This window comes from Lagenorhynchus albirostris, chromosome 3 (genome assembly GCF_949774975.1).
Source record: "Lagenorhynchus albirostris chromosome 3, mLagAlb1.1, whole genome shotgun sequence".
NCBI classification, from domain to species: Eukaryota; Metazoa; Chordata; class Mammalia; order Artiodactyla; family Delphinidae; genus Lagenorhynchus; species Lagenorhynchus albirostris.
Window position 1 is genome coordinate 126,914,068 of NC_083097.1, and position 71,184 is coordinate 126,985,251.

Below are 71,184 nucleotides of genomic sequence, written 5' to 3' on the forward strand. Positions count from 1 at the left end.
CCACTGGTTCTGCAAGCAGCCAAGAGGGCTTGTCCCCTCCGTGTAGGACCCCAGGACTGGGACGCCCAGTATGTGGCTCAACCTACTCACTCTCCAGGGCGAGCATCCACCTCTCTGATTTACCTTAGTCCCCTCCCAGGCTCACAGGTGCTGACCCAATGCTTTTCTTCCCATCCTACCCGATTCTGCAGGAATCTTTTCATAGCCTTGGTTATACAGGAACTCTTCCAGTTTCCAGTTAGTATTCTGAGAGACTTGCTGCACACGTAGATGTATTTTTTTTAATTTAAAAAAAAAATTATTTATGGCTGTGTTGGGTCTTCATTTCTGTGCGAGGGCTTTCTCTAGTTGCAGTAAGTGTGTGGGGGGGTCACTCTTCATCGCGGTGCGCGGGCCCCTCACTATCATGGCCTCTCTTGTTGTGGAGCACAGGCTCCAGACGCACAGGCTCAGTAGTTGTGGCTCACGGGCCTAGTTGCTCCGCGGCATGTGGGATCTTCCCAGACCAGGGCTCGAACCCATGTCCCCTGCATTGGCAGGCGGATTCTCTACCACTGTGCCACCAGGGAAGCCCCGTAGATGTATTTTTGATGTGTTTGTGGGAGGGACGTGAGCTCCATGTCCTCTTGTGCAGCCATCTTGTTCAGGCTCTGACCCAGACCTTCACTCCAGCCATTCTAACAATAATTCAACATATGTGTCCCCATTTCTTTCCCCTTCTCTCCATGGCAGACCCTTCTTTCTCACCCGAACCCACCATCCAAGCCTCAGCAACATTAGTACGACTGGGAGAGAACTTCAGTGTGATCTGCATAGTTCTGAGTGAGCCAGAGGTGGCTGTGGACTTGAGCTGGGAATATCCAGGGCAGAAGGTAAGAGGAGGCAGAGTGTGTATGTGGTGGTGGTGTATCGGGGCAGGGGCGTGGGAGTGAAGGCTTGGGATCAGGGCCAGGAGCCAGAGGGGAGACGTGGCTTGACTGGGAATCTGAGCAATCTGCATTCTAGTCCCAACTCTGACACTGCTGCTTTGAGTGACCTTGGGGAAGTCACTTCCTTTTCTGGGCCTCAGTTTCCTCATTTGTCAAGTAGAACTACTTATCAGCTTATTGTATAAAAATATATAATTTGTTTTAATTTGTCTGACAATTATTGAGCACCCACCACAGAGCAGACGCTGAACTAGGTGCTGAGGTTACAATGACGAATTAAAGAGAAAGATGGCTGCCCCCGCTTTGCAAGCTTACAGTCTAAATGGGGAGGAAGAAGTGGGAGGTGAACAAACACGATCATCTACCCAATACTAAGTGCTCTATCGAGGACACAATGTGAGAGGGTCTACTGAGATAGGGGTCAGGGAGTCTTCTGAGGTGACACTCAAGCTGAGACCAAAGTGGCCCAAATCCCATGAAAATGGGTCTTGAACAAATGCTCATGCCCTGAGGCTGGGTGTGTATGTGATCGGAAATGGACTAAATGCATTAGTAACGGTTTCGTGACCAACCCATGTGGGCCCAGACCTTCCCCAGGTGGTGGTGGTGATGTTCTTTTCTCTCGAAGAACTTAACCCATAACCTCAAACATCTGAAGAACTGTGCTAAGCAGTCGGCTACCAACCATGCGGACTTTAGGAATTCTTAAAAGACCTTCCTGGAGGGGCCGGAATTTGAGGTGCAGAGACTTGAAGGTGAGCCCCCCCAGAGGCCTTAGGAAGTAGAGAGAGTGAGGTATTATTCTCCCACTTGTCAAAAGTGGAAACTTGAGACCCAACAAAGGGAAAAGAACACCCCGATGGCTGGGAGACACTGGCTTTGCTGGGCCAGCATTTCCACAGACATGTTCCTTGGAATGGCAGAAAACCAAACAAATCATACCACCCCGTTCTCCAAAAAAAAGCGTTCTTAGGAAAACACTGCCTCTTAAAAGCATTTGCCTTGGAGCTTCAAAACATACAGGGACACGTGTTAGACTCAGTGGTCTGAGTCTCCCCAGTTTCACTTTGCTTGACCATTTACCAAACAAATTTTGCCCCCGCTCTGCGGAGGGAACACCCCTTAACATCCCCACAGAAGCAGAGCGCAATAAAACCCACACCGGAAAGTGCTGTTACCTCCTGCTTCTCCTTGAGTCGGGGAGGAGACCCCAGCTTCCCCCCAGGGACTTGAACAGCTTGTTTTTCCACAGAGAACCTGGCCTTTCAGGTGCTCTAATACTGAGGTGTGACCTTGGCCAAGTCGCTCCTCCTTTCCCTGAAGGGGTACATTGTGCCTCTAACCTGCCCACTGTGCCCCAGTCAGAGATGGCACCTGGGGCAGCTGATGGACAGGGTTTTTTTGTCTCTGCTGCTGGATCCACCCGCTGATGTCAGTGAGCAGGCCCACGGCGATGTGAACAGGTACGCCAGGAAAGCCAGGTAGGATGCAGGGAACACCCTGTATGTGGAAGAGACCTGGGCCGGGGACGCTGGCATTGACACCTGCCAGGCCATGAACCTTCAGGGCCCAGGGACAGCTACCACCCGTGTCCTTGTGTTCCCTCGCTCCCTGGCATCCAGGTGTAGAGCAGTAGGTAGAAGCAGGGGTAGGTGACCGTATGAACCTCGGTGGTTTTGATGCCAAGGAGGTGCCCCTTGCAGAGCAGAAAGAACCTTCACGTTCACCCCCTACACTCTGCCAGCCCATCACTGCTTTCACCTCTTGTTTCAGCCTCATGGCCTCACTCCAGGCCTCACCCTATTCTGACAGCCAGCCTTTGAGCCAGCCTTTATGCCAAGCCTGAGCAAAGCCAGGGCCCGTGGGGCCCCAGTACCTGAGGAGGAGCCCAGAACTGCTGGTGAGTCCCCCCAGGCCCCAGGACTTACTCCTCAAGGATCCCTGCCCCTAGCAGAGGCCTTGAGTAAGGACCCACCTCCACCCTCTCCCAGAAAAACAGGGGCCAAATCAAGGCAGTATCACGTGGTTTTTTTTGTTTTTTTGTTGTACGTGGGCCTCTCACTGTCGTGGCCTCTCCCGTTGTGGAGCGCAGGCTCAGCGGCCATGGCTCAAGGGCCCAGCCGCTCCGCAGCATGTGGGATCTTCCCGGACCGGGGCATGGACCTGTGTCCCCTGGATCGGCAGGCGGACTCTCAACCACTGGGCCACCAGGGAAGCCCTATCACGTGTTTTTTAGTTTCCATAGCTTGCCTGCCCCAGGGTGAGGGTAGGACCTCAGTTCACCTCCTCACAACCACCACGGGCTGCATGAGGGAAACCCCACTTCCCACAACCTGCCCCTTCTCCAGCCCTCAACGCTCTCAATTAGAACGATGTTTTCTAAAGTGCATTCTGCAGGCTGAAGTGCTCAGGTTGGGGGAGAAACTTGGTCAAAGATGTTTAGGAGATGCTGGACGCTTTGCTTCCTCCTTGGGAGTTTGCAGTGCATGTTAGCATCTTAAAGCCTCTGAGAAATCCTGCGGTTTGCAGAGCTGTTTAACTTGAGTGAACCTAGAGTTTCCCAAATTACTTGGCTACCCATTCTTTTCTTGGTTGTGACCATTAACGTCCAATGAACTAGCCTATCCTAGTCAGGCTTTGGGAAAAGTTATAGGAAGAAGTATGTGTGTGTTTCACTCCAGAGCTGTCCCCAAGGCTCCTGGAAAACCTGTTTGCCCAGGGCTGAAGAAACAGAGTCACATCTGAACCCCTAGAACTAGAAATGGATGAAGCCCACATCTGGGGGAATGAAGAAGGCAGTCTGGGATGACAGAGGAAACCTCAGTTCCTGTGAGTTGACTTTTCCTACGTGATGGTCCGGGGGGGCTGGGGGACCCCAGGCATGGCCCATTGGCTCCTGTGATCTCAGTTTGCTCTCTGCTAAAGCTGGGTAAGAACCTGCTTTGAGGATCTTTTGCAGATCAAGGAGAGAGGTGTGTATGAAAGCATTTAATTAAAATGCTTATACAGGGGTGGGATTGTTATTGGTTCCAGATGACCCAACACTTCCTGAGAAGAATCTTGAATCCACAGACAGTCAGGATTGGACAGTCCTGCTGGGGTTAGTTATTCGAGCCACCCCTTTGCACTGACGGGGAGGCTGAGGGCCAGGATCCGTGGGCCTGGGGTCAGGGGTGGTAGAAGGAATTAAGTGGAGAGCAGGAATGAAAGAGAGCACTGGTAAGGGTGGGGGGCAGTCAGAGCAAGGAGGAGAAAGACCAAGTCTCAGACATGACCTCCCAGAGCCTGGGGAGGAAGAAAAAGTATGATAAGGTGAAACCTGGATGCCAGGTGAGGCCCTAGTCCTGGCTCTGCGGGTCCCACTCCCCGCCTTGGTTTCCTCATCAGTACAGGGATGAGGTTCCAGCTCTGGCTGTCGAGGGTACTTAGATCCACTAGGTGGCCCCCGTGTCCTGATGGCACTGAGGCTGAGGGACCGGGAGTGCAGGGCAGTGAGCCTTGCCCGGTCCAGGAGCAGCAGCTCTACCGGTAACCCCTAGACTGACCGGATTCTGGGCCTGGGACCGGTGCCATGCCCGATTCACTGCCCAGTCGGCAGGGCCTCCAGTGCCCCCCTCCCAGCCACTCACCCTCCCCAGTTTGATTCACAGCATGTGGCCCCTGTCCTCCCCTGCCCCCCAGCCCCTAGTCTAAACTTCAGACAAGCCTAGAATGGGACACTAGGGCCGTCTGTTCAGTTCCCCCAACCGGTTCAGCGGCTGAGAAAAGGCCGGGGTGGGAGTGGGGCTTGGGGGGATGGCTGCGGGAAGTGAGGACCAGTGGGTTGTCTCCTCTTGGTCAGATGACCAATATGGCATGGCTGCCCCTGGGGAAAGCCTCAGAACCCCCCGATCTGAACAGACAGAAGGGGAGGGAGGAAAGGGCTCTTCTTGCTTGTCCCCTGCGCCAACTTGAGGGGCCTCCGAAGCCCGAGGGTGAGTCTACGTGGCCCAAGCCCCCAGGGCTGACTGGCCGCACATCCTGGCTCCCCATCTCACTCCCACCCTTGTCCCCTCCTAGGGACAAGAGGCCCCTGCTGTTTTCTCTGCCAAGTCCTCGAGAGAAAGCTGTGACCACAGCATCCCGGCGGTCCAGGCGCTATGTGGCGAGGTAGGAGACCTCAGTGGGGGTGAGAGAGGCCAGCGGGAAGGCGGGGGAGGCGTCGGCCCCGAGGACCCGGTACAGCAGCTGCTCCTTCTCCTGCTGGAGCTGCCGGCGCAACTGCGACTCCTTCTCCAGGGCCTCTCGGGCGAGAAGCAGGTCCTCAGAGAGCTGCCTGTGGACACAGACAGAGCCCAGGGTTGCCTGCGGGAAACCGCCCCTCGGGGTCTCCATCAGCTGCAGTGACCAGCCCACTTCTCCAGGAAGCCTTCCCCGGGGGCCCACCGCCCCGTCTGCCTGTCCCAAAAGGCAACTCTGTTTGTCTCCATCCTGGCTAAGTGGGCTCCACGGGAAAGCCCAATCCAGGAAGAAGGAAAGGAAGCTTAGGGTTCAAGAGGCCCGATGAATGAATGAATCGGTTGTAAGGGATCCGTAAATGAGAACTAAGATCATGTGTCGGATGTAATTTGTTGGTCTGTTGAAAGAAAAGCTGTTGACCAAGGAGTGTGGCCCTCAGACACCGCCCCCCGCCCCAAGCCCCACTCCCACCCCGGCCTTTTCTCAGCCTCCGAACCAGTTGGGGGAACTGAACAGACGGCCCTAGTGTCCCATTCTAGGCTTGTCTGAAGTTTAGCAGACAGCTCTGGGTTCAGATCTGCTCCACCACTGAGACGTGTAACTCTGGACAAGGTATTCGCTCTTGGTGAATTTGTAAAATGGGAATGAGAACAGGACTGGCTGTTAGAGTAATTACGAGGATTAGATGAGATAATGTGTAGTCAACAAATTACATCTGACACGTGATCTTAGTTCTCATTTACGGATCCCTTACAACCGATTCATTCATTCATTTGGCCTCTTGAACCCTACGCTTCCTGTTCCTTCTTCCTGGATTGGGCTTTCCCATGAAGCCCACTTAGCCAGGATGGAGACAAACAGATATTAATCAGCCCTGTGACTTCTGTTTCCGGGCAGAGCCGGTCCCTTGGGATTTCCCTTTGCTGACCCCCCAAGCAAAGAGGAGCCGCCTTCCCCAGACAGGCCTGGGCCCACGTCAATCCATTCCCAGGGCCTCTTGGAGACTCTCCCAACTGGAAGTTCACAAAAAAAGCGGGGGGGATGGGAGGAGGGGGGTGGGAGCAGCTACCTGGACACAGCCATCTGGTTGCGGCCTCGGGCATGGAGGTCCTCGTTCTCCTGCTGCAGGGTGGTGATTTTCTCCTCCAACAGCAGGTTTTTTTCTTTCTGTGACAAGTAAGAGCGAGCTCAGAAAGCCACCAACCTCACTCGACACAATGTGTGCTGTCACCTCCCTCTTATCTGTGCCCATTGAAAACACTGATTTACTTGAGACCAAATGTCACATTTCGTGAAGCAATAAGATTACTTGGAACAATACAGCTAAGGCATGAACACAGGACTGCCAGCTTTTCGCTTTGCCAGATGAGTATTAAAAAAAAGAAGAGCGCCACTACTATTTAAAATCTCCATCAGTTCACAAGAGTATTTTGGTTCTCCAAAAGTCAAAAGTATCTAATGTATAAAAATGTAAGTGTATCTGTTATGCTGTTCCACAGAAATGGTTGAAAAAAATTTATAGGGAAGCTCTGAGATGGTCTGATTTAAAATTTAGGTTGTGCGCCACACAAGAGGACAGGGAACTTCTTCCAGGACAACGTAACATAATCCGTTTGGATTCAACCCTAGGTTCCCAAGGCCTCCCTTCTCCTGGAGACAAAGCCACCTGTGTCCCCAGTGCCCACCACTGCCCAGGCCTGTCCTTGCTGACTCTGGCTTTCCAAATCTGTCTGACTTTTTTTTTTTTTCAGCCTTGACTTCTTCCTCAGCTCCTGCCCGACCTGTGACATCTGCCAGCCCCTCCTGATTAGCCCGGCTACCTGCCCAGCGTCACCCAAGTGACAGCAACATGAGCAGTCAAGAAATGTATAGGACCCGGATGACAAGGAGGCACTGTTGGACCCAGACCAGCCTCAGCGGCTCAAGGGCCGGCACAGGTGGCAGGTCACAGCTGGTATGGACCAGGCTGGGCCCTCCTCAAAGTGCCTTCCCTCTGCACACCTGACAGAGGAAGTGCCCAGAAAGTAGAAGCATGAGCTGCCCCCGCTACCATCCCCCACCAGCCGCTGCCAGCCACGGACCACCGTCTCCATGAGGATGAGCCGCTTGTCTAGCTCGTGGATTCGCTCATTCTTCATCTCGATGACAAAGTGTAAGCTCTCCAGCTCCTGCTCCCAGAACTGGCTGGGGCTCCCGTACTCCTAGACAGGAGCACAGAGCGATCTCAGCAGACCATCCGGCAGAGGGGGCAGCGGGGCACGGGCGACCTCCCTCCTCCCCACTCTGCCCCCAGCTCTTTCACAAGTCACCTCCCTCTCTTGGCCCATGGAAAGTGCTTAATGTGCTTTATCTTACTCTATTCAATAGTGCATGTTGTGCTCACACCATCACAGATGGGGAAACCATGGTTCACAGAGGTCAAGTCGCTTGTGCTAAGTGGTAGGTTTGCTCTTTGCACCTAGTTCTGAGTCCAGAGCCTGAGCTCTTGACCATCCTATATGCCTCTCTCTGAACCTTACCTTCCCCCTCAGTGACACGGGGACACCGTTTCTTCCAGACCCTTGTGAAGGTAAGAGTGTCAGGTCTGAGCCCTGTCCTTGAAGAGGGACTGGCCTTTCCTGTTGCCCAGACCTGGACCTCCCTGGAGATGGAAGAAGGAGAAGCTGCGGGTGAACTGCTGCCTACCTGGATGTGCTTCTTGTAGTCCTGGCTTAGGATGGACTCCTCTACCCTCTTCACCTTGGCCTGGAAGGCCTCCAGCTGTGCGGTCAGTCTGTCCGTGGTCTCCTGGAGAAGGGAGTGGGATGGAGGTGATGAACCCCTGGCCCATAAGGCTGGAGGTGGACTTCTCCACCCCACAGAGAGGGGTCAGTATTGGGTTCTTCAGTCTGTTGTTGCTCTGCCCAACAGTGCAGGCTCTAGCTACTTCAACCACTGCCCGAAACACACAGCCCCACCTCTCCATACCCTTGGGGATGATGTCAGGGCATTCAAGGCCGGTGGTAGTCTGGCATTCAAAATACATGCAAACCGGGCTCGGTGTCCTTGCCCTTTCTCTTCTCTCACTGCTCCCTCTACACGCCTCTCCTGCAGCCAACGTCACATCACTCTTCCAGCTGCCAGGTGCATTCCTGTCTCCATACTGCTCCCCTGCCAAGGATTTCTTCCACCCGAACCTTGCCCATTGCCTTTAGGACAGTGCACCCCCTTACTATGGCTCACAGACTCCCACCGTCTGCGCCTTGCCTCCCTCTCTGGCCTCAGCTATCTCCCACTTATACTCTATACACAGTCATCTTGGACTTGTTTCAATTCCACAGGTACTCCATATTTTTTCCCTTTCCTCCATGCCTTTAAACACTTTTTATTTTATTTTTCCTACCTAAGGCACTCTTCCTACCCTTCTTCATCTGAAAAATTCTAACCCACCCTCAGACTCCAGCTTAGATCTCAATCCCTCTAGGAAATCCCTGACCAGCCAGATTGGGTTGGACACCTCCTCTCCTGCTTCCGCAGGTCCCTGTGCATCCACCCATCGCTCTAATCACACTGTGGCCCCAGGCCCATGAAGTCTCCAAGATGCTCCCAGCGGCCCTTGAAAAACAGGCCAACCCTTATCTCAGACCAAGTCCTCCTGAGCTAATATAATAGTGTGGTGGCCACATCACAGAGACTGACATGGCCCAACCCGTCTCACCTGCAGGGCCGCCTTGGCCTCCTGGAAGGAGCGGGTAAGGGCTTCTTTATCCTGCTCATGGGAGGCCTGGAGGACTGGAGGGAAAGGAGACCACTGTGAGCTCAGATCCCTGACACTTCACCCTAAAGCTGTCCGGCAGGCCCCATGAGCTTCAGAGAGCCCAGGTGACCCCCTGGGATCATGGGGACCAGGAGTCTGAGAATGCTTTTATTCCTCCTCCTATCTCATGGGCTTGGGGCTGTACCAGAACCATAGTAGATATTTAATAGAAGCTCATGGAAGGGGAAACAAATGAGATCCTGGGAAGAACTGTGAACCCTACCAGATTGTGGGTGCCACCCACACCTGGCTGAGGGGAAGATCCAAAGGTCTGCGGCAGGCTGTTAATCTCAGGCCACAGCGTGCTGTGGAAAATGCACAGGGCCAGTGTTCTCTAAGTTGGGTTAGCCAAATCACAAAATCATTGACTCATTAGTTGTCAAACTGTGGCACAAAACTACAGTAAGTACATTAGATTTGGGGCCAGGAAATCTACCTGGTCCTAATTCTGCTTCTCTAAAACTGGAGATCACTTGAAATACCTAAAACTCCTGTTGACTCAGTTGTGAAATGGGTCAAAAGAAGCCTGGCCTAGTTGTCTCTAAGGGGTGAGAAAAGGACATGCAAGGGCTCTCCAGGCTGGGCAGTGCTGTGCAGAGCTGGACTTATCACTCTCCAAATTCACAGAGTTTACTTTTCATCCTGCCTCCTCCACAAAGTTCCTTTTGGAAAATTCCAACCTTCTCTTGGCTGAAAGAAGATAAGAGGGAAATGACTAGTCACTGGGTGGGATGGGAAATAGGACAGACAACAGGAAAGTGTAGTACAGCCAAAGGCCCAGGTATATAAGGGGCCTGTGTCACAGTGGGCAGTGACACAAGGAAAAGAATGTTCAGTAACATAAATGTGATCGAGCTGTCAAAAATGGATAAGATCAGCTATATAAAAACCGCAGGCTTAATTTTTATAAATTATGGGCTTAATTAATTGGCCTATCAAGACAGGTTTGTTTCCAGGTAAGATGGAGGAAGCACACTCCATGCAGTCTACTGAATTTAGCTATAAAACCAGGACAGAATGGATGCAACAACTATTTTCAGACTCTGAAAGGTAAATGGTAGCAGGCAGACTGGGCAAGAAGATCAGAATTCAAAGTACCACTCAACCAGTACATTTAATTTAAACAAGACCCAGAATCTGATGTATTCAAACATCCAATATATCCAGAATGCAATACAAAATTGCTCAGCTTGCACTTCTCAATACTCAGCATACAAAGAAGTGGGAAAATCTCAATCCTCCTGAGAAAAGACATTCAACAGATGCCAACAGTGAGGTGCCACAGATGTTGGAATTATTAAGGGACTTTAAGGAAGCCACTATACAAACGCTCTGAAATAAGGGTGAACACTCTTCAAAAGGATGGAAAACTAGAAAGTGTAATCAAACATTAAAACTAGGAGGGGGCTTCCCTGGTGGTGCAGTGGTTGAGAGTCTGCCTGCTAATGCAGGGGACACGGGTTCGAGCCCTGGTCTGGGAGGATCCCACATGCCATGGAGCAACTAGGCCCGTGAGCCACAACTACTGAGCCTGCGCGGCTGGAGCCTGTGCTCCGCAACGAGAGAGGCCGCCATAGTGAGAGGCCCGCGCACCACGATGAAGAGTGGCCCCCGCTTGCCACAACTAGAGAAAGCCCTCGCACAGAAACGAAGACCCAACACAGCCAAAAATAAATTAATTAATTAATAAACTCCTACCCCCAACATCTTCTTAAAAAAAAAAAAAGGAGGGAATTTTACAACAAAAAAATGAAGTAAAAAACTCACTTGGTGGGCTCAATAGAAGAACAGAAATGACATAAAAAAGAGCTAGTGAACTTTTGAACATCAATAGAAATTACCCAATCTGAAAGAAAGTGAAAAAATATTGGAAAAAAATGGACAGAGCCTCAGGAACCCAAAAGATAATCCCAGGATATCTGACATTTGAGTCAAAGACTCAGAAAGGATGCAGCACAGAAAAACTATAGGAAGGAATGGTTGAATGCTTCCCAAATTTGGCAAAACATAATCCTACAGATTAAAGATGCTCACTGAACATCAAAGTAAACCCAACGAAATCCACACTCAGACGTATCATTTTTAAAAACAAATAACAGCCATAAAAAGCAACGAAATTGAGTTATTTGTAGCAAGGTGGATGGACCTAGAGACTCATACAGAGTGAAGTAAGTCAAAGAGAAAAACAAATACCGTATGCTAACACATATATATGGAATCTAAAAAAAAGGTTATGAAGAACCTAGGGGCAGGACAGGAATAAAGACGCAGATGTAGAGAATGGACTTGAGGAGGGGGAAGGGGAAGGTGGGACAAAATGAGAGAGTGGCATGGACTTATATATACTACCAAATGTAAAATAGATAGCTAATGGGAAACAGCTGCATAGCACAGGGAGCTCAGCTTAGTACTTTGTGTCCACCTAGAGGGGTGGAATAGGGAGGATGGGAGGGAGATGCAAGAGGGAGGAGATATGGGGATATATGTATATGTATAGCTGATTCACTTTGTTATAAAGCAGAAACTAACACACCATTGTAAAGCAATTATACTCCAATAAAGGTGTTAAAAAAACTAATAAAAAAATCTGTAACAGAATCAAAGAAAAATGGTGCATTACATAGAAGAAGTAAGTTTGAATGAGTTGTGGATTTCTCATTAGAAAGCTTAGAGACTAGAAGGCATAAGAACATTTTAAAACTGCTGAAATAAAAGAACTGTAAATCAAGAATCCTATCTTCAATAAAAATATCCTTCAGGAAAGAAGGTGAAATAAAGACATTCTAGATGAAGAAACACTAAAAATTCATCACCAATGGACCTGCTCTAAAAGAACTGCTCAAGGAAATTCTTTAAATAGAAGGCAAATGGTACCAGAGGGCAACTTGAAACTTCAGGAATTTAGGAAGAACAACAGAACTGGTAAACACCTGGGTAAATGTAATAGACTATTCTTTTTCCTTTGAGCTCTTTAAAATATGATGGGTAAAAGCAAAAATTATAACATTGTCTGACGGGGTATTCAGTGTATGCAGATGTAATACATAAGACTAAGTACAACAAAAAGGAGAGATGATAGACCTATATGATGATAAGGTTTGTACATTCCACTTGAACTGGTAAGATATTAATTCTAAGTAGACTGTTACACATATTGTAATTCTTAGTGCAATCACTAATACATACATACACATACACACACACACATATATACATACACAAAGAGATACAGTAAAAGAGAATAGGGGGGCTTCCCTGGCGGCAAAGTGGTTGAGAATCTGCCTGCTAATGCAGGGGACATGGGTTCAAGCCCTGGTCTGGGAGGATCCCACATGCCGCGGAGCAACTAGGCCCGTGAGCCACAACTACTGAGCCTGCCTGGAGCCTGTGCTCCGCAACAAGAGAGGCCGCGATAGTGAGTGGCCCCGCTTGCCACAACTACAGAAAGCCCTCGCACAGAAACGAAGACCCAACACAGCAAAAATTAATTAATTAATTAATAAACTCCTACCCCCAACATCTAAAAAAAAAAAGAGAGAATAGGTAAGTTAAAAAGGAATACTAAAAAATGTTCAGGTACTCCAGAAGAAAGCAGAGAAGGGAAAATAGAGGATAAAAAACAGAACAAACAGAAGACAAACACCAAAACAACATCCATATCAATAACAACATTAAACTGCCTAAACACTCCAAATAAAAGAAACCCCAACTATGTGCTATTGACATGATATAACACCTACTTTTTTTGTTTGTTTTTGGCCGTGCCGTGAGGCTCACAGGATCTTAGTTCCCCGACCAGGGATCGAACCCATGCCCTCAGCAGTGAAAGCACAGAGTTGTAACCACTGGACCACCAGGGTCCCTACAAAAACCTACGTTAAATGTCATAGGTGGGTTAAAAGTAAGAGTGGAAAAGAAACATTTAAAAATAAGGAAGATTCTCGGGTCTTCCCTGGTGGTACAGTGGTTAAGAATCCACCTCCCACTGCAGGGGATGCGGGTTCGATCCCTGGTCAGGGAACTAGATCTCACATGCATGCCGCAACTAAGGAGCCTGCGAGCTGCAACTAAGGAGCTGGTGAGCCGCAACTAAAGAGCCCTCCTGCTGCGACTAAGACCTGGCACAACAAAAAAATAAGTAAATTAAATTTAAAAAAAAAAGAATAAGGTAGATTCTCAGGGATGAAGACGTACACTACATCATGATAAAGGGGTTCATTCTCCAGGAAGACATAACAAACCTTAAATATTTATACATGAACAGTCATTCTTCAAATTACATGAAGCAAAAACTGACAGAACTGAAAGGAGAAACAAATACACAATTACAGTTGAAGATGTCAACACTCCTCAGTATTCGATAGAAAAGGTAGACAGAGAGTAAAAATATAAACTGAACAATACTGTCAGTGACTTGTTTTAATTGATTCATTTATAAAATACTCAATACACATTCTTTCCAAGTGCACATGAAACTTTCACAAGATAGACCATATCCTGAATCATAAAACAAGCTGAAAAATATTATAAAAGAAATGAAATACAAACTGTGTTCTCTGACCATAATGGAATCAAACTGGAAACCAGTAACAAAAAGAGAACTGGAAAATGTCCAAACACTTGGAAGGAAATACACTTCTAAATATTCAGTGAGCCAAAGAGGAAGTCTCAAGGTAATCTCCCCTGAATATATTTTGAACTGAACAAAAATAAAAATATAAAACATCAATTTGTAGGATGCAGATAATGCAGTGCTGAGGGGGAAATTTATAGCACCAAGTGCTTATGTTAGAAAAGGAGATAGGTCTCAAATCAATAAACTTCTAGTTTAAGAAACTAGAAAAAAAAAGAGCTAACTAGATACAAAGCAAGCAAGCAGGAGGAAGGAAATAAAAAGAGAAGTCAGTGAGATTGAAAATAGAAAAATAGGAAAAAGAAATCAATGAAACCGAAAGCTGATTCTTGGAAAGGATTAATAAAATCGATAACCTCAAGCAAGACTGACAGAGAAAAAAAATTAAATGCACAGATTACCAATTACAGAAACTTAAGAGGGGATAGCATTATAGATACAGAAGATATTTAAAACAATACTAAGGGACCACTATGAACAATTCCTATGCACATAAACTTGACAACTTAGATAAAGAGTACCAATTACTGAAAAACTACAAACTTCCAAAGCTCATCCAAGAAAAAATACATAACCTGGACATTCCTCTAACTATTGAAGTTAAATCTGTACTTAAATACTTTCTGGAAAGGAAATGTCCAAGCCCATCTTTTCTTGTGTTTATTTGCTGTCTGTATATCCTCTTTGGTCAAGTATCTGTTTAAATCTTTAGGTTTCTCTGACAAATTCTACTGAATATTTAAAAATGATATAGGACCAACTCTATACAATCTCTTTTAGAGATAGAAGAGGAAGGAGCATTTCCCAACTCATTCCACGAGGCAAGCTTTACCCTGATACTAAAACCAGACAGATGGTACAAGAAAAAACTACAGACCAGTAGCCCCTATGAACATAGAAACAAACATCTTCAGTAAAATATTAGCAAATCAAATTCAGCAATATATAAAAAGACCAAGTGGGGTTTTGTAACACAAGTCCAAAATTTGAAAACTCAAATCAATGCAATCTACCATGTTGACAGTATAAAGAAAAGTCACATGATTATATGGATCACAGACCTAAATGTAAAACTTAAAACCATATAACTTTTGGGAGAAAACATAGAAGATCTTTGTTACCTAGAGTTCAGCAAAGAGTTCTTAGATATGACACCAAAAGCATAATTGATAAAAGAAAAAATAACTTTGGAATTTATCAAAGTTAAAGCTTTGCTTTGTGAAAGCCATTAAGAGAATGAAAAAGAAAACAAAACAAAACCAAAACACCCACACAGACTAGGAGAAAATATTTGCAAATACAGAGGACTTGTATCCAAAATATATAAATATCTCTCAAAACTCTACAGTAAGAACAAACAAGCTACTTAAAATGGGCGAAGGATTTGAACAGGCATTTTACCAAAGAGGTTATACAGACAGCAAATAAACACATGAAGAGATGTTCTACATGATTAGTCATTACTGAAATGCAGATTACACCCACAGTGAGTCATCATGCTTATTTATTAGAACAGCAAAAAATAAAAAGTATTGACAAGTGTTGGTGAAAAGGAACAGTGGAACTCATCCATCACTGATGGGAATGTAAAATGATGGTCCCTTAGGAAAGCAGTTTAGTCATTTCTTATAAAACTGAACATACATTTATGATATCCATTCCACTCCTAGGTGTTTACCCAAGAAACTAAAGAACACACAGAGACATGTACACAAATGTTTAGAAGAATTTAAAGAACACAAATTTAGAAGAACACGCAGAGACCTGTACACAAATGTTTATGAAATTAGAACACTCCCTAACAGCATACACAAAAATAAACTCAAAATGGATTAAAGACCTAAATGTAAGGCCAGACACTATCAAACTCTTAGAGGAAAACGTAGGCAGAACACTCTATGACATAAATCACAGCAAGATCCTTTTTGACCCACTTCCTAGAGAAATGGAAATAAAAACAAAAACAAATGGGACCTAATGAAACTTAAAAGCTTTTGCACAGCAAAGGAAACCATAAACAAAACCAAAAGACAACCCTCAGAATAGGAGAAAATATTTGCAAATGAAGCAACTGACAAAGGATTAATCTCCAAGATTTACAAGCAGCTCATGCAGCTCAATAACAAAAAAACAAACAACCCAATCCAAAAATGGGCAGAAGACCTAAATAGACATTTCTCCAAAGAAGATATACAGACTGCCAATAAACACATGAAAGAATGCTCAACATCATTAATCATTAGAGAAATGCACATCAAAACTACAATGAGGTATCAACTCACACCGGTCAGAATGGCCATCATCAAACAATCTACAAACAATAAATGCTGGAGAGGGTGTGGAGAAAAGGGAACCCTCTTGCACTGTTGGTGGGAATGTAAATTGATAAAGCCACTGTGAGAACAGTATGGAGGTTCCTTAAAAAACTAAAAATAGAACTACCATACGACCCGGCAATCCCACTACCGGTCATATACCCTGAGAAAACCATAATTCAAAAAGAGTCATGTACCAAAATGTCCATTGCACCTCTATTTACAATAGCCAGGACGTGGAAGCAACCTAAGTGTCCATCATCGGATGAATGGATAAAGAAGATGTGGCACATTATACAATGGAATATTACTCAGCCATAAAAGGAAACGAAATTGAGATATTTGTAGTGAGGTGGATGGACCTAGAGTCTGTCATACAGAGTGAAGTAAGTCAGAGAAAAACAAATACCATATGCTAACACATATATATGGAATCTAAGAAAAAAAGAAGGTCATGAAGAACCTAGGGGTAAGACGGGAATAAAGACACAGACCTACTAGAGAATGGACTTGAGGATATGGGGAGGGGGAAGGGTAAGCTGTGACAAAGTGAGAGAGTGGCATGGACATATATACGCTACCAAACGTAAAATAGATAGCTAGTGGGAAGCAGCCACATAGCACAGGGAGATCAGCTCCGCGGTTTGTGACCACCTAGAGGGGTGGGAGGGAGACACAAGAAGGAAGAGATATGGGAACATATGTATATGTATAACTGGTTCACTTTGTTATAAAGCAGAAACTAACACACCATTGTAAAGCAATTATACTCCAATAAAGATGTTAAAAAAAAAAAACTCTACAGTAAGAACAAACAAGTTAATTAAAATGGGCAAAGGATTTGAACAGGCATTTTACCAAAGAAGTTATACAGACAGCAAATAAACACAGGAAGAGATGTTCTACATGATTAGTCATTACTGAAATGCAAATTACACCCACAGTGCATCATCACTGTTTATTTATTAGAACAGCAAAAAGTAAAAAGTATTGACAAGTGTTGGTGAAAAGGAACAGTGGAACTCATCCATCACTGATGGGAATGTAAAATGATGGTTCCTTAGGAAAGCAGTTTAGTCATTTGTCATAAAGCTGAACATACATTTATGATATCCATTCCACTCCTAGGTGTTTACCCAAGAAACTTAAGAACACACAGAGACCTGTACACGAATGTTTAGAAGAGCTCCATTCATAATTGCCTCAAGTTGGAAACGACCTGTCCCCCCAGGGACAAGGGGATGAGTGAACACTAGATCACAGCTCAGCCATGAAAAAGAAGGTACTATTGATATACCCAGCCACTTGGATGACTCTCAAAGGCATCATGATGAGGGAAAGAAGACAATGTTAAAAATTATATTATATTGTTTCTCTAACAGCCTCAAAAAGACAAAACCATAGTGGTGGAGAACAGATCAGTGGTTGTCAGGGGTTGGGGTAGGAGAAGATGTGAATACAAATGGGCAGCCTGAGAGAGTGTTTTGGGGGTGATGGAACTGTTCTATATTGGATTATGGTGATGGTTGTACGAATCTACACGTGTTAAAGTTTATGAAACTGTATATAAGAAAGTCAATTTTAATGTATAATAATTAAAAAATAAAAACAAAAATAGAAAATAAAAGACAACAAGGTTATCAAATGTGAATAACCACCACTAGCCTCTCCCAGTTATACTTCCCCCTTGCTGTGCTTTTAGTCATTCATTTAATACACACTTAGGCAGCACCTAATTGGTGCCAAGCAATTTAAAAGTAAGTATGAAAGAATTCTGACTGATGGGAAGAACTCGAGACAGGCAGTCCCTTCCCCTCTGGGGTTGTTACAGTAGGAAAATTTTCTTATCAATATATTTACAATGCTAAAATTAATATCAAAGCAATGCTCTGCTTGGAGAAGAAAGTTCTTTTCCCATAATAGCCTTGAGAGGGAGGGAAGGAAGATTTTAGAGATACACATACTGAAAGGAGATTCAAGGTAGGTTTTAGAGATACAGAAAGTGAACTAAGGTCCAGTGACAGACCCAGTTTCACGGGGTGTATTAGTATTAAAGTGCAACCCTTCAAATTCCCAGGGCAAGGGCTTCAATTCTATTTCAAAATTGCGCTAATGTTGCAATATGTTTCAAGATTCTTAAAATTGTTCAGACCTCTGTTCTAGTTATTCCATTTCTGGGAATCTAAGGATATAATGTAAAATGTGGGCACATCTTTACGCAAAACACGTTTAGTGCAGTGTTACTTACAATAGTTAAAAATCTATATGTCTAGACTCACAGGAAATAAGGAAAACCATGTATGCAGTGGTCTAGATTTTACATTTTAGTAGCAGAAGAATTACTTGGAAACATGTTTGATACAATGTTAAATAAAAAGAACAAGATATAAAATTTTACATATAAAATAATCTTAACTGTGTTTTTAAAAAGATAAATAACTCTGGGGGAAAGTCATACAAATACTGATGATTAAAGAAAAACTGGCTTAACATTTTCAAGGTCAATTTCAATAGCATCAAAAATCTAGACAGGGCTTCCCTGGTGGCGCAGTGGTTGAGAGTCCGCCTGCCGATGCAGGGGACACGGGTTTGGGCCCCGGTCCAGGAAGATCCCACATGCCGCGGAGCGGCTGGGCCTGTGAGCCATGGCTGCTGAGCCTGCGCGTCCAGAGCCTGTGCTCCGCAACGGGAGAGGCCACAACAGTGAGAGGCCCGCGTACAGCAAAAAAAAATCTAGATAACCTTCCCCAAAGAAGCTATACAAATGGCCAACATGCACATGAAAAGATGCTCAGAAAAATTAGTCATTAGGGAAATGCAAATCAAACCCATGATGAGATACCACTTTGCACTCACTAGGATGGCAATAATAATAATAGCAACAACAATGGAAACTAACAAGTGTTGGCAAGGATGTGGTGCAATTGGAACCCTTGTGCAATGATGCTGGAACTGAAAAGTGGTGCAGCCACTGTGGAAAACAGTTTGGTGGTTTCTCAAAAAGTTAAGCATAGAATTACCATGGGACCCAGCAGTTCTACTCCTAAGCGTACACCCAGGGGAACTGAAAGCAGGTGTTCAAGCAGGTGCTTGTACTGGTGGCACTGGTTCATAGCCCAGGTATCCATCAGCTGATGAATGGATAAGAGAGTGTGGGGTGCCCAGGCAATGGGATATTATTCAGCCACAAGAAGGAATGGAATAATTTTAAAAATGGGGGGAGAAAAAGGAATGGAGTGCAAATGCACACTGCGGCATGGATGAGCCCTGGAAGTGTTATGCTGGGTGAAGGAAGCCAGATGTAGGGGTTGTACGATTCCATTTACATGAGTGTCCGCAGTGGCACAGCCATGAGACTCAGAGCAGAGTGATAGTTGCTGGGGGGTTGGAAGGGGGAGGGTGGGGTTTGGGAGTGACTGCTTAGTGGGTATGGGGTTTGCCTTTAGGATGAGAGAGTTCTGGAAGTGGACAGTGGTGATGGTTGCAGGGCACTGTGAATGGAGTAAATGTCACTAATGGTAAATCTTATGTGTATTTTACCAAACTAAAAGATATATGTACATAAACTTTGCCATACCAACCCTACTAGGATGTTATTCTAATGATAAAATCATGAGTGTGGCCAAGATTTTACAAAATGAGGTTCACCGTGTAAGAATCACTGCTATTATAAACAATGGCAAAAGTTTGAAACTGCCGAAATGCCTAACCAGAGGGGCTCAGTTAAATGAGCAAAGGTACACACCGGAACGCTACGTAGTTACTAAAACTGTGCTACAGGAGTTTAATGACAAGATGTTAATACAGTTCAAAGTGAAAAAATCCATTTATCTCCTCCCCCCAAAGTGTGTGTGTGTGCATAGATATATACTCTAGGTAAATACACACAAAGGAAGTAAAAGGGATCTATATCAAAGGGGTAGCAGTGACTAGTTCTGGGTGGAATTATACACAATTTTAATTTTCTCAGTAATAAAAATATACTAATAAATACTTGCTAAGTATCTTGTGAACTATCAGGGACTGTTCTAGATTCCTTCATCTATCTATCTATCTATCTATCTATCTATCTAACTAACTATAAATTAAATTGTTTGATTCTCATAAAGACCCTATGAACAAGGGTTAACTAACTTCTTCAAGGTTACACAGCTGGTAAATGGTGAAGCTGGGATTCAAACCCAGAGACCATTTGCAGAGTCTGAGATCCAACCATTATGCTGTAAGATGTTTTTGTTTAATCCATACATTCTAAATTTTCTCTGATGAGCACATCACATGTAAAAGGAAAGAAAGTTACTTGAAAAAAATTATCAACCTAACCATACATTGTAAGAGCCGTCAGCATTGTGGGGAAGGAAAACAGATATTTTTAAATTCTCCTATTTGTCAAGGTTTTCCAAATGTCCTGTAATGAATACAAATTGCTTTTAAAATGGAAAGGAAAAACACCTCTCAACTAAGGTAAAACAAAGGATGGGGCAGATTTTACATGCCTGAAAGGACAAGTCGAAGGACGCTGCAAACTCCAGCCCTGAAGTGACCAACTGCTTATGGACCAGAGCTGGGAGGGAGGGGACAGTGGGAGTCCCGTGTGAACTCAGCTGGTGGAACAGAAGGAGTCCGTTCCACACCCTCCCAAGTGCATCTTGTCCTTACCTCTCAGGGCCTCCGCGTGCTCTCCCTCCAGGACTCTTCGCTGTTCATTCAGTTTCTCTCCAAGCTCTAGTTCCCTCTCCTTCTCCACCTGGGGGCGGAGGGTCCAGAGCAGGATGAGACTGAGTAGGTTCAGGACAGCCTCACTTATTCACTCACCGACACTGGAGCCTTTTGGAGGTTGGTGATCAGAGTCCTACCCGCTGATCGGAGTGATGGGAAGGACATGTGCCCAGAGAGGGCACAAGGCCTCCAAGACATAGCAGGTGTGGCTGACTTTGCCCTCTTTAGGGCTTAGAAGGGGGTTCCCAGAGATTTACCAGGTGGAAAGGGATTTTGGAATCTTCTAATCCTGATGCCACTGAGGGCAGGAAGCCCTTTGTTACGTTAGTGTTTCCCCACCTTTTATTGCATAGAATGAATATAATGAATTATATGCCAGCAGTTACAAATATTTGTTCAACAGATAAAGGACTCTCTTCCCGGCAAAACAAGTAAGAGATACTCACACCAACAATAAGAACAAAAGATGGCCTCGCTCTGGGATTTAACATGGTCAGCAGAGCAGGAGGAAAAGAGAGGGGCTGGGCCTTACCTTCTGTGCCCATTTCTTCTTGTCCTCTTCGTGTTGCTGGAGAATTCTGGTGAGAGCCTTCTGGTGCTGCCCAGCCTCCTCAGATGTACAGAGATGGACAGTTGTGGCTATAGGTGAGGGAGGAAAAAAAAAATCACAGAGCAGAGGCTGGGACCAGGCCCAGCAGAGAGGGTGTAAGGGCTGGGGAGCCTGTCTCCTCCTCAAGAATGGTCTCAGCTCGGGGGTCAACCTCCAGAGGCAGCTCCTTAAATCTCCCTGGCTTTGGAGACCCTCCTTCATAAAGTTCAGAAGCCAGGGGTCTCATTTTGCCCCTGGGATCTATAGCAGAGCCGGTAACTCACGGGACATGTTCAGCCCATAAAGGTGCTATTTGCTCTACCCCAGGGGTCCCCAACCGCCGGGATCTAATGCCCGATGATCGGAAACAGAGCTGATGTAATAATAATAGAAATAAAGTGCACAATAAAAGTAATGCACTTGAGTCATCTCAAAACCATCCCCCCCCGCCCCCGTCATGCCCCAGTCCTTGGAAAAATTGTCTTCCACGAAAACGGTCCCTGGTACCAAAAAGGTTGGGGACGCTGCTCTACCCAATATCTAAATTAAAAACAAATAGTGGCTGATGCTTAATAACTGGCAGATTTTACTTAATACGACAGATTTCTAACTTATCTTGAAGAAGCCAAAGAAGTGGCGGTGTGTGCCTTAGTGTCGAAGCAGGAGCTGGGCTGAGGGGCAGCTGCCTTCCCCTCCGTCCAGGATGTGGCTCTGCCCTTTGCTCACAGAGGACGCGTGTAAGGGGCCACTTGGTCACACACGTTACCTGCTGGACCCTGTGTCTGAGTGTGTGACCCCTCACCTTCAGCATCCCCCGAAGCGGGGGGCAGAGAGGCTGCTGTGAACAGTGAGGAGACGCAAACAGGAAACCCCCAAACAGGCCTGGTGATGCCACTCTGAGTCCAACAGGCTCTGGGTCTCACCTAAGGCAGGGACCCACCCTCTCAGGGCTTCAATTAAATCAGGATAATGATAATACCTACCTCATGGGGCTATTGAGATAGTTAAGTCAGAGAACAATGGCGATAAAAATAACAACAGCAGGTAAACAATAAAGAGCGCTTACCATGCTCAGAAACACGCCCAGCTCTGTCCCAAGTATCTCACAGGTATTACTCACTGAATCCTCACAACCACCCAGAGTGGTGGGCACTGTGATTATCCCCATGTCACGGATGAGGGAACTGAGGGACAAAGAAATCATGCAACCTGCGCAAGATTACCCAGTTCACAATCGGGATAAAGGACTGTGAACCTACACGATGTGATTCCACAGCAGACATTCTGAACTACCACCTTGTTCTACCAGCTTATGCATAAAAAGCAGTAATTGTACAACAGCCAACACGTGGAAGCAACCTAAGTGTCCATCAACACATGAATGGATAAAGTAGATGCAGTATATACGTGTAAAGGAGTATTACTCAGCCATAAAAAAGGATGAAATTCCGCCATTTGCAACAACATGGATGGACCTAGAGGGTATTATGCTTAGTGCACTAAGTCAGAGAAAGGCCAATACTGTATGTTACCACTTATATGTAGAATCTAAAAAATACAACAAATGAATGAATTTTAAAAAGCACTAAGTGTAGTGCCAGGCATTTGGAGGTGATCAATAAGTACTCTTCATTGTTCACTAAATGTTCTCTAAATATTCCTCGGTGCTCATGACAAGCATTGGAGGCTAATACTAGCATTGTTAGCATTATTATAAATGTAGTAGTAATAGGGCCTTCCCTGGTGGCACAGTGGTTAAGAATCCTCCTGCCAATGCAGGGGACACGGATTCGATCCCTGGTCCGGGAAGATCCCACATGCCATGGAGCAACAAAGTCCGTGTGCGCCACAACTACTGAGCCTGTGCTCTAGAGCCTGCGAGCCACAACTACTGAGCCCACGTGCCACAACTACTGAAGCCTGCGCACCTAGAGCCCGTGCTCTGAAACGAGAGGCCATTGCAATGAGAAGCCAGCTCACTGCGACGAAGAGTAGCCCCTGCTCACTGCAACTAGAGAAAGCCCGTGAGCAGCAATGAAGACCCAGCACAGCCATAAATAAATAAATAAATAAAAGGAAATGTAGTAGTAATATTACTACAGAACTTCATAGGCCAGGTTGGGTACAAGATATGACGAGAAATGTGAGGAAAGAGGCTGTGGTCAGTCCATCAGATAGGAAGTCTGAGCCCTGGGTCCTGGGCGGAGGCGGTGGTCATGATCAGCTCTCATAAATCATCTGGCTCGGGGTCCCAAACGTTGGTCAGCAGTACCAGACTGGCCCCAACTGGGGAGAAGCTTATTAAAAAGATTTATCATCCCTAACAATGCAGAGTCTTCAGCCCCGCTCCCAGAGATCCTTATTTAGTTGGTCTGTGGTGAGGCCCTAGAATCTGTACTTTTGAAAATCACCCACCCCAGGTAATTCTTATGTACATTCAGATTGGAGAACCTCTGAATTCTGACCCAGTTGCTTATCTGGTACTTGAACTTCATCTACAATATCCCTGACAGCCTCCAGGTGTTCATGAAACACTTTCAGAGATAGAGAGCTCATCCTATTATGAAGTACCTCTGATGATGTTAAACCAACAACCACACGAAAAATCCTTTGAGATTAAACTGAATTCTGCCAGCCTGTTTCTGCTACATTGAGGCCCTAGTACTGATCTCTGGGTCACTGAACAAGCCTCATCTTTCTTCTCCATGAGGACACTTCAGTCTCTTGGAGAGAACTGTTGTGTTTTATTGCAACATCCTCTGTTTCTTTAACTGTTCCTTCAAGACATGGTTTCCAGATTCCTCACCAGCCTCATCTTTCTCCACTGTACTCTCTCCAATTGTTCTGGATTCCTCTGAAAATGTATTTTCCAGAAATAAACTCAGCACTCCAGGTGTGGTATGAATAGTCGGGAACAGGGAAGAACTATCACCTCCCTGATTTTAGACATGATACTCCTATTAATGTAACCTAAGTAAAATCTTGTGCGATAATTAAATAGCCATATCATGTCTGCTGATTATAAAGTAGGAAATCTCATAGATGTCAGGGAGGGCATTTACAGGGCTGCCTACTCACCTGTGTCACCATTGAGGGGACCCAGTTCCTGCAGCTCTGGTTTGGGAGGCTGATCTGGTCCTTGGCACCTCTGGAAGAGATGAGACAACAATGAGGATGAAGGAAGAAGGAAGGAGGTCAGTGTGAGGATGGATGCTATGGTAAGATTCTTCTAAAGGCAAGACAGGAATTCCAGTCGTGCCAAACCCGGCTCTAGGCCCAGTTCACTTAGGCTTCCTTCCTCACCATACCGAGGCAGCACTCCCTCTGTGGGGAAAAGGTTCTCAGAGCAGAATTTCTCCTCTTGGCCAGGGAAACCCTCCGTGGGGAGTTTGATGCTGGTTGGTCTCTCCTTAGATTCTTGTGATTTGGCTTGGCCACCAACCATGGGCCCCTCTCTGCCCTTATCTTCCTTCTCTAGGGACTTGGCCAGACCTTCTGCTATTACCCTCACCCCAGTTATGGCCTTTAGGTGTCCTAAAACTTCCTAACCCCCAGTTCAGAGACAATTCCCCTTCCCTCTCGGGGCTTGTGGCTGCCACAACTTCCAGCCAACTTCCCTGTATTGAAAGCAGAGCATCAAAGTTCGAGCCATGTTTTACTATGCTTCTTCTCTGCTAGAAGGGCTGTTTCCCCAACTATAAGGAGACAGCAGTACTTAACGTGACAGATGGGGGTGAGATACTGCAGCCAGGATGTACCAGGCACTATGCTGTCTTATCTATACTATCTCAGGTAATCTTTAGAAGGACCCTGGGAAATACGAATGCGTCCCAATTTAAAGATGACAAGGCTGAGGCAGGTGAGGAGTCCATCAAGGTAAATCAGGGGACAACTAGCAGAGTCAAGTATTTGAGCCATACCTAGTGGGCACTTTAACCAACCTTGGCCAGTGTGGGTTGAATCTGATCATAGGAGAGAACTGAGGCAAAAGGGCCTTCTGTACCACAAGGCAGTGTCAGTGGCTCCCAGATTTCAGTTTTCATCAATAATATTTTGAAATAGGAGAATTGATATGGGTTGACAAGAAAGGATGCTGACAAAAATTATTTGCAGACTATCACTATCATTTCATAAAACAGAAGACATTTTAACCTTCCAAAGTATATTAAGGAAAGCTCAAGATAGCTCTTCCAGGAAAGGTGAAGTAACATCTTACTCAACGTTACACACACATTCACACCTTTAATTTTCTCATTTCACCCCAGAGGGGTGAAAAGTTGGTCAAAGTCTGGCACTGGCCACTGGACCAGGATCTGGGGTAGTAAAAAAATTTAAGCTATTTTGTATACTTTTCAAAATGCTCTAGGATGTTAGCTAGACTTACTGTGATCATTTCACAATGTATATAAATATTGAATCCTTAGGCTGTGCACCTGAAATTAATACGTTACTTCTCAACTATACCTTGAAAAAGTGTTCTGATTTTTAAAAAAAGATATTCTAGGCCCCATTTTATTTTTATTAATTAAAATGTATTTATTTTGGGCTGCGTTGGGTCTTCGTTGCCTAGGCCCCATTTTATTTTTATTAATTAAAATTTATTTATTTTTGGCTGCGTTGGGTCTTCGTTGCTGCATGCGGGCTTTCTCTGGTTGCAGTGAGCGAGGGCTACTCTTTGTTGCAGTGTGCGGGCTTCTCATTGCAGTGGCTTCTCTTGTTGCAGAGCACGGGCTCTAGGTGCGCGGGCTTCAGTAGTTGTGGTGCATAGGCTTAGTTGCTCCACAGCATGTGGGATTTTCCCAGACTGGGGCTCAAACCCGTGACCCCTGCATTGGCAGGCGGATTCTTAACCACTGCGCCACCAGGAAAGTCCCTAGGCCCCATTTTCAAAATCACTTCAATAAGTCAGCCTGTGAAAAGGCTATGAAAGCATTCAATTGTGAATTATCATTGTAAAGGAAAAGCTTTACTTTTTTCTGTAATAATAGATTACTAAAATAAAAATTATTCACAATTTCCTGAACTTGAGAATGAATGAAATGCTGCTAGAAAGCATACTTCCGGTTGAGGAAGGAAGAGAAGGGAAGGCTTCTAGAACATTCTGCTCCTGCCCCACAGTGCCTGGCACAGGGCCTGGTGCTGCGTGAAATCCCGGCAAACTGAGCAAGGCACAGTGCTTCCCCCAGGCCCTGGTCCCCACATCTGCTCAGTGGCTGGCACGCCTGTCACCCTCCCTCCACCCACCCTGTGAAATCTCCGCCCTCCTGCCCATGGGAGAGGGGACGCCTGGCCCAGGCACAAGCTGTCAACACAGGATTCTGGGGAAATGACAGGAGGCAGCCTCTCCACCCTGGGCCGGAGGAAGGAGGGAGATAAACACCAACGGTTGTCTTGTCCCTGTTGCCACCACTGGTTACGCTAATCTGGTCAACGTTTTTATGAGAGTGAGATTTCCAGAATTCCAGTCTTGGCTTTTCCACAAATTTGGACAAGTCTCCTTCCTCCTCCGGGCTCCCACTTCCTCCTTTGTGAAGTGGAGGTGAGGAGGTCTTAGTTTCACCCAACGACGCCCATGGCGTTCAAACTCTGAGTGTCTGATTTCAGATCCTCTCAACCGCACTGAGAGGCAAGGGTTATTACAAGGGAGGAAACTGGAGCTGGGGAGGTAAGACACTGTCTAACGGGACCTCGATGTCAAAATCAGCATAAGAACAAGGTCTCAGAACAGTAGAGACCAGAACAGTATGGTTAGGAACTGTGGGAGTCTAAAATCACCCAGATCTGGATTCAAATACTAAATCCAACACTGTGTGACTACATGGCCTCTCCAAGCCTTGGTTTCCTCAGGAGGTTATTTTAAGGATTAGATGAGATAAGGCACCTATAACGTCTGGCATATTCTAAGATCTCAAACATGGCATTATGACAGTTATCACGTTATGTTTGAAAAGCACGGCAAGAGCAAAGACGCACAGCGCTTTCCTAGATCTTCTGGGCTGACACTGGCCTCAGGTTGCCTGAAAAAAGTTCATAAAGCTCGTGAGAAACTGTCTTCTCCCAAATAACCACCACAGAAGGTGGAAAACTCTTCTCCACTAACAGCTTCCAGACCTTAGGCAGGACATGGCCTTGTGCTTGAGTCTTCAGATCCTGATGGTACCCCTGCCCCCAGGATAACTCCTTCAGAATGACATTCAACACTCATAATCTGTCCACACTCTACTGTTCTCCTCTCCATTTTCTTAATATTGGTAAACATCTTCTTCCAATTATAGTGGTAATAAATAATACATATTTATTCATTATTGGAATATTATACTTTCTTACATCTTACTTTTTCAAATATGAGCATTTACTACATGGCATTAAATATTCTGTAAATATATTAATTTTAATGACTTGAGTATGACATCCTTACAGGTGAATTTAATCATTTAATCAATAAACCACAGTTGAATGGTTTTTTAATCCATACAACCTCCACTGGTTTTAAATCATTGATATTACTCAATATCTAATTGAGTGTTTCATTTTCAAAATAGTTTGCAAGAATATGTTGACCGCAAAGAATTTGCTTTTTAAAAAAAATAATGCCTTCATGTATCTCCTTCCACGCTCTAACATTTCTATGAAGCTCCCACTTTGAGTAGCTTTCTGATATTTGTGATCTAACTGTAAAATGTTATTCCCTCCCACATGTGAATAAACATAAATCCAGATGTGAAAAAAAATCCACATCTTTTTTTTTTTTCACATTGAGGGAAAAAAAGTTGAGGGACTTCCCTGGTGGTCCAGTGGTTAAGACTCCGCGCTCCCAATGCAGGGAGCACAGGTTCGATCCCTGGTTGGGGAACTAAGATCCCACATGCCACATGGCACAGCCAAAAAAAAAAAATCCACTGTTGAATATATACATTATTTCCATTTTTTAATTTCCAAATCATGCTTTAGAGAACATACTGATTTATAAAATTTTTCACACATCTAAAATTACTGGCTCTGCCTGTGCTCTGCAACAAGAGAAGTCACCACAATGAGAAGCCCGGGCACCGCAATGAAGAGTAGCCCCCGCTTGCCTCAACTAGAGAAAGCCCGCGTGCAGCAATGAAGACCCAATGCAGCCAAAAATAAATAAATTTTTAAAAAAAAGAAATATAAGATTAAAAAATAATAAAATAAAATTACTGGCTCTACTCTCCAGAAAGTTCTATCAATTAACTCACCCACTAATAACACACAGAAGGCCAGTTTCACTGCAACCTTGTCTACATGGACTAGTGTCTTTTTTTTTCTTTAATTAAAAATTTTTTTTTTCATGTTGACCAATTTGCTAGGCCAAAACCAAACCAAAACAACCTACTGTGCTCCTGGCCACAAGATGCACAACCGTGTGTTCAAGACCATCCCAGCATGACACATGGTCAATAATTTCTCAGGCCTCCAGGCCCCGCTCATATATTATTTCTACTTGGTCTCTCCCCAGGGCTGAGTTAGCTCCTGTCAGCGCTACGCTCCAGGGCCTGTTCAGACACCTATGTGAGTAGCTACCCAGTTACCTGTACTTCTGCTAGTCCAAGGGGCTCCCTGAGGACAGGGACCATTTTTGAAATCGACTTTGGATTTGCCCCAGTATCTGTTATGATACCCAGGAATTTCCAGGCCTAATAGAGGGTCTCCTGTATTAGAACCACCTGAAGTCCTTGCTTAACACAGCTCCCAGGCCCAGTTCTAGACCTACAGCATCCGAGGGTGATGTGTGTGTGCTGGGAAGCTCTGATCTACCAACCCATCCAGGTGATTTTGAGGCTCGCCAAAGCCTGAGGACACACAGCCCAGAGCTGAGCGGGAATCGATAAGCCACTACTGCATGGAAAATTCCCACGGTGGGGCCTTGGCTACTTCCTCCTCAGAGGTCATGCAGCAGAGTTCACCCTGCAGTGGGAGAGGACAGGAGCTGGGAGGGGGCCACAAAAATTTTCCCTTCCAAAAGCAGAGTGAGGCAGGCCTCAGACTGGGAGGGGCATCTGGTCTGAGCTCTGGAAGAGGAATGGCAGCTTCCTGTGTCAATGGAAACTTGGGCGAAGAAAGCTATGAGGTGGCAGCTGGCAGCACGGGATAGAGGGAGAACCCAGGACTGGGAGAGAGGCCAGGAGACCCAGGTTCCAGCTTCACTGTGTAACTTGAGGGAAGTGCTGTCCCCTCTCTGGACCTATCTGTGATGGGTCAGGGTTGGAACAGATGTTCTCCTCAGTCCTTCTGGGCTCCAGGGCAGCCCTTCAACTAAGAGGACTGGAAACAGGGCCCCTCTATCTTGGTGACATGCACCGTTCTGGGGCCCAGCTCCTTGCTGTCAAGCAGACCAGAGCTCTGCTCTGGGGTCAACCAGAAGCAAACCTGGTCCGCGGGAGAACACGGCTCCGAAAGCAGACAGGGTCCAGGCAGAGCATGAGGACAGGGCCCAGAGCCATGAGGAAACCAGGCAAGCTCGGACTGGGCCTGGTGAGACCCTCTCGAATATGCTTGCATTTTGGAGGGTAAACTGACCAAATGGAAGGTGTGCAAGAGTAGCTGACAGGATGTGGTAGGAGATTCAAACCAAGTGACAGGAGGGACTGTTAACAATAGTTGATCAGCCTCGAGAATAGGCAAAAAACAAAAACAGAAAGAAAAAACTCTGGACTCCGTCTTCAAACCTCTGCAGGACTGCCATGAGGTAGAAGCTGCTAGTGTGTAGTCCACAGCCTTGAAGGGCAAGATGGTGTCCAAGGACTAGAAGTTTCAAGTGCAATATGAAGAATCTCAGAACTGTCCCAAATAGAGATAGGCTGCCTTATTGGAGGGTGGGGTGGTGGTAGTGAGCTCTCTGTCACTGGTAGCATACAAGAAGAGGCAAACTTCATTTTGCAGGTTGGACTGACTGAGTGATCTCAGAGGGCCCTCAACTCCAACCATCAATAATTCTATAAAATATCCCTGATGTTCAACAAGTAAAGACCTCTGGTAAGCATCAAGTGTTTAGCTAGTGCAGGCGGTACGTAAAACCCACCAACATTAACAGAGTCCCAGGGGGCTCTGTTGAGTATATTATTCAGGTTGCAGTACTTTGGGGTGAATTTTCATAGTCTCATACTGAAGTGTCCAGGATAGACTCCTCACTTCCCTCAAATTCTGAGCCTCATCAGGAAAGAATGAGGAAGGCAGAAGCAACTTGGATAGAAACTTCCCAGCTATTCCTTCCCTTGGGAATCCCGCTAGGATGGAAGCCAAGCCCTGAGGCTGGCTCGGCCTTTCCTGAAGACACTTGGTCTAACCTTGCTTTAGGGACCATCACTCCATCTTCTTCATGGGCCTTTAGGCATTGTGTATTTCTGACTGAACGGTGTGATTTATGGCCTCATTAATCCTGCTTAGCTTCGAGAATTTAGTAATCAAAGGACCCTTAAGAGTTCACCAAGCTCCTCTGCCATCCCCATAAACCACAGCCCTGGCTTCCCTTGGCCGCATAGTTCTGTCACACCCACCTTGGGTGAGGAAGGCTTACTGGGACCCAGAAGACAGGGATGGAAGGGCCCCTGGAGACAGTTTATTCCAATCCTCACCTCCTATTTCCAGATGGAAAAACTGAGGCCCAGAAGGGAGGTGAGCAGTGCTTGTCAGAGGCCACAAAGCAGGGAGCAGAGCCCTAAAAGGAATCCAGACTCGAGGCGGAGCCCCTTCCGCGTCCTTCGTGCACGCGCCAGATTGATCCAAGTAGCCAAACGATTAGGGGATTCTGAGCCTCAAGGGACTCATGTCACAACCCTCTGCAGTATCAGAGCTGCTTTCCGGTGTCAGAACTCAGCGTGGGTGGGGCCCCTGGCACCACCACTGGTTTCGGGATCTGAACAACCACAGCAGAGCCCATTGGCTGAGGGTAGAGGCAGGAAGGAGGTGGCGGCGGAGGCCTGTGGAGGCGGAGGCCCAAGGGGCCCCTCCAGGACTTCGGGTGGGGGAGAGGCAGGACCAAAATATTCAGGGCTGTTGAGAAATGTTAGTGTTCACACCCAAACTACAGAGCCTCGGATGTAAGAACACCATAACCACAGGCCTCAGCTTCCCCATCTCTAAGATGGGCAGAAGTATTTTGCCAAAGCAATGCCTGAATGTGATTTCACTTTCACGCGGCCAGGGACGCCAAAGATTTACTTCAACTTGTTCATTTTACACATGACGGCGTCAGCATCAGCCAGTGCCTGCCTGGGGACATACCGACGTGACCACGCAACCGAATGAAAGGTAGGAGCACCAGCCAGTACCTCTCAGCTGTGTCAGGAGGCCCCGCCTATTCTCTGAATACCTGCAATGCCTCTAGAACACCCCAAGTCAGGGGCGGATGTGGCCTCCATCCCTCCCATCTGACCAGCTGACGAAAGAGATCTCAGGGGAGGACAGAACCACTTCCCTCCCACGCACCTGCTGAGCCCACCCATGGCAGACACTGAGCGCAGGGCCCAGCCCCTCATTCACAGATGGAGGGACTGAGGCCTAGGAAAGGGTTTCCAGTATACCACATCCCCTTCCTTCCTCCCTAGAGCCCACCTTTTCCTGTCCCGTATCAGCCTCCCAGGGGGTCTGCCAGCTCTGCTCGCCTGAGAGCGCCTGGAGCTGGCAGGAGCACTCGGTACCATCTCCAGCATTTGGGTCAGTCCGCCAGGCAGAAGGACCCTGAAGGAGTGGGACAGAAAACGGTGTCAGTGGCCACAGTGGGGGAAGGGACGGGCTGAGGGCATAGATACACAGCTGGATATCCACCTGTCTCAGCAACCCAATGGCAAACTCCCCAGTCGGAGTCCAGAGTCAGGCCCCTGACTTGCTACTTGGTTGCTGTGTGACCTTGGGGAAGCACCCTCCCCTCTCTGGGCTTCTGTTTCCTCCTCTCTCTGGCATGGAGTTGGGCAATGGGATACATCAGGGCCCTTCTGGTTTTGGTATGCTGTGGGTTGAAAAGAAGGGGCAGAGTGAGGTCACCCTGACACCTCATCCCCTATCAGTCCTGTCACGCTCGCTGGTTCCAGGCACGGCGGAGCTGACAGTTGGACACACTCAGCTGTCAGCCCCTGCACGGAGAGGGCTTCTCTGCAGGACAAGGAAGGAGGGGCCCCAGGAGGGTCTGGGGGATGTCCTGAACCCTTCATACCACCCTCTGTTCTTGAGCAGCTCCTGTGGAGAGGATGTAAAAGGCGGCGCTGCAGTGCCTGGAGCAGATGACAGAGCCCAGCAGCCACCTCGCAAGGTACACGCGGCAAGCACCCCCACCCTGCCGTAGCACGGCCAGCAGAGACCGGCACCCGTTAGCGAGGGCGGTGGCTCCCCCAGGGTGCTCAGGGCGGGGTCACTTGTAACAGGGAAACGCTGGCAACCAGGCTCATATCCACAGCGGGGCACCAGCTCAATACACTAAGGTATATAACACTAGGCAGTGCCACTCATATGTTTAAAAAAACCAAGTAGGAATTTACCAACAAGAGTGGAAAGCCATTTGGTAGAATATGAATAGGCAAAATAAACTATTTCTACTGTACGTAAATGCACAGGAAAAACTACCTAGAAAAGCGCACACTGATGGCAGTCAGTCATCATCCCTAGAGAAAGGACTAGAATTATTGCAGTCAAGGAGGGGAAGCTTCAGTTTTGCCTAAATTCTTAGAATTTTTCAAACAACAGTGTACTCACATTTGACTTGCGTACAATGAACAACAACAGGCAGAATAAATACCTCTCTTGGAACCTAAAAGCAGCCATGGCGATCATTTTACTGGTGGGGAGATCAAGGCCCGGGGACAGAACCAGCTGAGATCACACAGCAAGTTAGCGACAGAGGCAGGAGTGGGACCCACTCCTGACCCCCGGCCCAGTGCGCTTTCCTCTGCAGATGCTGCAGCTGGTGTCCAACAGCATTTGGGCCTTGTCCAAGCACCTCCTTGTTTGCAGTGCTCCCTACCTTTCTGCCAAGCCATGGTTCCAAAGGGGAGGCACTGGGCTCTTCCTGCCCATTTCTACTGGTGGCAGGGTGGGGGAGGGGTGAGAGAGGGTGGGGAGTAATTAACCTTAAAATATATGTTTCCTAGGGCGTTGGTGACTTAAAACAACAGACATTTATTCTCTTCCAGTTCTGAAGGCTAGAAGTCCCAAACCGAGGTATCGGGTGGGTTGGGTCCTGCTGGAGGCTCTGAGGGAGCTTCTGTTCCATCCCTCTCTCCTAGCTTCCAGTGCTTGTCAGCAATCCTTGGCGTTCCTGGGCTTGTAGCTGCATCACTCCAATCTCTGCTTCTGTCATCACACGGCCTTCTCCCCGTGTATCTGTGTCCAAAGTTCCCTCTTCTTACAAGGACACCAGTCCTTGGATTAGGGCCCACCATCATCCAGTATGACCTCATCTCGACTGATTACATTGGCAAAAACCCTGTTTCAAATAAGGTCATGCTCATAGGTTCTGGGTGTACATGAGTTTGGGTAGGGACACTAATCAACCCATTAAAGGGACTTCCCTGGCGGTCCAGTGGTTAAGACTCCGTGCTTCCACGGTAGGGGGTACGGGTTTGATCCCTGGTCAGGGGACTATGATCCCGCGGGCCGCGTGGCACGGCCACAAATAAACAAACATAAAAAAAATCCATTACACATAACTTGTCTGATGTCAGAGCTGTTTTCTCAAGGAGAGGGCAGGGGGTAGGGTTGCACGGGGTGGTGGAGAAATGACAAGGTTCGTTGTACACTCTGAAAAAGAACTTCACTGCTGGGGAGGAAGGAAAACTGGAAGTAGGTCAGTTTGTACATCATGTATCTGGGGGGAAAGCATGGGTGTGGGATGGATGTATTGTGAGGCATTTGGCCTAGATGTTCTGGAAGATTCAGATTTGAAAATAAAGTGACACAAGATAAATGATTTTTAAGGATTCACATTTACTTGGTGAGAAGTCGATGGCTTGTCTCCGGGTGATGGATAGATTTAGATCTATCTATGCTAAAGATAGGTGGAATTTCTCATTTTCTCTCTCTCCTTCTCTCTGCCTGGGGCGGGGCCCTGGGAGCTCCCCCTGCACCCACCTGCAGGTCCTGCTCCCTTCCTGGCCCAGTCCCTGGTCGATCAGTCATCCGGGGTGGCTCACAGTGCTCTGAGGGTGGAGGACACTGAGAGGACAAAGTGCAGGCCTTGAGGAAGGAAACCCAAGTGCACCCCGAGATGTCAGAGCCAGGACTCAGGCCATCCATCAGGCTCTTCCTTTTATGGGGGCTACCCAACTTTTTCCAAGTTTGGTTTTTGAACATGAATGCTCATGAATGTTATACTGAGGTCTCTTGGAACTCTTTTTCAGGTAGATTTCAGACCTTTGCTTACTAGCCAACCTATGAACACTGAGCTGTCTAGTGGCAGCCCCTCCTACCAGGAGTGTCACCATCTTGACTTATATGGCATCCTGTTTCCGGATGAACAATTTGAAGTTTTATCTTTTCGGCCCTTTTTATAATAAAAAAACACACGTGATGACGTGAAGCATGGGCCCCAAACTCAACACCCAACTGAGGCAGCAGTGGAAGTCCTGAGGTGCCTGGGGGCATCTCAGGCTCTCAGGGACCTATGCTAGCTGATTGGGAATTCAGCTACAAAGGAACAGAATTAAAAAACATGTACATGTGCAGAAAGTGTGTTACCAAAGGTTGTGTGTCCAAGGCAAGGAGTTATTAGGAATTATTCTGATGGGTTTCAGGGCACAGGGCACAGATGTCTGTTTATAACATAGAAATCTGGCACTGAACCTCACAAGGTTGTCAGAGGTCATATATATGGAAGCCTGTATTGACTTTAACTAGGATGATTTTTCCGGTGTGTGGGGGGGCATCATTTGGGGGGTTGGGCAAAGCTCAGAGGCCACATACACAGCAACGTCCCCGCAATGTTTGGGACAGAGGACTCAGTGCCAGGGAAAGGCAGTTTCCTTTCGTAGACCCTCTGTCCCACCCTCAGCAAAGCAAGTTCAAAGGTCAGATTTGCCCTGCTCCTACCGACCAGGTGTCAGGGGCCCTGCCTCTTGTGTACCCCATTCACCCTGATACAAGTGTCTGGCCCCCATTCACCTTCAAAACCCAGCCAAGATGACATCTCTCCCTGGAGGCCCTCCCTCCCCCAACCTCTCCCCTCTGACAAAAAGGCACAGTCTCCCGGCTTAGGAGGAAAACACAAGGGTGGGTAGGAGTGGGGAGTGTAAATGACCAAGTGTCCAAACTGGTTAAATAAGCCACAGAACATCCACGGAACATTAGGTGGCCATTAAAAATCACATTTCCGCGGACCATTTAACATGGGAGAACGCCCCCAACAAAATATTAAGTAACTAGAATATAATCATTTAAGATATATTCCCAGGGACTTCCCTGGCAGTCCAGTGGTTAAGAATCCACCTTCCAATGCAGGGGACGCGGGTTCGATCCCTGGTCGGGGAACTAAGATCCCACACGCCGCGGGGTCGCGCTACAACTACAGAGCCCACGAGCTCAGGAGCCCTCGCGCCACAACTAGAGAGAAGCCCACACGCTGCAACCAAGACCCGACGCAGCCAAAAAACAAATGCATAAATATATATCAAATAATAAATAAGATAAAATATTTCCCCAATTCTGCAAAAATAGTCACATTCACATATATCATACATGGAGGAAAACAGTAGAAAGAATGCCACTGAAATGTACACAGAGGCTACCTCTTCATGGTGAGATTAAAAACGACTTTAAAACTTCTTTATACTTTTCCAAATTCTGAAATTTTGCCTCAAACATTATAGTCATCACAATAATGAGATGTCTTGAGTGGAATCCTAAGTGCTTTCTCGTCCGAGGATTGCGTCCCCTCTTCTATTTTTGCCACAATCGCAGCTGACCTCTGCTTGAACTACTCCAGGATGGGGAACTCACTACCCTTCTTCCTGGTGAGAAGTAGAATCTGGCTCCCTGGAGCTTCCCCTCATTGGCCACAACTCTGCCTCCTGAAACCAGAGAACAAGGCCGTGCCCTGTGCCCGTGCCTCTTGACAACACTTCAGAGGTTGGAAGGCAGTGGCCAGGCTCCAGGCTTCATCTTCCTAACCCAACAGCCTGCCAAGAACGTTAACGTCCCCCTGTCTTCCGCAACCCTGTTTGCTTTCCTTGGGTACAATCCAGGCGGTGATGTCCTCACCCACATTCTGTCTTATCGAGGGTGTGCCACTTACCAGTTGGTGTATCAGGGGCTCTATTACATGCATTCTTTCATCTAATCTTAGAACCCTATGACTCAGGAGCTAACATCACACGTATTTTACAGATGAGGAAACTGAGGCACGGAAAAGCCAAGTCCCTTCCACGGTCACTTAATGGATCCATGACGGAGCCAGGACTGAAGTGGCACCTGGCCCAGAGTCGGACAGCTGAGTTAATAAATGAATACGTGGACCCAGTTGTAAAGCCCATGTCCTTAGTGTCTATGGTTTTGTTTCAGAATTAGCTGTGCCCGTGCCAGGCTCTCCCATGGTGTTCACTTCTGCATCTCTGCCTCTCACCTGGCCTGCTACAATGGAAACCCTCCTGAAGGGCTACTGACCACAGAGAACCTGTTGCGCGAGGCATGTCTCCGGGAGCAGTGCTGAGCCAGGGTCTCTGATGCGCTGCTCAGAGCTGTGGCACCAGGCACACATACAGGGGACTGACCATGAGGCACTAGCTGTCCCTCCCCAGCTTGGGCCCAGACGGGTAACCTGTTGGGGATGGAAGGCCCCTGCGTACTCTCCATGTCACTCCTACAGGCAAGTCCATGGGCTTGCTTCCTCGGCCCTTCCCCTTTACGTCCGGCCTTCTCCCAAATCCTCCCAGGGATGTGGCCACATCAGCCACAGTCTCTGCCAAAAAGGGTTTCGGAAGGACCACACAACGCAGGTGGTTCTTCGGTATCCACATCCAGCCTGCTAGGCATCCTCACTCATTTTTTCACCAGGATTTCAACTTTCCCCAAAAGTCCCCGTAACAGCCCCAGGTCAGGCCTCTCCGTGGGATCTAGGACGGCTGGTCAGCTAAGGCCACCAGGCACTGTTGACCACAGGACTCAGCAAGCCCTCAGGGCCTGGCCCCTGGAGGGACCTTGAGAAGTCCTAGTGGTCAAGCCCGTCCCTAGCCAGCGGAGTCCCCGCTGAGAGCGCCGGCCTCATTCCTCACAGCTGGCCACGCCCACTCTCCACAACCAGCACTGTCACTCTGCTTCTCGGGCTCAGCCGCTGCTCAGACTGACCTTTCTACCTCGACTGGGTAACTCCTACCAAGCCTTCAACACTCAGCCACGGCGTGCTCAGCCCTCATCCAAGACGCCTTCCTGTGTCTCTCAAAGCCGGATGAGATACTCCTGCTGCACCCTGGGCTAACCCCTAGTCTGGCTCTCCTGTGGCCCTCATTCACTCACTCAAATATTTATGTAGCACCTGCTCTGGGCTCTGTGCGGGGCAGTGGGCACTAGCTGGGGAAGGCAGAAAACCAGGCCCCACTGCAAAGCTTGGCCACCAACTGGCTAGGGGACATCACTCCTCCCTTGAACCTCAGTCTCCTCCCCTATAAAGTGGGGAAGATTCGGCAGCTCAACCTGGCTTCCAGGCTGCCGTGAGGTCGGCAGGATGTGAAAGTACTCTGTCAACTGCCACTCAGGGTGAGTCACTGTTGTCGTGACCTGAGCCTCCTGCGGTCTGAGCTCATTTTTGTACATCCCATCCTCAGAGGCCCCCTCCCCCCCAGGGGGCTGAGAGCCTACTGGGGATGAGCTTGGAAGCTCACGCCTTCTAGGGGTTGGCACTTGGATGAGAAACTGGGCAGGAGCACAGCACAAAGGGATGGAAACGGGCGTGAACTTTAAACAAAATCAGCTTATAAATCCTGCCACTCAGGGGCAGGGGCCTGGCACTGCTGGGGCAGGAAGAAAAGCCAGGCTGCTCTGAGGCAACAGGGTAAAGGCTTTAAATGCCAAAGGGCTTTGGAATCAACAAGAAGCCACTGGAAGCACCGAGTAGGGGCAGAGACAAAGAACACTGGGCTAGGGGACTGGACACCTGGGCTCTACTCTAAGTTGCTCTGTGACCTCAGTCAAGACCCTTCCTTCTCCAGGCTTTAATCTCCCATCTGTATGTTGGGTGCATCAGCCCAGGTGGTACCCAAGGCCCTTTCCCACAGGAATAGTCTCTGCTGACTTCCCTTGCCCTTCACAGCTTGAGACAGGGGGTCCAGTTCAGGCTGTGCCAGGGACAGACAGGGACAGCTGGCGAGGCTTTCAGAAAGGCCACGAGGCCGGGGAACCCATGCTCACTGTGGTCTCCTCTTCTGGACTATGGAAGAGTCAAGGCCTGGAACAGGGCTCCTCCTCCAGTCTCCTCCCACCACTGTGTAGATGGAATTCACCCTTGGCCCACTTTGCAGACTGAGAGAGCAGAGAACACCGGTGCAGAGAACACAGATTCTCAGACTCTTAGAAATCATCCTGCTCATCGCCCTCCCTCTCCATATAGAGGGAGAAACTGAGGCCCAGAGAGTACTAATGGCTTACTTGGGGTCACACAGGATGCTCGTGGCAGAGCTAGGATTAACACTGCGGATCGTGCCCACCTATCACCAGTTTGTTCTAAGTCTCAAGCCAGGCTCAGGTTTATGTGCGCGTCATCCCGTCAGCCAGCCTCTGCTTCCACTAATGGAGGCAAGCCTCAGTTTCCCTGTTGGAGCCAGGGAAGACAAGAGGGTTTCTGGGTCAGAGCTCGGTGAGGTTTTTTGAACTGGGAAGAAAGGAAGAGCAAGGAAAGCGGAGGAGGCACTGTACTTGGGACAGAAACTCTTCTCCCTGGACTAGGCACAGGGCAGGAAATAGAATCACCCAGGTTGGGGACAGTCCTGCATTCTCAATAAGTAGAAAAGCTTGTGCTCAAGCACAGGCAACGCAGCAGACACTCAAGTTCAATGAAAAATGACTAAATAGTGTCACAGGGTGTGTGTGGGGGGGGGGGGGGGGCTCTTGAGGTCTCAGGGGACTGATCATCAAGTTTATAGGACCACCTATTCCCACCTGGCTGGAGGGCAGGCAGTCGTAGGAAAAAGGCTCAGGACTTGAGGGTCCTCCCTTCCCTCTCTGTGCCTCAGGGTGTCCTCTGGTTCCAGACTCTGAACCTTCTGGGCTTGTCAGAACCCAAGGGGCAGCTGGTCCCACTGCAAGAAACCCGAGTAGAGTCTCCTGGGCCCTGCCCCAGCTCGGAGGCCCCTTGGGGGAGGGACAGGAAGGGAGGGAAGGGGAGCAGAAGGCGGTAAATCTCCCCCCTCGTTGGCCCCTCCCAGCTACCCTTAGGACAGCCCACATGCACCGGCTCCGGGGCCTGAAAAGGCTCTATACCAGCACTTCTCAAACTTGTAATCACCTGGGCATCTTGTTAAAGGTTCTATTTTAGTAAGTCTGGGGCACAGCCAGAGATTCTGCATTTCTAACAGGTCCCAGGTGATGCCGATGATGTAAAGCTGTGGACCACTCTGCGTCCGAGTAGCGGCCCTAGAGATAATCTGCCTCTTAAAGGTGGGAAAACCCAAGGCCCAGAGAGGTCAAGTCACATGTCCACGGCCACACAGCGAGCAGCCCCAGACCGAAGGAAAAGGCACCTGCCATAGGCACTAGACATTTCCCCAGCCCGCCAGCCGGAATCAGCTGCCCTTCCCGGGCCCTGGGGCCGTGTTTGTAAACTCGGCTGCCCCGCGCGGCTGAGCCCAGGGCCGTGACGGAGAGAGCGCCGCCCGGCCGAGTCTTCCCCGCCTCCCTCCGCGCCGGCCTCTAGCTGTTCTGCGTCCGGCATCCCCGGCCGACCCGAGGGAACCCGGGGCACCGAGGGTCCCCTGAGGCGGAGTGGTTCCGCACCCTCCTTCCCCTCCGAAGACAAACTTCTCCGCCGGCGCCCTTTACCTTTTTGGGGGGTTTGCAGCAGCTCAGCCTGCTGTCTCCGCAGCCCATCCTCCTCGGGGGACTCCCGGACGCCGCCTCCCAACTCCGGGGCCCCCAGAGGACCCTGCCGTTCTGGCCCCGCTGCCGGCTCCGCGCCCGCCGGCCGGGGCTGCCGGCGAGACCCTGAGACTGAACCTGGAAGCGCAGACTTGAGCGGGAGTTAGGACGGCCGCGCGCCGTAAATACTCGAAAATCAGGGCCTCAGCGAAGCCGGCTGGGCGCGCGGAGCCGCCGCCTGAGCAGGTGACCAGAATCCTTGTAAATGATAGAAAACTCGGGCCAGGGCCGAAAAGATCCCTACGATCAATGGATTCCTTTCCAGGCCCGCAGCAGAGAAAAGGCCAGGAAAAAAAAAATTAAAACAATTATTTAGTAAACGCAACAGCTACCATTTATTGAGTTGTTTCTGTCCCGGCTTCTCTGCACATATTATTTCGATTTCTTGCAATCTCCTTGCAACAAAGGTATTAGTTCCTCCATTTTACAGGTGAGGAAAATCAGGCTCCGATATGTGATTTGCCTAAGCTCACAAAGCTAGTAAGTATCAGAGCCCAGATAAAAATCCAGTTCTAACTCCAGAACCTAAGCTTCCAACCATTTCCCTACAAATACATAATAATGGGAAATTTAATTGTAATGCCTCCCCACTTCTGGGTCCACAGCTCCTTCCAGCTCACAAACACCTGTAATATTCTACTCTATCCATTTTGAATCGATGTTGCCCATCACAACTTCGTCAGGCAGACAGGCAGATGCAGGGAGAATAAGGGATGTAAATGTCAGAGTCTGGGAAAAAGAACTTTTGTTTACCCTTGCTTTGTTACTAGCTGAGGTTTCTGGGAGTGGCAATGCAGGAAAAAGACACCTAACTTTGAAAATCAGTGTGAGTGTGTACCACTTGGAAAGATGTGCTGATGAAAGGGACTTACAGTCTTGAAAGGGAAAAGAAAGTGAGACCACTACAGAACTTCCCCCTCCACAGAGTAAAAACCCAATTGCAGCAGGTTCAAAGAAAGGAAACTGAGGACACATGTGATATTAGTTTCTCGGGAAGAAGAATAAGACGGTGGTTCACAAGGTGTGGCCCCCAAATCAACAGCATAAGCACTACCAGAAATCTTTGATAGAAATACAAATTCTCAGACCCCACCCAGACCTACAGATCCTAAACTCTGGAGATGGGGCTCAGCAATCTCTAGCTTCCTAAGCCCTCCCAGTGATCCTGAGCCATGCTTATGTGTGAGAACCACTGCTGTAGGACGCGCTGAACAGGTAATGAAGAAAGGGTATCTATTTAAATTAACAATGATTATGAAACAGTGCTCATGATTTACTAAAAACCCAAACAAGCAAAAAACCAGAACAAAGTAAATATCCAAGAAAAAGAGCTTGGTTAAAAAAATTATGATATATCCATAAAAATAGAATATCATGCAACCTGCTAAAATACTTATGAGGATGAAGTTTTTAAATGTCATAAAATGTAACAAATTCATTCTTATTTTTAAGAAGTGTTCATAGTGATTACCTCTACATGAGGGTGAGATTTTGGATATTCATTTTCTTATGTTAAAAAAAATGAGTATACACTTCTACTATTATAATAAGAAAATTATTGTCATAATAAGAAAAATGTTCTCGAAAAAATATGTTTTTAGGGCTTCCCTGGTGGCGCAGTGGTTAAGAATCCGCCTGCCAATGCAGGGGACACGGGTTCAAGCCCTGGTCCGGGAAGATCCCACGTGCCGCGGAGCAACTAAGCCCGTGTGCCACAACTACTGAGCCCACGTGCCACAACTAGAAGCCACCACAGTGAGAAGCCCACACACTGCGCAGCAACGAAGACCCAATGCAACCAAAAATAAATAAATTTTAAAAATATATATGTTTTTAAACCCAGGCATGAGATTGAGACTAGTTTTTCACCATCAAGTGGTTAAGGATGTGAAATCCCAAGGAAATAGACAATGATTGTGATGAGCTAGGTAGGAAAGCAGTGTAAAGGACAAACAGGGACAAAAATGTGTAGGGAGATCATAACCAGTAATGTCTTGGGTGATCCTGAACCTGTTGTTTCTCTTTTTGGAGAGTTTCCCATCTGAACATCGAAGAGTTGAACTTTCTAAAAATGATCTGGAATTTTAATGTCAGCAGTTGGAATCAGTAACTTGGGCTGGTGGGTAGGAACCAGGAAGGCAAATTCTGTTCCCAGAGACTCTGTTCTCAGGAGCTCTTGCCTCCGGCTTCTTTAAGCTTCCTGGGAGACCAGGCTCAGATTTCCTATGTTCACACAACTGGCTTTTTGGTTATGTGCTTTGAAGTTCCACCTGAGAAAAAACCCTAACGAGTTTTTTTTTTTTTTGCTTTAGGAACTTGAGTTTAAATAAGTTACTAATGAGATTTCTGGTGGTGGTCGTGCCAGTCAGGTTATGTAAGGTTTTGCTGCAGTGATGAAAAACATGCAAATCTCAGCAACTTATGAGTGAAGCTAAGTTTTGCTCACACGACCTGTCTAGCATGGGGAGGCCGAGGGCTCTGCTTCAGAGATATCCGACACCATTCTAAGATGCAGCCATCCCAACTCCATGGCTTCAGGGTTTGCCAGGCCAAGAGAAGACAGTGTATGGAGAATGGTGTATGGGGTCTTAAATTCTTCCACTCAGGAGTGACACACATTAAGTCCACTCACATTTTATTGGCTAAAGCAAGTCGCATGGTCATGCACAACTTCAAGGGGATGGAGAAGTGTAATGTGTGCCCAGAAGGAGAAGAGAACCAGAAATACTGGTGAACAGCAGAAATGTCTACCACAGTTAGCCATCAACAAGCAGGTACTATGATGTGCCCATTTCTTGGGCAAGTAGGGTAACTAACTCATCCTGGTCTGCTCAGGATTTCCCCACTTTCAGCACTGAAAGTCCCATGTCTCAGGAAACTCCTCAGTCCTAGGCACACTGGGATGATTGGTCACCCTATGGGCAAGGACAGTGAAGACTCAGTTCTTATCTTGAATTAGTTATAATCTATTTTCTTGACATTAGACCTATACATAGGAAAAAGATGGGAAACTTACAAAAACAGGTTACAAAGCAAATGTCAAGTTGAATATTGCATGCAGGAAGTATTAGCATTAAAAGGAGATAAGAGACAGTGGTGGATGGGGATGGGAAAGGAAGACTTCCTGGAGAAATACTAAAGCCAAAAGCCATTCATGGCAAAAGGAATCCTAGAATCTCAGGCTGGGATGGGATCTGATGCTTCACTTCTGTTGCTTCTAACTCAGATAAATCTCTTTTATAATTTCCCTTCTATAATTACCTTTCCTACTGTATTTGTGCAGCCTATGTTTGAATACTTCCAGTGATGGGGAAATCACTACCTATCCTTCCATATCTAGGGGGAAGAGGAGAAGCAGGAAGGAGTAATCACAAGAGGGAGGAACAGCATGGGTCAAGTCGGGGTAGAGTGTGGAGGCTGGGGAGTTGGGGAAAAAGGAGGAATTAGTGTTGGTGACTAAGTTGTGTGTAAAGGGACAAAAGTGGAGGATGGGGTGAGCAATTTTGGGGAAAGATTGGAAAGAACAATATGGGAATTATCTTGAACACCTTTCATATGAAAAGTACAATATACTCACACATAAAAAGTTTCGCCTAGAATTTCAGGAATTTCAGGGCTCCCTGCAGCCCACACAGCGGGGCTGTGTGTGGATCCCAGGTTAAGAACCTCTCAATGCAATGGTCACTAAACATCATTCTAGCCCTGAAAGCTTTCTCTGTGTGGGTTCCGACTGAGCCCAATTGTTTCCCAAACATGTTGTTTGCCCAGAGTACTTTCTTTACTATCCACCTGTGTGAGTTACCATTCTACCTGTACATCAGGAAACAACTCAAATGCCCTCTCCTGACAAAAGCCCTGCAGCACCTGTTCTACAACTCTTTTACTTGTTTGTGTGCTCTATGAGTCCTCCCTAATGGACTACGGGTTACACAGCTCTGCCTCCTGCCTCCTTATACCACCTGGTCCTTAGTAGGTCATGGCAGAGACTTCCAGTCACCTTACTCAACTTCCATTCTTCTCTCTTCCTTAGTGATGGAATCCTGATAGTCTCTGGGTCAGGGGTGTGCTACTTCCTCAGCTTCACTTGCATCAAGGGGTGCTCAGTGATATGTAAGGGGGCATTACTGGTTGGGGCTTCCAGGACAACATTTAACAGAAGAATGACTCAGCTGGGAGCAGGTCTCCCCCTTTTCTTGCCCCTGCTTTTCCTGCCTGGAATACAGACATGATGGAATACAGCCATTTTATTACCCTGGGCAAGAAGGTGGAAGGAGCCTTGATCTCTGATGAACTGATGGAGCCCCAGTCCCAGCTTTTTTTTTTTTTTTTTTTGCGGTACGCGGGCCTCTCACTGCTGTGGCCTCTCCCGTTGCGGAGCACAGGCTCCGGACGCGCAGGCTCAGTGGCCATGGCTCACGGGCCCAGCCGCTCCGCGGCATGTGGGATCTTCCCGGACCGGGGCACGAACCCGTGTCCCCTGCATCGGCAGGCGGACTCTCAACCACTGCGCCACCAGGGAAGCCCCCAGTCCCAGCTTTGATCAACCACTTCCTAATATTTTCACGTAATAGAATAAACAACAAATTTTTTTAAGCCACCGCCACTGAGATCACTGCCACTGAGATTCTGTCCCTAGCAGCAGAATGCAATTTCTAACCAATTCATAGGTCACTAATTAACATTTGTTATATTGAATTTAATTAGAATAATTTACTCTTGGAGATACTGTAGGTACCCCAGCTTCAGTTCTGGAAGTGGGACACGAGGCTCTGCTGAGAAAGTTATCCTGGATTTGCCAGACTCTTGATGGAAATGTTGGTTTTGACAACTTCCTCCTGGAAATATATGTAAGAGAAGGAAATGAGAGGGGACCTAAAATTGTCGCGTTCTTAGGCTTCTATTGGAGTGTTTCTCAGGGAACGGGCAGGCTCATGTGCTTCAGAATCACCTGGATCCTTTTCCCATCTATTCCGTCAGGCCCTGGAGGGCTGAGTCTGAGGATTTTTCCCAATAACATTTGAAGCTTATTGCTCCAGTTGTTGTGGTAGGTTATCTCACCAGGGAATCAAATTATTACATTAATTATATCGAATTGTGTTGAACTGAATTAATAGGGAGGTCCTTGGAAAGGAGAATTGAGTCTGAGTAATGCTAATTAGCAAGAAGCCATCCCTGCCTATTTCCCCAGAAGACCTGTGACTTGGGTCTTGGGGCTGCCTTGGGAGAGGAGGCAAGATTCACTTTACCACTTTCTTTATGCCAAGAGTGAATTCATGCCACCAATCATTGGTTAATGCTTCCTCTGTTCGATGAAGTTTGGATGGAGGTCTTCAAGGAGCTTCTGTGGTGATGCAGATTAGGAGGGTACAGAGCATCACCTAGGGATTCTAGGGAAAATTACACATCACCTCTTTAAGTGGGCTCTAGGGTCTGGAGGCTGCTAGTAAACATTTCTTTACATCAGTAGTTCTCAAAATGTGGTCTGGGGATCAGCAGCATCAGCATCTCTTGGAAATGGTTAGAAATGCAAATTTGGGGGCTCCACCCCAGACGAGCTGCCTCAGAAACACTGGGTATGGGGCCCAGGAATCTGTGTTTTATGAGTCCTCCAGGTAATTCTGATGTGTGCTTATGTTTGAGCTACTTTCAACCTTTATGTCCTCCTGCCAGCCATTTAAAAAAAATTAATTTTAGGGCTTCCCTGGTGGCGCAGTGGTTGAGAGTCCGCCTGCCGATGCAGGGGACATGGGTTCGTGCCCCGGTCTGGGAAGATCCCACATGCCACGGAGCGGCTAGGCCCGTGAGCCGTGGCCGCTGAGCCTGCGCCTCCGGAGCCTGTGCTCCGCAATGGGAGGGGCCACAGCAGTGAGAGGCCCGCATACTGCAAAAAAAATAAAATAAAAATAATTTTATTTATTTATTTTTGGCTGTTGGGTCTTCGTTGCTGCACACGGGCTTTCTCTAGTTGCGGCGAGTGGGGGCTACTCTTCGTTGTGGTGCGCGGGCTTCTCATTGCTGTGGCTTCTCTTGTTGCGGAGCACAGACTCTAGGCGTGCAGGTTTCAGTAGTTGTGGCACGCGAGTTCAGTAGTTGTGGCGCACGAGTTCAGTACTTGTGGCGTATGGGCTCTAGAACGCAGGCTCAGTAGCTGTGGCACATGGGTTTAGTTGCTCCACGGCATGTGGAATCTTCCCGGACCAGGGATCGAACCCGTGTGCCCTGCATTCGTAGGCGGATTCTTAACGACTGCACCACCAGGGAAGTCCCTGTCATCCATTTTTTAATGGGCACAGAGATGAGAGATGGAGTGAGGTCCTGGGCTCAGTGAGTCTCCAGTAAGCCCCATTTTCCATGTTTGAGACATCCTTGGCTGGGCTGAGTGTCTGGTTTCCAGGCCACTCCTAACCGTGCCCTCCCTGTGACACACAGAGGACTGTTCCATGGGTTCTGAGCCAGGCCCTGAGCCATCTCACATCTAGGGACTAAGGGTGAGTCCTTCCAGATAGAGTCCCCTGATGATCAGCTTGTTCGTTTAAATGTAATTGAATCATGGGACTTCCCTGGTGCTCCAGTGGCTAAGGCTCCACGATCCCAATGCAGGGGGCCCGGGCTCTATCCCTGGTCGGGGAACTAGATCCACTTGCCGCAACTAAGAGTTCGCATACTGCAACGAAGATCCCGCATGCCACAACTAAGACCCGGCACAGCCAAATAAATAAATATCAAAAAATTTAAAAAATGTAATTGAATGAGCAGGACTTCAACACTAGCTGAGCTTTCTGGGCCTACCTATATCAGGGATGGATATTGACTTGTCTGGCTGGAAGTCGGCCATCTACCTGTCCCCTCCTGTATGCCCCAGACTGTTTGCACCTTCCGCACGTTCCCACCCAACATCATGTTCTCAATTCCATTCGGTTCCAAACAAACTTACTGTATATTTTTAGTGCAATCCCAGTTTCCACCAGCCCATCTCATTTGAAAAATGAATATTTTTCCACCTATATCATTTGCTATGTAATCAAAATTTAAGCAACCCTTTTTGAATAGATAACTGCCCTAAACCTCTCCTTTCTGGAAAACTCGTGTTTCCTGCCCTGATGCCACCTTCCTTGCTCCACTCCAATGGGAGCATCTTACCCACAGGGAACTAACTGGAGTGAGAGTTGGAAGATGGTGAGGCAGGGACTGTTTGCCAAGTCAAAAATTGGAGCACACGATTTAACAAAGGAATTTGTGACATTTATATTCTTTATTGACCTGATTCTATTCATTTACTCTTTGTCAACATATTGGAATTTCTAGGACAGCTAAACGGTTTATGGGGACAAGGAGGCGGAATATTTGTAAACGGGAACAGAACACATGAGAAGCATGATCCAGCTCCAAGGCTTAAAACCTAACTGTCTACAAGGCTGGGCAGGTACCTAAGTGAGAAGAGGGCATAAGGCAGGGGTGGGGTTAAACTGGGGCCACACACCCCTCTAAAAGGAGCACAAGTGGATGTGTTGCGGTGGATGGTTGTTAGAAGGAAGTGAAACTCCAAGCTGGCCTGACCTTCCGATTTGTCAAGAGAAATTAGAAATCTGGAGGGTTTTTTTAATGTAAAATTTGTCTCTCTCTCTCTCTCTTTCACACACACACACACACACACACACACACCATCATGCAAGCTAAACAAAATATTTGCAGGAGGTTACATAGCTTCTGGTTTAGGTAGACAAATAATGTAACAAGGGGTACGGAAAAATACCATGGAAGCAAAAGGAGTAACGAACTCTATCTGGGAGGAAAGGGAAGGGCAGGCTTCCTCAGGGATGTGATGGTTGACCTGGGCTGTGTAGATTAGGCCAGGATTCTTCTTGTCAAGAAAGTGGGGATGTGTAACTCTGTGAGGGGATGACTGTGTTAACTTACATTATTGTGCTGATCATTTTGCTATATATATATATATATATATACACACACACATACATACTTATGTATACATATATGTATAAAATTTTAAAAAAAGAAAGTGGAGAGAACAGGCGTGCCCAGTGAGCAGTACTGCATTGGTTTTTAGGGGGCCTCAGCTGCTCTGTGTGGCTGGAGTACTGGGTGAGGTTAGGGAAGGAGTGGGACACAGATGGACAGGACAGCCTCAAAGGCCCTTCTCACGCCGCATGTGGGATCTTAGTTCCCCGACCAGGGAATGAACCCATGATCCCTGCAGTGCAAGCGCAGAGTCTTAACCACTGGACCACCAGGGAGGTCCCTGACCAAGACATTCATTTTTTTTTTTTAACATCTTTATTGGAGTATAATTGCTTTACAATGGTGTGTTAGTCTCTGCTGTATAACAAAGTGAATCAGCTATACATATACATATATCCCCATATCTCTTCCCTCTTGCATCTCCCTCCCTCCCACCCTCCCTATCCCACCCCTCTAGGTGGTCACAAAGCACCAAGCTGATCTCCCTGTGCTATGCAGCTGCTTCCCACTAGCTATCTATTTTACATTTGGTAGTGTATATATGTCCATGCCACTCTCTCACTTTGTCGCAGCTTACCCATCCCCCTCCCCACATCCTCAAGTCCATTCTCTAGTAGGTCTGTGTCTGTATTCTCATCTTGCCCCTAGGTTCTTCTGACCATTTTTTTGGTTTGCTTTTTAGATTCCATATATATGTGTTAGCATACAGTATTTGTTTTTCTCTTGCTGACTTACTTCACTCTGTAGGACAGACTCTAGGTCCGTCCACCTCACTACAAATAACTCAATTTCGTTTCTTTTTATGGTTGAGTAATATTCCATTGTATATATGTGCCACATCTTCTTTACTCATTCATCTGTTGATGGACACTTAGGTTGCTTGCATGTCCTGACTACTGTAAATAGAGCTGCAAGGAACATTGTGGTACATGAGTCTTTTTGAATTATGGTTTTCTCAGACGTTCTTACTTTATCCTGTGGGCAATGGGAGTGGCATGATCAGATTGGCATTATTCACGGTCACTCTGGGGACTCAGGTGGAGGGGAGACAGAAAGCTCTCTCCTGGAGCCATCAAACATCTCCTGGAATGGTTCAGGAGGGAACCGGGGCAGTTCCTAAAGGCACTTCGGTCCAGAAGGCCTGCAGCCCCCAGGTCCAACTCTGGCCCTGCCCCCACTGGGCTCCCAGCCTGAGATACTATGGTAATGAGGCAGGTACTGCAAAGGAGGCAGCGGAGCTTGGGTGCCGTGGGGTAGGCAGTGGGCAGTTTCCTTTCCTCTTGGCCTGGGAAGCGGCTGTAGCAGCAGTGCTGTGGTTACCAGGGCCTTGGGTTTCAACACATGTTTGTTTTTGAAAAAACGTTGCAATACCTTTTAAATCAGCGCCTTGGACAGGATCCAAGGACAGTAGCAAGGACCAGCCTCTGTGGTACTTCTTAAAGAAGTAGCTGCAGAGGGAGGGAGCCTCGGAACCTGGATTGCTGGGAGAGCCCGAGTTCAGGCAGGGCTTGGAAGGTGGGCAAGGTGGAAGGAGATCAGATCTCCAGGTCACCCCATTTCCACTCTTCCTTCCTTAGGACACTTTTGCATCCAGACCACTTGAAGATGAACAGTGTTCCGAGCTGTCCTGGAAAACCAGAACTAGTGGGTAGGGTAGCCCAGGAATGTGGGGTCCAGCTCCTTGGGAAGGAAGACCTTCCAAATGGTCCAAGATTCAGGGGTCTGGCTTGACATGGAGTGAGGTCCCCATTGTGGGAGGTATGCAAGGAGAGGCTAACATTGATAGGGCATGTTGGAGAAAGTACTGCAAGGGCCTGCTGAGATAGGGGTCCTGAGGGAATGAGTGCTCAGATCCACTGTGATTGTGACTGGAAGGGGTATTTATTGTGGTCCCCCTTCAGAGACAGTAGTTCTTCCTCAAAGGAATCAAGATTGGCATTCAAGGGGTTTCCCTGGTGGCGCTGTGGTTGAGAGTCCGCCTGCCGATGCAGGGGACATGGGTTCGTGTCCCGGTCTGGGAAGATCCACATGCTGCGGAGCAGCTGGGCCCGTGAGCCATGTCCGCTGAGCCTGTGCGTCCGGAGCCTGTGCTCCACAGCGGGAGAGGCCACAACAGTGAGAGGCCCGCATACCGCAAAAAAAAAAAAAAAAAAGATTGGCATTCAAGAGACTTTCATTCTAGTACACGTTGATGGGAATGTAAAATGGTACAGTCCCTATGGAAAACAATGTGGACAGTTCTCAAAAAATTAAAAAATATGGTAATATGATCCAGCAGTCTCACTTCTGGGTATATAGCCAAAAGAATTGAAATCAGGACCATGAAGAGTTATCTGCACTCCCAATGTTCACTGAAACATTATTAACAAAAGCCAAGATATGGAAACACCCAAATGTCCACTGACAGATAAATGGTTGTATGCATACAACCAAAGTTTAGTTAGCCTTTAAAAAGAGAGAAATTCTGCCACTTGTGACAATATGGCTGAACCTGGAGGACATTATGCTAAGTGAAATAAACCAGGCACAGAAGGATACTGCATGATTCCACTTGTATCTCAAACAGTCTCAGAGAAGCAGGGAAAGGTGGTTCTAGAGATCTGTGGTACAACATAGGGTCTGCAGTTAACGATACTAAAGTATTGTGCTCTGAAACACTTGTTAAGAGAGTGGATCTCATGTTTCGTGTTCTTACCACAAAAACAAAACCAAAAAACAAAGGGGCACAAGGAAACTTTCGGAAGTGATGGCCATGTCTATTACCTTGCCTGTGGTGATGGTATCAGGGGTGCATGCATATGTCCAAACTCATCCAATCATGTATGTTAAATATGTACAGGTTTTTTTATATATCATTTATACCTCAAGAAAGTTGTTTTAGAAAAGAGAGAGACTTTCATTCTGATCCTTGGCTTGCTATCGATTTGCATTTTGACCCTGGATAATTCACATACATTCACTTCTCTGGCCTCACATCTCCCCACCCCACACTTTACCCAGTGCCTGGCATGGAGTAAGCACTAGCAAAGATTTGTTTTTTGTTTGTTTTGTTTTTGTAAATTTAAAAAACTCCTACAGTATATATACATATATTTTTTGGCCGTACCACACAGCTTGCGGGATCTTTTTTTTTTTTTTTTGCGGTACGCGGGCCTCTCACTGCTGTGGCCTCTCCCGTTGCGGAGCACAGGCTCCGGACACGCAGGCCCAGTGCCCATGGCCCACGGACCCAGCCGCTTCGCGGCACGTGGGACCCTCCGGGACCGGGGCACAAACCCGCGTTCCCCGCATCGGCAGGCGGACTCCCAACCACTGCGCCACCAGGGAAGCCCAGCTTGCGGGATCTTAATTCCCTGACCAGGGACTGAACCCGGCCCCCAGCAGTGGAAGCGTGGAGTCCTAACCACTGGACCACCAGAACATTCCCAGCAAAGGTTCGTTGAACAAATGAATGAATGGATGAATTAGCTGGATTGGGTCCGAAGTTGGACTGGGATCAGCAGGCCTCAGAGGCTACCTGAACCTCCTGAAATTACATTTACAACTCTGCATGTATGAGCAATTCAGTTTTTTTCTGGGTAGAGGGTCTGTAGCTTTAATCACTATTGCCATCATTTATGGAGGATTTGTTACAGCAAGCTAAAGTCTGTATATATTTTATCACATTTAATCTTCAGGAACCCTCCCATGAGGGAGGTTGGAGGGGTTACTATTTCCACTGTACTGAAGTGGAAACTTGGGTTTGGGGAGTGTAAGGACTCGCTTAGGGTCATATACTGGAGTCGAACCCAGGTGCACGAGACTCCACAAAATAAGCTCTATGCCACCGCGGTAAATTACTACAGCTTCTCAGAGGGATCTGTGACCGCAGAAGATGAAAACATTCTAGGACCCTGGAGTTCTATTTCTCTGTGGGACTGTGGGGAATGGGGAGAAAGGGGTGGAGGTGGAGGAGGAAGCCAGCCAGCCAGCCGGAGCAGGACAGCGCCCATGCCAGCAAGGGCTGCTATTTAGAGCAGCCCCAGAGCCCCCAGAAAGGATGATAAGGGGTAGGCAGGGAAGAGCAGTTGTAAGAGGAGCCCGGGGAGGGGGAGGCAGCCATCTCCTCCCCCGCCCCTGCTGCCTCCAGCTCACCCTGCCGCCTGATGTCTAAATAAGGCTTAGAAGCACATTCTAGCCAGCTAAAAATAAACTCTGGCTCCCCCTCCTGCCCTTGGGCTTTGGCGACCTCCCCAGCCCCGTCAGGGCTCCCCTGGGTAGGACCAGCTCTCAGAGCCCGCCCTTGCCGGAGCTATAGAATCTTGTGTCGCTGAGGACCCCAGGGTTCTGGTGGGAAAGCTTCCCACCGCAAGAAGACCTGGACCAGAAGTCATGACGCCCGACTCCAACTCTCGGCTCTGCCCTAACAAAGCTGGACAAGTCCCTTTTTTCTTTGAACCTCAGTCTCCCCACATGTCAAATGCGGGCGTTTGACGAATGATGTAAAGCGCTGGCATTTTTGAATGAATTCAGGATCCCACACTCAAAACTTCAGAGAGTGCCCACTGGGATTCTTTAGGGTACATCTGTCCTGCAGACTCATGCTGTCTTTTATTAGGATCTTAATTCGCTGCCCAGTCCTTAACGATTTGAAACATTCACATAAAAATCTGGATTTCCAGCTTCTCTTGAAATATCGGGTCTGTCCACACTGGGCCAGTGTGTCAGGAAACAAAGCCCGAATTGGGTAGCTGTCGCCTCCTGCTGGCAGAATTAACGTACTACAGGTGGCGGCTGACGCCCTCACTCACATTTCTGCCCAGCCTTGCAGTTGTGCGGGGCACCTGGAGCAATACGAGTGAGTACTCTGCGTGCTGGCCGATTCAGTTTTACAGCCTAGGGTCCGGACATTGGCATTGCTCTGCCCAGCAAATGCTAACATGTTATCGACAACAGCAATTTTAGTTATCTGACTCTAGCTGATTAGTGTTCAGTTAGCACAGCCTTGAGGTCAGAGGGGACAAGAAAGGGAATAAAGTTTTGGATAGAGAGGGAACTCAGTTTTAGGCGGACTCGGTTTCAACTGTCAAGGTCCCCATGAAGGAGTTTTGACCGTGGTGCTGCCCGGCTGAAATCGGTTGCCAGCGCATTGCGAGCCTGTCCCTCAGTCCAGGTCCCAAGCCCTCAGAAAGCACAAGATCCTCATACCCTCCCCCTTAACCCCACCCCTGGTGGGAGTCATCAGACAAGTAAGGTTCTTAAGTATTGCCCTCCTTCCTGATAAGTCAGTAGGATTGTCCTTGGTTGAAAAATTACTGGCAAAAACAGTCAGGGTCGGGCTTCCCTGGTGGCACAGTGGTTGAGAGTCCGCCTGCCAATGCAGGGGACACGCGTTTGTGCCCCGGTCCGGGAATATCCCACATGCCGCGGAGCGGCTAGGCCTGTGAGCCATGGCCACTGAGCCTGCGCGTCTGGAGCCTCTGCTCCGCAACGGGAGAGGCCCCAACAGTGAGAGGCCCGCGTACCACAAAAACAAAAAAACAGAACAGTCAGGGTCTGTTAAACTCAAATTATCTTTAGCACCACTTTGGAGACCAGCCAAGGGGCAGGGAAGGAATCAGGAGGAAGGGTAGCAAAGGTTGAGCAGACCTGTTCAAAGAACAGGCTTCAGGACAGCCTGCTTGGATTCACCCAGCTCTCCTTGAGAAACTCACTGAAGCTAGACACTTCACAGAACCAAAGGATGCTGCATGTGGACTGACCTTCAGACATCATGGAATCCATCCTGCCTCTACAAGCAGTAGGGCGATGAGGTGTAGAGTGAGAACCTGCGAACAGCTGAGGCTTTGTCCTTTCTGCTGGGTTTCAGTAAACAGAGGAGAAGGCGAAAGTTCACCAGATGCCTTCCTTGGAAGGAAATAGTGACTCCATCTGTATCCCAACCCTGCAACTCAGTGGTGGAGACAGTGTCTGGTACTGACCCTTGCTACTCTGTGGTCTTCTGGGTAACAGCCTTGGCCTCATCATCAGCTTCTTAGAAATGCAAATTCTTGGGCGCTCCCCAGCACTGCTGAATCGTAATCTGCATTTTAATGAGATCCCAGGTGTTTTGCATGTGTATTACCACTAGAGAAAAGCTGCTTTAGTCCAGTAGTTCTCCAAGTTGGCTGCACCTTGGAATCCTCTGGGGGTTACTTTAAAAAATGTTGCTGCATGTGTCCCACCATGGGCAGCAGTCTGGGCCTGGGCTCCCAGGTGATTTGTTTAAAGCTCTCCAGGTGCTACAGCCATTAAAAAGAAGGATTTAGGGACATCCCTGGTGGCGCAGTGGTTAAGAATCGCCTGCCAATGCAGAGGACACGGGTTTGAGCCCTGGCCTGGGAAGATCCCACATGCCGCAGAGCAACTAAGCCCATGCGCCACAACAACTGAGCCTGCGCTCTAGAGCCCGCGAGCCACAACTACTGAGCCCACATGCCACAACTACTGAAGCCCACGCGCCTAGAGCCCGTACTCCACAACAAGAGAAGCCACCGCAATGAGAAGCCTGCGCACCACAACGAAGAGTAGTCCCCGCTTGCGCAACTAGAGAAAGCCCGAGCGCAGCAATGAAGACCTAATGCAGCCCAAAATTTTTGAATTAAATAAATAAATAAATAAAAATAAAGCTCTCGAGGTGATTCCAGTGTGTAACCAGCATTGAGAATCACAGCTCCAGGCAAAGGCTCTAATGAGATGAAAATCTGGGGGTATCAAGGCAATGCAAATTTGGGTGGGGCTTCCCACCCTGGGCCTTCCCTTGGCACCTTTCCCAGCCCTGCTGGGCTTGCCCAACCAGTCCAACCCCTGCTCCCCAAGGCACTGTCAGGCCTCCAGCTCCTCTCAGGTTTCAGAAGGGTGAGGTGAGAAAGGGGTTCGTGCTCTTATTAGATTTGCAATTCTGCCCAGGGGTGTGGCCCTGAGCCGAGAGGCCAGAAACCTGGATTCTCACCCCATTTCAGCTGGGTGGCCTTCGGCAAGGTCTGTCCCTCTCTGGGCTTCAATTTCTTGATCTCTAAAATGGGCTAGTCAGAGGAGATTGAAATAACTTCTAGTGTTCCTTCCAGTTTTCTACTATGTAGACAGACTCTCAAAGTTGAAAGGGAACTTGGAGGTCATCTAGTTTAATTGGACCTTCTTACAAATGGGGAAACTGAGGCCCAGTAAGGTTAAAGGCATTGTTTAAGTCAGAAATACCATTACCTTGGCTTCCTTGGTGGCGCAGTGGTTAAGAATCCGCCTGCCAGTGCAAGGGACATGGGTTTGAGCCCTGGTCCGGGAAGATCCCACATGCCGCGAAGCAACTAAGCCCGTGCGCCACAACTACTGAGCCGGTGCTCTAGAGCCCATGCTCCACAACAAGAGAAGCCACCGCAATGAGAAGCCCGCGCACCGCAACGAAGAGTAGCCCCCGTTCGCCGCAATTAGGGAAAGCCCGCACGCAGCAAAGAAGACCCAATGCATACAAAAATAAATAAATTAAGTAAATAATTTTTTTAAATAAATAAAAAATACCCTTTAGGGCTTCCCTGGTGGCACAGTGGTTGAGAGTCCGCCTGCCGATTCAGGGGACGCGGGTTCGTGCCCCGGTCCGGGAGGATCCCACATGCCGCGGAACGGCTGGGCCCGTGGGCCATGGCCGCTGGGCCTGCGCATCCGGAGCCTGTGCAACGGGAGAGGCCGCAGCAGTGAGAGGCCCGCGTACCGCAAACAAACAAACAAACAAACAAAAAACCTTTAATAACAAAAAGAGTTAAGATTTTAAAACCAGAGGTCCAGGCTAAATTTGGGATTGAAACCCACAGAGACCAGGCAGTAACAAAAGTGAGAGATGCACAGCTTGTAGGGGCTGTTGGAGGCTGCAGAATCCCATCAGTGACAACTCAGCTTCAACAGACTGTTGCCCTGTAGAAATGCAGGCCAGTGTTTCCAGATTCTCTGAGTTTTTCAGGAAAGCTGGAAGTCCATAATTTAATGAGAAATTACCTGCTTTTATTATACACTGACAACCAAGTAAAAACCAACTACACACACTACTATCTATAAAATAGGTAAATAACAAGGTCCTACTGTATAGCACAGGGAACGATATTCAATGTCTTGTAATAACCTATAATGGAAAAGAATCTGAAAAAGAATACATACATATATATGTATATACATCTGAATCACTATATGTATATAGTTTCTGAATCAGAAACTAACACATTGTAAACCAACTATACTTCAATTAAAAAGAAAAAGTAAAAATTCTAAGAAACACCACATAGACAAACAAATGATATTTGAGGCTTGTGTTGCCGTCTGTGACATCTTCACATGCATTTGAGGTGGTAAGCATTCCTCACTACATCTGAAATTGAGCAGGACCCTGAGGGACACTCCCGGGTACAACAACCTTTCCATGTCCCCCGTTTCTTGTTTGTAGAAAAAGGGTTTTAGTCTCCTAGACCTTCCCTGAGTTCCAAAGAGCAGATTCAAGCAGCTACTAATCAGGGAAGTGAGGGAGTGCAAAAACAAAGGAAAAGTAGCCAGCAAAAAGTAGTTCAGCGATGAAACAGAGTCCTAGCTTCTCAGGGGATGGACACAACAATCTGACACATGTCTCTGAGTTGTTCTGCAAGAACTAAGGCTCCCACCCAGATGGAGGGTGGTGAGGACATGCTGAGACCCCAGACTGGTCAGAGCCAGGAGGCTGATGGTTGAGATTCCTGGGACACCACCTTGTGACCTCACTACCAACCAATCAGAAGAAAGTCATGCACCCTGCAGCCGGCACCCAAATGTTGCCTTTAAAAACTATTCCCTGAAAACCACTGGGAGGTTCTGGTCTTTTGAGCAGGCGCTGCCTCTTCACCTTGCTTGGCCCTGCAATAAAACTTTCTCAGCTCCACACTCCAATGTTTCCGTTTGTTTGGCCTCACTGTGTGTCAGGTGCGTGACCTTTGGGTTCAGCAACAAGGGCACTTCCCACACCAGGCTTTGCGCTTACACTGGGTCTCCAACCACACACAAGCAAGGCTGGGAGGTCATCCTGAGCCATGTTATTCCAGGGCTCAGACCCAGTTGCTCCTCCAGGAAGCCCATGATGATGAACATTAGAGTGGCAACAACTTTCAAGTTGCAACCCATCACTCGTAGAGTGTGGGTTCTTCAAGGATAATGGTCTTGTTTTAGTAATTGTCACTTTTGTTTGTTTGGGGTTTTTTTTGGCCGCACCATGCAGCATGCAGAATCTTAGTTCCTGACCAGGGATCGAACCCACGCCCCTTGCAGTGGAAGCGTGGAGTCTTAACCACTGGAACACCAGGGAAGTCCCGTAATTGCCACTTTGATGTACGTGTGCATCTATTGTATGCCAGGTGCTTTATGTCAACCTTGGTCATACATTTGAATCATCTGGGATTAAAAACAAAAACAAAAACCAACCTTGGGTCCCACCTCCAGAGATTTAGGTGTAGTTGGTCCGGAGTATGGCCTGGCGATTGGGAATTGTAAATGCCCTGCAGAGAAGTGCAGTGTGCAGTCCTGGCGAAGAATGATGGCCTGATGGTCTGGACCATTTAAAATTTTACAATGGCTCTTCTCCCAGATGTTTCTATTTCTCCCAGATGGTCTGAGAGTTATTAGACTCAAGAATGCCGACCACCTGCACTTTGTATTACTTTAACCTGATTTCTTGTCTTTTGGTATTAATACTCTTGGATAGTATCTTGTTTGTCTTGTCAATAAGAAAAAAAAAACAACCAATCAAACAAACCCAAAAATGAGAGTTGTGAGTTTCAGTTTTCTTTGGGGACTTACTGAGGACTGTAGCCGAGGAGACAGCCTCTCAGTCCTGAGCAACTGCTCTGAAGAGGTGGAGGGAGTTGAGGGAGAGGTCAGTATATGTGTAATTCTGGTGAAAGTGTTCATGCAATCAAGCACACATCTCTTGAATAGACCCTAGTTTTTGTGGAGGTGGGGTAGGGTTATAGGAATGGGGGCAGAGCCTTTATTTTGTCAATTCCAAACTCCCTAACTATCCCTTCTGTTCACCCTTCCCCACTGGTAACAATAAGTTCATTTCCTAAGTCTGTGAGTCTGTTTCTGTTTGGTTAATAAGTTCATTTGTCTCATTTCTTTTAAGATTCCGCATATCCTTTGATATTTCTCTTTCTCTGTCTGACGTAACTTCATTCAGTATGACTGACAATCTCCATGTCATGCCTGTTGCTGCAAATGGCATTATTTCATTCTTTTTAATGGCTGAGTAACATTCCATTGTGTATATGTATAAGGTGAAAGGTTAATCAGCAACTACCTGCATGATCGGCTGGACACCCAGCTAATGATGTTTCTAGTCCTCGAAGTAGAACGGCTCCAGTATGTTCAGTTATCAACAGGAAACAGTGGCCCCCTTGCAAGGGTTACTAACCCAACGAGCTGGGTGGGGGGGAGGCTCCAACAGTCCCCCTGGCAACTAAGGAGCCCTTCTGACGTCATGCCCCCTGTAACTAATAGCCTCCTCCTCCCCTGCGTAGCGGAGATTGCAGCTGTGCCCTGCCAGCTGCCATCCGTACACAGTGGGGGGTCGTTCCAGGACATTTGCCTCTGACTTGCAAGATTCCCTGTCCAATAGTTGATGCCTCTGCCCCTGACTCCCTCTGGGTTCTTTCTTCAGTCTCATGGCTGGGCGACTGCAAGGACTGCAGGACTTCGGGGTGCAGCCCTACATCATTTCCTCCCAGCTCCTAAAGTCTCCATTCTCTCAGCCTCAGGCACACTCCTTCACACAAGAAGTCAATGGTCTTGGGCAGTAAAAGGTCAAATCTCCTGGCCACTTAGGAGAACCTCTCAATGAGGGGGCACATCCCTTGGGAATTAGAGTGCCTGACATCTCCATCTGGAGGGCTTTGGAGGAGATTGTGCAAAGCCAGAGACACAGTGACTGGAAACCAAGACCATAAGGAAGATGCAAGAAAGAACAGGACAGTAGCTTGCTCAGGGTGCTTGCTTCCAGTCAGGCAGACCCAGGCTTGTCTTGTAAGAGCCTGAGCAGGGGCCTTAACCTCTCTGGGCTCAGTTTCCTCATTTGCAAAACAAGGATTAATAATAATAATAATAACAACAACAAACTACCTCCGAGTACTAAGCTATTCACTCATTCAAAAAATATTTATAGATTCAAGTCAGACAAAATAAAGGCCCTGCCCCCATTCCTATAACCCTACCCCACCTCCACAAAAACTAGGGTCTATTCAAGAAAAGCAATCCGCAAGTAAAGAGTAAAACAAAGAATGTTGCCCACCATCCAGTTCTACCTACAGTGCAGCCTGAAAGGGGTTCAGGGAGGAGATTAGGATGAGACACTCTGTGCTCTGGGAAAACTGACAGAACAGGCCTTAGATATTTACATATGTTCAGGAAGAATTTTTATGAACCTGATTCTTGCATCTTCCTGTAATTAGAAAAGCACTAAAACCATTGACTAAGATACCTGTTCTTTGTGACTAGCAGCAACCTTCTACCGAGATGTGTGCTTGATTGCATGAACCCTTTCATTAGTTTGACACCTCTTATACCTCTGAGGGAACAGCCTCAGGAGAAGTGAGTTCCAGTTTTGCTTCTGCTATGTGACATTGGACAAGTCCTCTCACTCAGAGGGCCTGAAATTGCACTTGTGTATAATGAAGAGGTTGTGCTAGATGAGAGAGGGAAGGGATTATCAGAATGGGAGGAAGGTGTGCAATTAGAAAAGCATATTAAAAGATCAGGTAAAGTCTAGAGCTTAGTTAATACATCAATGCTGGTTCCTAGTTTTTATAAAAAAGACCCTTATATCTTAATGTTAAGAATGGGGAAACTAGGAGAGAGTTTTGCACTATTTTTGCAACTTTTCTGTAATCTAAAATTAATTCCAAAATTAAAAATTTATTTTAAAAGATGATCAGGTTGTTTTAAATTCTATTAATGCGTTCATTTACTCAACAAAGATTGCCTATTATGTGTCACATTACTAGTGACCAGAAGTCATGGTTCCACCCCTTGTGGGGTTTACAATCTAGTGGTAATTTGGCAGGAATAGGGTCCCTATTGCTTTTAAAAAAATTAAACCTCAACTACGAAGTGTAGTAGCTTAGGGAAATCTTGGTTGATGAGGTATATATAAGCAGAATCCTTGCTCTATCTCTTCTTAGCTGTGTGACCTTGGCAAAGCTAACCTGCCTTATCATGTATGTTTCCTCAGTGGTAAAGTGGAGCAAAAAAATGGATCCCCTCGTTAAGTGCTTAACAGCGCTTGGCATGCATTAAAGCACTTACTAAAAATTATCATTATAATAATTATTTAAAAGACACAGTGATTTGTAACACAGCTAAGGGGAAGCGTAGTATCGACAGGGAGCATGATATTTTTGTCAAGAAGGACTTGGGCGAACAAAAACATGACGGCCCTTCCAGCAGCGACGGGTCACAGCGCGAGTTCAGAAACAACAGCCCCGCCCCCACTCGCGCTCCGGCCCCGCCCCGCCCCGTACTCGACCCGCCCCTTTTCTCCTCTGGCTCTGCCTTCGCCACTGAAGGCGGGGCCTGTCGCCCACGGGCGAAGTGCGGGGCTAAAGGAGGAACCTTTGGGGGGCGGATCCGGGAGAGTTCTGTCCAATCCCCGGCCCCGAAATCTCAGATCCGGAGGGGACGGGACGCACGGGGAAGTGGCCGCACTCAGCTTTGCCTAGAAATGCACAGCTTTGCATAACCAATACAGGCAGGCATTTAAAGGCGTCGTCGCCTCCACGAACCTTGTAGTTAACCCGGTGAGGACTCACCCTTTGCGATGAACCCTCTGATGCAGGCTCCTCTCCTCATCTCCCTAGGCTTGCTTCTCGCCGGCCCAGCGGCTGCTGCACGCGTCTTCTCGAACCGGGTGAGCATCCTATCCTTTAGGAGGCTGCTTCCAGCATCCCAGCCCAGCTCGGGATGTGCGGGCTGGGGTGGGATATGGGGGTGGCCTTTCCGGTCTCTAGAATTACTTCTTTTCAGCAGAGCCTCCCAAAGTCACTAACTGTGGGATTCTGAGTGGGTCCTTTGCTCTCTGCGGGTTTCAGTTTCCCCATCTGTACAGAGGGGTGGGCTGTAAGGCTTTGCTCTGCTCCAGACTGTTTTGGAAGGGTTAATCTCAGTCCCGTCTGTACTCCTGTCCTCTTTCCAAACGTCTGAGTGAAATTTTACGGAACTGCAAGACCAAGGCTCTAATCCCAGGCCCAGAGACGCAGCCCCATTTACGTGCCCTCTCTTTTCTGCCATGAAAATGCCTGGAACCTTTTCCCTCCCCTCTGTACTGCTCTGAGGCGCTGCTCCTCCTCGTGGGTGGGTGGGTTTGAGAGGCTTTTCAGGCCAGAAGGTCCATTCTTGCTCCTCTGGCGACAAAGGTGCAGCCCTGCTCCTGGGTGTGAGGCATGCAGAGGCAACAGCCTACAAGCTTCTCCCTTATCTTCTCACGCACCCTGTGCTCCAGACCCTGGGAAAGGGGAAGTTCTGTCATTCTGAGAAGTAGAGAAGCCTAGTTCCATGGCCTCTTTGCTGCATACTTGGGGGCCAGACACTTGGTATCTCTGGCAGCAGTCAAAGAGAGAGGCCCAGCCTAGGTCCCCTCCTACCAACCTCCTTGGAAATATTTGTCAGAGACAGGAACAGGGCGGTGTGAGGGAAAGTGGGATAGGACTAGGAGGCTTGGCTTCTGATTCCTCCTCTGTCTCTAATCCATGGGAGTGGCATTTGGGTTCCTTAAGCCTTGGTCTCCTTATCTGTACAATGGGCTGGATAGTGCCAACCTGCCTTTCTTTGATGGTTGTGGGTGAAGGGAAATGCTTCTGTGGATGGAAAAGCTCTTATATCTTAAACTCATAAAGTGACAGAAGCCAGTGGGCTCGGCCTCACCCTGCCCCAGGGGCAAGGAGTCTATTTTGCCTATTGAATGGAGGAGCAAAGAACTCTTGGCCTTATTGGCCCGGAGGGTTCACAGTTAGTCCCTGAGTGTAGGTTGAGAATGTTCCTCTTGGCTCCAGGTCTGACCACTATGAGGTGGTGTGGCTAAGTCTGGAACCAGTCCTACATCCCCGCTCTCCTACACGTCTTGGCTCTGGATGCCGCCCAGACCAGAGGGTCTTACGTTGACAGTTTTAGAGAGGCCATGAGACATCAGGGAGTTCACCCACCTTACCCAGCCCCATAGAGGATGGGGGACTCATCTGAGGTTACACAGCAAGGGGCACTTTCCATTCTTATCTGCTATCACCGGGTCTTCTCTGGGCTCATGTGATGCGGAACCTTACCCTGAAACCCTGGGCCACATGAAGGCTGTGGGGTGATAGTGAGTGTTTGAGCATCAGGAAACGGGCAGTTCCAGTTCCTCCAAAAGCATTAACCCAGTCTCATGCCCCTGGGCTGTGGTGATCTTTAGATAAAAGGGGAGAATGTCTAGCCCCAGGCTGGGTGCAAAATAGATACTTAATAGACTCTCTGATAACTGTCTAATAGACTCTCTGATAACTGTCTAATAGACTCTCTGATAACTGTCTAATGTCATTTATTGTGCACATACTGTGTGCTATGTGTTGAGCCAGGTGCTTTGCTCTTTATTTCCCTAATAAACGTTTTTAGGGGAGTAATTTTAGACTTACAGAAAAGTTGCAAAGACAGTACAGAGTTCCCACACACTCCTCACTCGGTTTCCCCTAATGTTAACATTTTGTATTACCATGGTACGTTTGTCAAGACTGAGAAACCAGCTTAGGTACATGACCACTAGCTAAACTCTAGACTTTATTTGAATTCTACCAGTTTTCCCATTAACATCCTCTTTCTGTTCCAGGATCCAGTCTCGGGCACCACATTGCATGCGTTGTCCTGTCTCCCCAGTCTCCTCTGGTCTGTGACAGTTTCTCAGACTTGCGTTTTCATGGCCGTGACAGTGTCGAGGAGTTGTGACCTGTACTTTCTGTATACAAACTTCTCACTCTTACAGTAGCCCTGTGAGAAGATATAGTTTTGCCCATTTACTATATGAGGAAATTGAGCCTCAAGAGGGGTCAACTGACGCATGTTCTCAGCTAGTGAGAGTGGCTGAGGTGTGGTTTTAATCCAGGTCTGTGATTTGGACGCATATTTCTGCCTCCACAGCTGTGCCTTTGCCCTCTGCTATACGTTGCCTCTTCCCACGTGTTAGCCTAGGCTGGGATGACAAGTATCTGGTGCCAGGCCTGCCCTTAGTGGGCATTGCTAACCCATCATGCTTCCTTTTCCGGATGAGACTGGACTCAGCTGCAGAATTCACTGCGACAGAAGCCTCTAGTCAGCCATCGAGAAACCACCTTGTTAAGTCTCCCCAGAGCCTGAGGGCAGTAGGAGCGGGGTACTCTGGACACTTCCTCCAGCCTGGAATCAATCCTCGCTGTGAATCAGGCTGCCTTGGAATTTGTGAAAGCAGCTCTCGAAGATGGCTAGTCCTCCTGCCCACCCTCCAGCCCAACTCTTAATCCCAGGCATGCTTTCATTTGATAGTGGCCTTCTAATTGATCTCTCGTGTTCTAAACGTAACCCTCTGCAGTCCATTCTCAACCTTAAACCAGAGCGTGGCCCTCTCCTGCAATGGCGTTCCATTGCACTTATAGGAAATCCAGCCTCCTGAGGATGACCTATGAGGTCTGGCAGGAATTAAATGACCCTGCCACCCCTCTAAGCTTACTTGGGTGCCTCATCCACTACATCTAGCCCACTGGCCTTGCAGGGCCCAGAGCAGCTGAGCATCTTCCCAGTGCGGGGCCTTTGCCCATGTTCCCTCTGCCTGGACATTCCTTCAGTACTTGTGTGGCTGACTCCTCATCCTGCAGGATTATAACTTCCTCATCACCCTATTTAAGTGAGTCTTGTTACTCTCAACACGACCCTCTGTTTGTTTCTTTTATGGCACCCAGAGATCATAGTGGGTAATAGTTATTTACATTGGACTGTAAGCTCCTCACCGAAGGGCAGGCACATTTCTAATTGTTTACCTCTGTGAACAGCCCTTGGCCCCGGGCCTGTGATGACTGTTTCATAAATATCTGTGCAATGAATGTTGAAGGAAACATTTGTTGGTACCTACCCTGTCTAAGGGGCTGTGGGCAATGCAGGGATGAATCAGGCCTTTCTTAGTCATGGCCCAATGCTTCATTCCAAGGGACAGAAGCCCATTTCAAGAAGCTCAAGTAAAGGGAAGTTTATTCCAGGTAATCTCGTGGAACTAATGGCAGGAAGTGGCGGCTGGGATGTCTAATGGCTATCATTTAGGGAGCCAGCTCATGCTTTGTGCCTGGCATTGTGTTATGAGCTTTACGTACATGCTCTCACCCTCGCAACAGATCTGGGAGGAAAGCAGAAATGACTGCACTTAAAAGATGTGGAAGTTGCAGCTCCAAAGGGGAAACTGGCCTGTAGAGTCACATGATATGGGGGTCGAGCTATGATTTCAATCCATGTCTGCCAACTAAAGCCTTGATTTACCTATATCTTAGTCTAAAACCATGCCCCTGGCTGTCCCCCCTCACTGCCTATTTAGATAGGGGGCCGGAGGCAGGGGGCGACTCTGTTCTCTTTTCCACAGACCAGCAGAGCCCTTAGTTCTTGTCCCTTTGGCTTGGTCATGAGTCTGGGTGTTCTGGCTCTGACTTAAAGCTTATGACCCCAGGACAGCTCAAAGCCCAAAGTCCTCTGAATGATTTTGCCTCTGTCTCACTTCCCAAATTGGAGGCAGAGAGAATCTGTCCACCTGGCCTGGGTTAAGTATTCTCTTTTGGCCCACCTACCCGTGGCTGTGTTGATGACGGGGGTCAACTTGGGGACGTGGTACTGGCAGGTTTTCCTTCTAAGATGGGATGTGCGTGGTGGGAATGCTGAAAGTCTCTCGCAGGTGGCCTTCAGGGGGCTGGGAAAGGTGTGAGTGGGTGGGCAGAGTCTGCATGGTATAGGAAGTGTTAAAGATCATAGACGGGGTTCTGTGGGAGTGGGGAGTCAGTGGTCATGTGCAGTTGGACACGATGGTGGAATGAGGAATCAGGAGACCTCTTGGGGGATGTGGAGGAAGAGGAGGAGATATGGCTCAGCAGAGGGGAGAGGAAGGACGTGGGGTGTGGGACAGGGCAGGGCATGCGCAATGGGAGTTAAGAAAGCACTGGTTAGGGCTTCCCTGGTGGCGCAGTGGTTGAGAGTCTGCCTGCCGATGCAGGGGACACGGGTTCGTGCCCCGGTCTGGGAAGATCCCACATGCCGTGGAGCGGCTGGGCCCGTGAGCCATGGCCGCTGAGCCTGCACATCCGGAGCCTGTGCTCCGCAACGGGAGAGGCCACAACAGTGAGAGGCCTGCATACCGCAAAAAAAAAAAAAGAGGAAAAAGAAAGCACTGGTTAGGATTGTGCAAGTTTGTTCACTAGGGATTGTTCATCAACAGAGGGCCCACTGGGGATCTTTTCAGGTGTGTCCTAGTCCCTCCCTGGGCTAATTGTGCCTCCTTGAGGGTAGGGTGTTAGATGTTGTTACGTTTCCCACTGTGTTTTGTGTTCCCTATTGTTCCTGGCCCTGGATTGGGCCTGGGCTGTGACGTGAATAAGGTTCTGGGCATGGGCTGCAAAGCCGAATCCTCCAAAAGCCTCCCTCTAAGGAGATGCCAAGACTAGTTGGAGAGGAGTGGAGAGCAGGGAGGTGAGAGATCAGAGAAGGTATCTACCAAAGGTGGATATGGTTAGTCTCCTATTTTGAAGTTCAAGGTCTGTGATTCTGTGCTCTATAGTTCACGGCACACTTTTGGGAGATTGTCTTTTAGTTTAGTCCTGCCTATGGAATGGGTAGGACCGATGTTATTCCAGGTTTACAGATGTGGAGTTGCAGATGAAGCTCATAGAGGGCAGGTACCTCGCCGATGGGCACACTGTCAGTAAACTGCTCTGTTAATCCTTCTAACCTGTGACAGTTCCTTTTGTCAACTTTTCTTTTCTCTTCTTTTCTTGCTGCCTTATTGTCCTTAGCTCTCCCAGCTCAGTAGCTTTTCCTGGGATAACTGCGATGAGGGGAAGGACCCTGTGGTGATCAACAGCCTGACTGTGGAACCTGACCCCATTGTCATTCCTGGGAACATGACCGTCAGTGCTGAGGTCAGGACCACTGCGTACCTCAAAGATCCTCTGAAGGTGAGCCCAGGGGTGGGCAGGTTCAGGGAGGTGCTGGAGGGAAGGTGCTATGGGCCAGAGGGAGGGCCTGAGGCATGTATGCTCAGGGAACTGAATAATTTTGGAATCCTGGAATCCCAGAGCAGCAAAAGAAGCATAGATTTATTAAATGTCCTTTCATAAGTTTATTTGCCTTTTGTGTTTTTGTTTAGGAATAACCAGTTCATTCATGCCTGTTGCCTGCTTTGGGGGTCGATATTTGCATGTTTTCATACAGAGCAATAGAAACTTTCTGTGTATCCACTGCAACTCCATATATTATAGTCCTTTCCTCACTGGTTTGCATTGCTACCTTTATACCATATTATTATTTTTTTAATATTTATTTATTTGGCTGCATCAGGTCTTAGTTGCGGCATGCGGGCTCTTCATTGCAGGGCATGGGGCTTCTCTCTAGTTGTGGCACGCGGGCTCCGGAACATGTGGGCTTAGTAGTTGTGACATACACTGTATTCTTGTATGCCTTCAGCCTGTCCTGGTGCAGATCTCTTCTGGCACCAGTTTCCTTTTGACTCTTTAAAAGGATTTCTGATTTGGAATCTGTGTACCTGAAACTACCCTTTGACTTGGTTAATCACAGCCCCTACCTCATACATTTCTCTGAGAGATTACTGAGTTAATAACATGGATAGTTCCTTGCACAGGGCCTGGCACACAAGACCAGCTCGGTACATGTTAGCCCTTGTTAATATTTCCGTTAGTATCAATCTCTTCCTGTGGCTTCTTTGACCCAGACAGAGTCCTGTACGTGCAAACAGCTCTCAGGCTTTGCTTTGCCCAGCATCTCTTCCCGAGTCTTCTCCAGGCTAGGTCACTGCATTTTCTTTAGCTGTTCTTCAAGTGATTTTCTACCAGGGTCACATTTCTACACTACCTCCACTGAGTCTGGAGCAAAGAGCTCTTTAGCGAGCTGGCCATCATGCTTGCTCTTCTGCCACTGCCATGTAAATCAGTTTCCAGGAACACTGATGCAGTACAACTGACTTGGAAGGAAAAAGCTGGTGAACTCGTTTTTCTTCCCCCAGCCTTTTTCTGGCATCTTTGTAGGCCATTAAGATGGGTCCCCCCCCCACCCATTTTCTATTATAGATCTTCCTCAACTTACGTCCCAGTGAACCTAGCATAAGTTGAAAAATCTCATTAAGTCGAAAATGCATTTAATACACCTAACCTACGAAACATCACAGCTTAGCCTCACCTACCTTAACCACAGTCAAAACATGTACATTAGCCTACAGTTGGGCAGAATCGTTTAACACAAAGCCTATTTTATGATAAGGTGTTGAATATTGAATACTGTACTGAAAGTGAAAACCAGAATGGTTGTCTGGGTACAGAATGGTTTAAGTTGTTTACCCTCATGATCGCATGGCTGATTGGAGCTGTGGCTTCCTGTCACTGCCCAGCATCACCAGAGAGAATGGTACTGCATGTTGCTAGCCCTGAAAATGATCACACTTCATAACAGGAAGTACAGTTTCTACTGACTGTGTATTGCTTCTGTGCCATCGTAAAGTTGAAAAATTGTAAGTTGAACCATCGTCAGTCTGTACTTTATTACCTGTCATAAATTTGGGCCATTGAGCTTTTTAAAACTGGACTCAGATTCCCACTGCCCCTTCCCTTCCTCCTGCATTTCTCTTATGTATATAGTTTTGATTTGGTTCCTTTATCTTTTTAGGGTGTGTGCATACTAGCTATTAAATGAAAGCTTCTCACCACTTGGGTAGGAGAAAAGATGATGAGTCTCCTTTTACAGATAAGGGACACTGAAGCTCAGAGAAGGATGCAACTTGCCCCAGGTCAGCATTCAAGGCTGGTGTCCTTATCTGTCTAATGTTTCCTATTCCTGAGCTCTTTCTGGCAGGGAGGTGGAATTAGTGCTTGGAGTTTTAGCAGGGGAGTATGCCAGGACTTTCCCCTTGACAGCAAAGAACCCCGCCCCCCAGGAGAGCTGCTTAGGATGCAAGCACTGTATGAGCCTGAAGGGCTCTTAAGGTTAATGGCTTCTCTCCTTGTTACTGGGGCCCAGAGAGGAGTGACTGGTCCAGGCCACGCACCTGTTAGTGGCAGGAGAGAATCCTCCTCCTCTTCTGACCTTGTTGAAGTGAAATTTCTTCAATCAAAAGTCCCATTTGGGGCTTCCCTGGAGCCCGAGCTCTGCAACAAGACAAGCCACCGCAGTGAGAAGCCCGGGCACTGCAACGAAGAGTAGCCCCCGCTCGCCGCAACTAGAGAAAGCCCACGCGCAGCAATGAAGACTCAACGCAGCCAAAAATAAATAAATTAAACAAAAAATTAAGAGGAAAAAAAAGTCCCATTTGGAACCTGGATGGACTTGATGCCAGCTACAATTTTTAGAAGTTGGATTCGCCAGATTCTGTGAGCCATGGGCAAGGTTAGAGTCTGTCCAGGAACGCCTTTTTCTTTTGATGTGTTCCACAGGATTTGGCATAATTTAGAACTCCCTTCTTTGAGCTCTCAAGTTCCAGCCTCTGAGACCTTGGTTTCCCCATCCTCAGGAATCGTAAATTGCTACCACATTTGGCATGTACACTTATTTCAGGCTTTTAGACATGTAGCTTTCAGCCCTGATGGTTTACCTTTTTTTTCCCCTCTAAAGTCCTGTACCTGCAATGCCCCTGCCTGAGCCCTGTGATTGAGATATAACTGCCCCTTCCCTGATCTCATCAAAATGTCTCCCCTTCAAGTCAGTTGCCAACAGTGGGTCTTTTTTTTTTTTAATTTATTTATTTTATTTTTGGCTGCATTGGGTCTTCGTTGCTGCGTGCGGGCTTTCTCTAGTTATGGTGAGTGGGGGCTACTCTTTGTTGCGGTGCATGTGCTTCTCATTGCAGTGGCTTCTCTTGTTGTGGAGCACAGGCTCTAGGAACGTGGGCTTCAGTAGTTGTGGCATACACGCTCAGTAGTTGTGGCTCGTGGGCTCTAGAGCGCAGGCTCAGTAGTTGTGGCGCACAGGCTTATTTGCCCCACGGCATGTGGGGTCTTCCTGGACCAGGGCTCGAACCCGTGTCCCCTGCACTGGCAGGCAGATTCTTAACCACTACACCACCAAGGAAGCCCCTATCAGTGGGTCTTTATCTAGAGCCTTGTGTGCCTAGCCCTGAGCTAGAGGCCAAGAGAAAAGTCATTGTTTTCAACTTGCAAGAAACTTGGACTCTTAGGATGTCAGAACTGGTAGGTCTCTTCAAGATCATGAGATCCAAATACTCCATGGTCAAGATGGAGGAGCAGAGGCCTGAGGGGGGAAGGGACTTGCCCAAGCACCCTGGTGGGTACAGGGATCAAGATTCCATTACCCGTCAGTGCCTCTGTCTGTCTTGTGGAACCAGGTCCCATGACACAGGGGTTAATTAGGTTGAGCTGCGGAGGTGCTAAGGTAGTCCTGGAGTAGAGGGATTGATGGTCCTTTATTACTCAGCTCTGCTTGAATTTTTTTTTTTTTTTTTTTTTTTTTTGCCCACGCCGTACATCTTGTGAGATCTTAGTTCCCCAACCAGGGATTGAACTCGGGCCCATGGCAGTGAAAGCACCAAGTCCTAACCACTGGACCGCCCGGGGAACTCCCCCTGCTTGCTCTTCTGAGCCATAGGAACAAGTAGACTGAGAACAAGGACTGGAAAATCAGCTATGGTTTGTAATCCCCAAACGGCAGGCATGGCTGTTGCCTTAAGTTCGGGGTGCCCCCGCTGAGTACCTCCTGTGCTGTGCTTGTCCTGGCTGGGAGAGGCCTGGCTCCTGGTGGATGCAGCCCCACAGGCTTCCACTGTGGTGGGAGGAGCCCAGGCAGGACTTGGTCCCCGCTGGTCCCCTCAGCTGGGTGTTCTTTCTTGTTCAGGGCAGAACTGGCTCAACCATTTTCATTGGGGTGTTAGCAAAACAAGGAGGGGTATGGAGGGGAGAAGTCCAGCAGGAAGTAATTTTTGGATTTCAGGCACTATGCTAAGTGTTTGACAGGCATTGTCTCACTCAGTGGGACCTTGTGAGAGAGGCAGACACTCTTAAAATATCCCACTTTGGAGATAAGGGAATGGAGACAGAAGAAATTCCCCAAGGGCACAAGAGTAGGAAGTGGCGGAAGTAGCATTCTACTCCAGGCCCTCAGCTCTTTCTAGGCAAAGGGGTTGAAGCAGGCTTGGCAGGAGAGGAGACAGGAGGGCTGGGAGGGGACCGTGCATGACTCGGGATGGGGAATAACATGTGGGTCAGCAGAGTGGGATGAGGCAAATTTGAGTTTGTCCACTCAGGATACAGGCTGCGTGGACTTATCCCTTCCTCCTGGACCTGGATCCTGACACCTGGGGCAGTTGGAAGACTGAGTCCACAGCCTGGGGAGCCAGTCTGAGCCCAGCAGGCTCAAGGGGAATAGTGCCCATCCAGGATTTGTCTCTTAGCAACAAAAGCCCTGAATCAAGTGAGCTTGGGGGCTGGGATTCACAGAATGCTGTGATGTTACAGCCGAGAGTGGTTTCCTGCCATCACACCCACAGAGAATCAGACTTCCTCCTGCCCTTTCCCGACACTTTCCCTGACACCTCTGGGGGGATACGATCATGGTCCCTAAGGCATCACTCATTTGGCTCTTAGGCAGCTAATACTTAGTGAATGCTTAGCCCGTGCCATGCACAACTGGTCAGCCCCCACCTCCAGAACAGG

The 71,184-nt window shown here is 47.8% G+C and overlaps 2 protein-coding genes and 1 long non-coding RNA gene across 3 annotated transcripts in view; 2 read left to right on the plus strand and 1 right to left on the minus strand.

Moving 5' to 3' along the window:
• Nucleotides 1-4,849: 4,849 nt before the first annotated feature.
• On the minus strand, nucleotides 4,850-40,389 carry CCDC69 (coiled-coil domain containing 69). The gene is made up of 9 exons (XM_060146488.1): nucleotides 40,178-40,389; nucleotides 24,278-24,347; nucleotides 21,143-21,249; nucleotides 20,551-20,638; nucleotides 8,845-8,918; nucleotides 7,833-7,934; nucleotides 7,229-7,348; nucleotides 6,217-6,314; nucleotides 4,850-5,244 (listed from the first exon to the last, which is right to left on the minus strand). Exons 1-9 carry the CDS (start codon nucleotides 40,223-40,225, stop codon nucleotides 5,067-5,069), a joined length of 885 nt encoding a protein of 294 aa, XP_060002471.1. The 5' UTR covers nucleotides 40,226-40,389; the 3' UTR covers nucleotides 4,850-5,066.
• Nucleotides 31,201-33,873, plus strand: LOC132518529 (uncharacterized). The gene is made up of 3 exons (XR_009539906.1): nucleotides 31,201-31,474; nucleotides 32,396-32,471; nucleotides 33,307-33,873. It is a non-coding gene; the product is annotated as an uncharacterized LOC132518529 (long non-coding RNA).
• Nucleotides 40,390-60,922: 20,533 nt separating the features above from the next.
• The window catches only part of GM2A (ganglioside GM2 activator), a 13,355-nt gene continuing 3,093 nt past the window's right edge, over nucleotides 60,923-71,184 (plus strand). Inside the window, exons 1-2 of the mRNA XM_060146489.1 lie at nucleotides 60,923-61,172; nucleotides 66,307-66,468. Coding sequence (XP_060002472.1) covers nucleotides 61,083-61,172; nucleotides 66,307-66,468 — 252 coding nt within the window. The 5' untranslated portion in view covers nucleotides 60,923-61,082. The remainder of the gene's footprint in view (nucleotides 61,173-66,306; nucleotides 66,469-71,184) is intronic.

Excerpts from the sequence above, each read along its gene's own strand:
- CCDC69 (XM_060146488.1), bottom strand. The coding sequence starts at position 40,225 with ATGGGCTGCGGAGACAGCAGGCTGAGCTGCTGCAAACCCCCCAAAAAG. Across the intron at positions 24,348-40,177 it reads GCTGCAAACCCCCCAAAAAG|AGGTGCCAAGGACCAGATCA; the intron begins GTAAAGGGCGCC and ends CATCTCTTCCAG. Across the intron at positions 8,919-20,550 it reads GCACGCGGAGGCCCTGAGAG|TCCTCCAGGCCTCCCATGAG; the intron begins GTAAGGACAAGA and ends CTTTCCCTCCAG.